Below are 64686 nucleotides of genomic sequence, written 5' to 3'. Positions count from 1 at the left end.
CAGGTTTGTTATTTAGTCAGCAGGGTCATAACCAGGTTTGTTATTTAGTCAGGGCCATAACCAGGTTTGTTATTTAGTCAGCAGGGCCATAACCAGGTTTGTTATTTAGTCAGCAGGGTCATAACCAGGTTTGTTATTTAGTCAGCAGGGTCATAACCAGGTTTGTTATTTAGTTAGCAGGGCCATAACCAGGTTTGTTATTTAGTTAGCAGGGCCATAAACAGTTTTTTATATTTAAAGTTGAAAGTAATTTACTGCATTTCTATACAATTATTACAAATGTAAATGCTATTTGGAGAACAGCTAAAAGATATTCCAAAATGACCCCAGCGATTATGAATGTGTCTGCAGTAGGTTCATTCATCTCAGTGGATCTACCGACACATAGCCTATTAGCTATACAATTGTATTGAGGGGAAGTATGACAAATGATTCACACTGACACGTAAAACATTAACAACGAAATTAAAAAGTATGACATTTTTAGAACTCTATTGTTTGCATGTTGGTTGTATTTTAATGTCGGCCTCCAGGGAGGATCGGTCCTGTGGAGATGTTCACATAGAAATATACAGGGGTTATATTTTAATGTTGGCCTCCAGGGAAGATAGGCCATGTGGAGATGTTCACAAAGAAACATACAGGGGTTGTATTTTAATGTCGGCCTCCAGGGAGGATCGGTCCTGTGGAGATGTTCACATAGAAATATACAGGGGTTGTATTTTAATGTTGGCCTCCAGGGAAGATAGGCCATGTGGAGATGTTCACAAAGAAACATACAGGGGTTGTATTTTAATGTCGGCCTCCAGGGAAGATAGGCCATGTGGAGATGTTCACATAGAAACATACAGGGGTTGTATTTTAATGTCGGCCTCCAGGGAAGATAGGCCATGTGGAGATGTTCACATAGAAACATACAGGGGTTGTATTTTAATGTCGGCCTCCAGGGAAGATAGGCCATGTGGAGATGTTCACATAGAAACATACAGGGGTTGTATTTTAATGTTGGCCTCCAGGGAAGATAGGCCATGTGGAGATGTTCACATTGAAACATATCTTTTTTTTTAGTTCCTAAATTGTTTGATAAGATTAGTTCAGATTTTCTCAGGGGGCCCCACCCAAGTTTCCTGCTCTCTCTGTCTCCTCTACTTCCTCATGCATGCATTGCAGCCTGCCTCAGCCTCACCACTGAGTGCCACATCACTGTCTGTCTCAGTAGCCTACTCTCTGTAAAGCAAAGTTACAATGATAAGTCTTTTTTATCTGCTGAGGTAGGCTCCTTTTAATGTTAGCTTCTTACTTCATCCTTCTAGCTGGCTAAGTAATACTAGCCAGAGCCCTTCAACTTTACTGCAATATAAGTATAGCCACCTGACTGATATATCTATAAGCAAATACTTAGCAGTTGTGCACTCATTCAGTTTTTGTTTGTTTGGGGGATATCTGTAGACAAGGCGGGACTGTTATAATTTGCTTTTTGTCCGGCTACTCCTAAACACACTGTCAGCAGAGCCTACTGCGAGCTGGGGTAGTTCGTTGTGCGGCAAGAGGGCGGAGTTAGCGGTTTGAAAGAGCGTGAATGTGCTGCTAAAAAGGCAAATCCGGGTGACGCAGACGAACAAAACAAAAAAACACTGTTCACGATTCCACTCCTTCGCAAAAAGCACGGTGCGAATATAACTCAGTCAGATCAAGACTATAATCGTTCAACGCTGGGAGCAATATTTAAATGACCTGTAGGCTAATTGATTTCATCTGTGTACAATATATATATTTTTTTTATTCTTATTTTTCTTCAAATTAGAAGAAACGACCGAGGTCCGGACCTTAGTGTCCTCATATGTAGTTACAGTTATGTTTGTCAGTACAGACAAAACACAATTACTGATTCATGCAAGGTCTTTTTTGTTGTACTTTTTGTGTCACACAAAATGCAGATAGGCCATCAACCATGCATGCTTGAGAAGAAACGTGGCACCGTGTGTGCAGAATGTACGGAGTAATGTTTCAGCTAAGTTCTGCAGAAAGGGCGTCTAATATGTGGTGGAATGGGGTTGCTTTCATGTGTTTATGACTTTATGTAAGTTACTATATGTTCGTTTTCCGTTGTGACTGATTGCTTTATATATTGCTTTAGAGGGAGAGGTACATGTATTTTGTATAATACATGTCACACATATTTGTCTTGTAGATTTGTACCTTAAAGTTGAAATAAAATATTAAAATACAACATCATGCACTTCGTTTGTCAAACAAGCAATTTTCAGGACCTGTAAAAGTTGTTACCTTATTAGCCTACTTTTGAAAAAGCATGGAATTGATCTATAAAATATATCTATAACTTTAGAGAATATTCACCTAATCTATTACTTTTGTATATAAATGTTTGCACTTGGTAGCCTGTAATTATGTCTGAAATACTAAGACATTCCACATGAAGCGTTGATGAGCTGATAAAACATGTTGAGGAGTTGGATAACAATCTGAAAAGAGTGTAGGCTTGTAATTTAACGCTTTTATCGGGTGGTATCAATACAAGTGGTATAGTCTTGAAGTTATATAATATTAAAATAAACACAGACGATCTCGGATGTCCCCCTGTAGTAGACCGAATAACGTAATAAAGAAATACATCATGTGGTGGGAGTCTATGTGCTTTAGAAATTTTAAGTAGAAAATATTTCACGTAAATCATCGGTGTTTGTAGTGGAGATAAAATAAGATATTTATTATTTCACCCACTTAGATTTTACTTTACTGAAGGACATGTCTGTTGGCAGTGTTTAGAGGGAGATAAAGTTCGGATATAGGCTATAACCTCAATTAAGCGACGTGATGTATTTAAAATCAGATATAGGTGAGAGTAGTATCACAACAACTCACTACAAGTGATATTGAGGGAAGCGAGGGGAGCAACAATGCAAGGGAGCTGTCGGTTAAGATGTGGTGCTGAAATAATATATATATATATACTGCTCAAAAAAATAAAGGGAACACTTAAACAACACAATGTAACTCCAAGTCAATCACACTTCTGTGAAATCAAACTGTCCACTTAGGAAGCAAAACTGATTGACAATAAATTTCACATGCTGTTGTGCAAATGGAATAGACAACAGGTGGAAATTATAGGCAATTAGCAAGACACCCCCAATAAAGGAGTGATTCGGCAGGTGGTGACCACAGACCACTTCTCAGTTCCTATGCTTCCTGGCTGATGTTTTGGTCACTTTTGAATGCTGGCGATGCTTTCACTCTAGTGGTAGCATGAGACGGAGTCTACAACCCACACAAGTGGCTCAGGTAGTGCAGCTCATCCAGGATGGCACATCAATGCGAGCTGTGGCAAGAAGGTTTGCTGTGTCTGTCAGCGTAGTGTCCAGAGCATGGAGGCGCTACCAGGAGACAGGCCAGTACATCAGGAGACGTGGAGGAGGCCGTAGGAGGGCAACAACCCAGCAGCAGGACCGCTATCTCCGCCTTTGTACAAGGAGGAGCAGGAGAAGCACTGCCAGAGCCCTGCAAAATGACCTCCAGCAGGCCACAAATGTGCATGTGTCTGCTCATACGGTCAGAAACAGACTCCATGAGGGTGGTATGAGGGCCCGACGTCCACAGGTGGGGGTTGTGCTTACAGCCCAACACTGTGCAGGACGTTTGGCATTTGCCAGAGAACACCAAGATTGGCAAATTCGCCACTGGCGCCCTGTGCTCTTCACAGATGAAGCAGGTTCACACTGAGCACATGTGACAGACGTGACAGAGTCTGGAGATGCCGTGGAGAACGTTCTGCTGCCTGCAACATCCTCCAGCATGACCGATTTGGCGGTGGGTCAGTCATGGTGTGGGTTGGCATTTCTTTGGGGGGCCGCACAGCCCTCCATGTGCTCACCAGAGGTAGCCTGACTGCCATTAGGTACCGAGATGAGATCCTCAGACCCCTTGTGAGACCATATGCTGGTGCGGTTGTCCCTGGGTTCCTCCTAATGCAAGACAATGCTAGACCTCATGTGGCTGGAATGTGTCAGCAGTTCCTGAAAGAGGAAGGCATTGATGCTATGGACTGGCCCGCCTGTTCCCCAGACCTGAATCCAATTGAGCACATCTGGGACATCATGTCTCGCTCCATCCACCAACGCCACGTTGCACCACAGACTGTCCAGGAGTTGGCGGATGCTTTAGTCCAGGTCTGGGAGATCCCTCAGGAGACCATCCACCACCTCATCAGGAGCATGCCCAGGCGTTGTAGGGAGGTCATACAGGCAGGTGGAGGCCACACACACTACTGAGCCTCATTTTTACTTGTTTTAAGGACATTACATCAAAGTTGGATCAGCCTGTAGTGTGGTTTTCCACTTTAATTTTGAGTGTGACTCCAAATCCAGACCTCCATGGGTTGATAAATTGGATTTCCATTGATTATTTTTGTGTGATTTTGTTGTCAGCGCATTCAACTATGTAAAGAAAAAAGTATTTAATAAGATTATTTCATTCATTCAGATCTAGGATGTGTTATTTTAGTGTTCCCTTTATTTTTTTGAGCAGTATATATATATATATATATATATATTCATTTTTGGTTGAAACTAAAGACAAACAAAACAGCTTTATTATGCAGATCTAGTCCCTTGACACATTTAATTGTTCAAAAGAGAAAGTATATAAAGTATATGATATATTTATGAATATATTAGGATTCAGTGCAGGTAAATCAACATGAGACATTCCAGAGAGCTGCAACATCACTTGGCATGTGATCTTCATACATTTATTATGCTAAGCCTTTTGTATTCATTTTATGATTCAACCTGTGCTTCTTAGATGTTCAGGCAGCGTGACCCCCCCCCCCCCCCCCCCCCCCTCACAAACACACTGAGATTTAAACTGAGATTAATTTCTAGTACTTCAATCTTTAATTAAAGTAAAATTAAGAAAAGTAAAATTCAGCTCAGATGTCTTTGAAAGCTCACGGACAATATAGTTTACGGGTGACTTTTTGTTAAGCTTTCAAAACATTTTAAACCAGGAAATAGGCCTGGCTCTACTATCTTTTGTCAATATTATATTGACCTATTTATCTATGAATGCCACATATTGAAGTATTTTTCCCCCTCTGGTTATTGAGTAATTTATGAATGGTTTTAAATCAAATCAATGTTTATTGGTCACCAAGACAGTTGAGCAGATCTTATAGTGGGTGCAGCGAAAGACTTATGTCACTAGCTCCTAACAACGCAGTAAAATGTCAAACACAGAAATTATCCATTTTATAAACAACAAAAAGAAAGAACAAAAATAAATCAAGAAAGTTCAGGAATTAATCCAATTAACAACCCAAATAGCACTGTAACAGTAATCCAAGAGCAATCTATACATATATACACCTGATGATACTACACAAGATATACTAACAATGATATTTACAGCAGTAGAAATATTAGTAAGCTATGTCAATAATCCAGTATATTAATAAATATGTGGTGTGTAAAAACAGTGTAACTAAAATGTAATGTACAGTAGTATAAATATTAGAATGAGCTATGTCGAGATTACAGTATTTAAATACACAGTACAAAACCCATAGCAAAATGACCTGAGTCTAGAATACAGTGTCTAAATATACAGTACAAAACCCCATTGCAAAAATATCTGAGTTCAGAATACAGTATTTAAACACAGTATAAAACCCCATAGCAAAATGACCTGAGTTCAGAATACAGTATTTAAATATACAGTACAAAACCCCATAGCAAAATGACCTGAGTTCAGAATACAGTATTTAAATATACAGTACAAAACCCCATAGTAAAATGACCTGAGTTCAGAATACAGTATTTAAATATACAGTACAAAACCCCATAGCAAAATTACCTGAGTTCAGAATACAGTATTTAAATATACAGTACAAAACCCCATAGCAAAATGAGTCCAGAATACAAATAATATACAGCAATGTCGAAAAGTTTTAGACAGGTCTGAAAAAATGCTGTAAAGTAAGAATGATTTAAAAAATAGACACGTTAATAGATTAGATTTATCAATTAACAAAATGCAAAGTGAGTGAACTGAAGAAAAATCTACATCAAATCCATATTTGGTGTGACCACCCTTTGCCTTCAAAACAGCATCGGTTCTTCTAGGTACACTTGCACAAAGTCAGGGATTTGGTAGGCATATAGTCAGCTGTATGATTGAACAATTATACCAAACATGTGCTAATGATCATCAAATCAATATGTAGGTTGAAGCACAATCATTAACTGAAACAGAAACAGTTGTGTAGGATGAACAAAACTAGGTGAGGAACAGCCAAACTCAGCTAACAAGGTGAGGTTGCTGAAGACAGTTTACTGTCAAAAGTCAAGACTGAGCACAGCAACAAGACACAAGGTAGTTTATACTGCATCAGCAAGGTCTCTCCCAGGCAGACATTTCAAGGCAGAGAGGGGTTTCCAGATGTGCTGTCCAAGCTCTTTTGAAGAAGCACAAAGAAACGGGCAACGTTAAGGGACTGGGGTGCTGGGAAATGGCAGCAGGTGTTCTGGACTAATGAGTCAAATTTAGAAATATTGAAATATTTGGCTGTAGCAGAAGGCAGTTTGTTTGCTGAAGGACTGGAGAGCGGTACACAAATGACTGTCTGCAGGCAACAGTGAAGCATGGTGGAGGTTCCTTGCAAGTTTGGGGCTGCATTTCTGCAAATTAATTTGGGGATTTGGTCAGAATTAATGGTCTCCTCAATGCTGAGAAGTACAGGCAGATACTTATCCATCATGCAATACCATCAGGGAGGCATCTGATTGGCCCCAAATCTATTCTGCAGCATGGCAATGACACCAAACATACAGCGAAAGTCATTAAGAATTATCTTCAGCGTAAAGAAGAACAACGAGTCCTGGAAGTGATGGTATGGCCCCCACAGAGCCCTGATCGCAACATCATTGAGTCTGTCTGGGATTACATGAAGAGAGAGAAGCACCTGAGGCTGCCTTAATCCACAGAACTGTGGTTAGTTCTCCAAGATGTTTGGGCCAACCTACCTGCCGAGTTCCTTCAAAAACTGTGTGCAAGTGTACCTAGAAGAACTGATGCTGTTTTGAAGGCAAAGGGTGGTCACACCAAATATGGATTTAATGTAGATTTTTCTTCAGTTCACTCACTTTGCATTTTGTTAATTGATAAATCTAATCTATTAACATGTCTATTTTTGAAAATATTCTTACTTTACAGCATTTTTTCACACCTGCCTAAAACATTTGCACAGTACTGTACATGTATGTGAAGGGTTTATATAGACAGCATGGACAGTGTGTGAATAGAAATGGTGTGTATAGCAGTAGTTATATAGGATGAGCCATGACTACACTCTTAGATAAAAAAGTGCTATGTAAGACCATACAGGGTTTTTCGGTTTGTCCCCATAGTGGAACACTTTTTGTTTCTGGGTAGAACCCTTTGCAGAGGTTTCATCTAGAACCCTCTATGTGGGGTACTTCAAAGAACCTCCTGTATATGGTTCTACCTAGAACCGTCTATGAAGGGTTATACCAAAAGCCGTTTGATCTTCTGAAGGTTCTTCCTAGAACCGTCTATGAAGGGTTCTACCTAGAACGCTTTTATTTTTGGAGGGGTTTTCCTAGAACCCTCTATGAATGGTTCCACCAGCCTTATTAGCCTTTAAAATTGTATTATTTATGGAAATAAATACAGTGCGTTCGGAACATATTCTGACCCCTTGACTTTTTCCACATTTTGTGACATTACAGACTTATTCTAAAATTAATTAAATTGGGTTTTTTTTCGCCCTCATCAATCTACACACAATACCCCATAATAACAAAGGGATTTTTTGCTAATTTATAAATAAATAAACATATCACATTTGCATAAGTATTCAGACCCTTTACTCAGTGCTTTGTTGAAACACCTTTGGCAGCGATTACAGCCTTGAGGCTTCTTGGGTTTGACACTAGAAGCTTGGCACATCTGTATTTGGGGAGTTTCTCCCATTCTTCTCTGCAGATCCTCTCAAGCTCTGTCAGGTTGGATGGGTAGCGACGCTGCACAGGTCTTTCCATAGATGTTTGATCGTGTTCAAGTCCGGGCTCTGGCTGGGCCACTCAAGGACATTCAGAGACTTGTCCCGAAGCCACTCCTGCGTTGTCTTGGCTATGTGCTTAGGGTTGTTTAGGGTTTTCTGTTGGAAGGTGAATCCCAAGTCTGAGGTCCTGAGTGCTCTGGAGCAGGTTTTCATCAAGGATTTCTCTGTACTTTGCTCCATTCATTTTTTCCCTCAATCCTGACTAGTCTCCCAGTCCCTGCCTCTGAAAGAAATCCCCACAGCATGATGCTGCCACCACAATGCTTCACCGTAGGCATGGTGCCAGGTTTACTCCAGACGTGACGCTTGGCATTCAGGCCAAACTTGGTTTCATCAGACCAGAGAATCTTGTTTCTCATGGTCTGAGAGTCCTTTAGGTGCCTTTTGGCACCTAAGCGGGCTGTCGTGCCTTTTACTGAGAAGTGACTTCCATCTGGCCATTCTACCATAAAGGTCTGATTGGTTAAGTGCAGCAGAGATGGTTGTCCTTCTGGAAGGTTCTCCCATCTCCACAGAGGAACTCTGGAGCTCTGTCAGAGTGACCATCAGGTTCTTGGTCACCTCCCTGACCAAGGCCCTTCTCCCCCGAATGCTCAATTTGGCCTGGCGGCCAGCTCTAGGAAGAGACTTGGTGGTTCCAAACTTCTTCCACTTAAGAATGATGGAGGCCACTGTGTTCTTGGGGACCTTCAATGCTGCATAATTGTTTTGGTACCCTTCCCCAGATCTATGCCTCGACACAATCCTCTCTTAGAGCTCTATGATCAATTCCTTCAACCTCATGGCTTGGTTTATGCTCAGACATGCACTGTCAACTGTGGAATCTTATAGACAGGTGTGTGCCTTTCCAAATCATGTCTAATCAATTGAATTTGCCACAGGTGAACTCCAATGAAGTTGTAGAAACATCTCAAGGATGATCAATGGAAACAGGATGCACCTGAGCTCAATTTCAAGTCTCGTTGCCAAGGGTCTGAATACTTATGTAAATAAGGTATTTCGGTTTTTATTTTTTTATAAATTTGCAAATATGTCTAAAAACCTGATTTTGCTCTGTCATTCTGGGGTTTTGTGTGTAAATTGGTGAGGGAAATAGTTTATTTAATAAATTTTAGAATAAGGCTGTAATGTAACAAAATGTGGAAAAAGTCAAGGGGTCTAAATACTTTCCGAATGCACTGTATATCATAAGGCCTTTCTTTGAGGGCCTAGTTATACCCTAACACAGTGGTGTTAGGAAACTCCTGGTTTACAGGCCACATCAGGCCTGCAAGTCACATTATGATGGCTTGCAAAGTGATGTGCAATTCCTATTGGAATCCAACCAGAGTTAGGATATTGTTAATCACCTGCAACCTGCATTCAGAATGACTGCAAGGGTAGGCAGTCATTCAATCATCTCAACTGGAACAACCATCTCAGTAACAGGTGCTATAAATCCGACAGATTGGATTAGTTTAGAAAACGGTACGTTATTTATCTTTGTGTAGCATAAAATATATTAACCAGTCAATGTACATGCAAAAACACAGATATTACAGTAAAACAAACCATTCTGAAAGTCTTCCTGCAATCGAGCATGCTGGGAAATACTATGGTTCTATGTAGAACCCTTCTTTCCTTAAAAGGAATCCTTCTTGCCTTCCAAAAAATCATCAAAGAACCCTTTCTTCTAAAAACGGTTCTTAGGATGTTAAATGTTCGAGATGGAACCCTTTGCCTTACAAAGAACCCTTCTGCGGGTTCTTCTGATCAAAACGGTTCTTGTAGAACTCTATCCCTCCGCAAAGAACCCTTTTGTAACCCTTTTTTCTAAGTGTAGAATACAGTATACACATATGAAGCAGGTAAACAGTATGTAAACATTATTAAAGTGACCAGTGTTCAATGACTCTATGTACATAGGGCAGCGGCCTCTTTAAGTGCAGAGTAGAGTATCGGGTGGTAGCCGGCTAGTGACAGTGTCTGAGGTTCCGGGCAGTGTACTGGGTGGAGGCTAGCTAGTAGAGACTGTTTAACATTCTGATGGCCTGGAGATAGAAGGTGTTTATCAGTCTCTCGGTCCCAGCTTTGCTGCAACTGTACTGTACTGTCTCCGACCTTCTAAATGGTAGCAGGGTGAACAGGCCGTGGCTCGGTTGGCTGGTGTCCATCTTGGCCTTCCTGTGACACCGGGTGCTGTAGATGTCCTGGAGGTAAGGCAGTGTGCCCCTGATGATGCTTTGGGCTGACTGCAAAACCCTCCGGAGACCCCTGCGGTTTGTGAACAGTGCAATTGCTGAACCAGGTGGTGATACAGCCTGACAGGATGCTCTCAATGGTGCATCTGTAAAAGTTTGTGAGGGTCTTGGGGGCCAAGCTGAATTTCATCAGCCTCCTTAGGTTGAAGAGGTGCTGTTGTTTTTCACCACACTGTCTGTGTGAAGGGACCATTTCAGGTTGTCAGTGATGTGCAAGCAGAAGAATTTGACTCCACTGCAGAGTCCAGTAATAATAATAATAATATATTGACACAGTACCAGCCAAAAGTTTGGACACACCTACTCATTCCTGGGTTTTCCATTATTTGTACTATTTTCTACACTGTAGAATAATAGTGAAGACATCAAAAATATGAAATAACACATTTGGAATCATGTAGTAACCATAAAATGGTTAAACAAATCTAAATATATTTTATAATTTAGATTCTTCAAAGTAGACACCCTTTGCCTTGACGACAGCTTCATGGAATGCATTTCAATTAACAGGTGTGCCTTGTTAAAAGTTAATTTGTGGATTTCTTTCCTTCTTAATGCATTTGAGCCAATCAGTTGTGTTGTGACAAAGTATGGGTGTTAAACAGAAGATAGCCCTATTTGGTAAAAGACCAAGTCCATATTATGGCAATAACAGCTCAAATAAGCAAAGAGAAAAGACAGTCAATCCAACATTACTTTAAGACATGAAGGCCAGTCAATTCTGATTTTTTTTCAAGAACTTTGAAAGTTTCTTCAAGTGCAGTCGCAAAAACCATCAAGCGCTATCATGAAACCTTTCTCTCATAAATCCACCACAGGAAAGGAAGACCCAGAGTTACCTCTGCTGCAGAGGATAAATTCATTAGAGTTACCAGCCTAGGAAATTGCAGCCCAAATATATGCTTCACAGAGTTCAAGTAACAGACACATCTCAACATCAATTGTTCAGAGGACACTGCGTAAATCAGGCCTTCATGGTCAAATTGCTGCAAAGAGATCACCACTAAAGGACACCAATAAGAAGAAGAGACTTGCTTGGGCCAAGAAACATGAACAATGGACATTAGACCAGTCGAAATCTGTCCTTTGGTCTGATGAGTCCAAGTTTTTTGGTTCCAAGGTTTTTGGTTCCAACCGCCATGTCTTTGTGAGATGCAGAGTAGGTGAACGGATGCTCTCTGCATATGTGGTTTCCACCGTGAAGCACGGAGGAGGAGGTGTGATGGTATGGGGGTGCTTTGCCGGTGACACTGTCAGTGATTTATTTAGAATTCAAGGCACACTTAACCAGCATGGCTACCACAGCACTCTGCAGCGATACACCATCCCATCTGGTTTGCGCTTAGTGGGACTATCATTCGTTTTTTAACTGGACAATGACCCAACATACCTCTATGCTGTGTAAGGGCTATTTGACCAAGAAGGAGAGTGATGGAGTGCTGCATCAGATAACCTGGCCTCCACAATCACCTGACCTCAACACAATTGAGATGGTTTGGGATGAGTTGGACCGCAGAGTGAAGGAAAAGCAGCCAACAAGTGCTCAGCATGTGTGGGAACTCCTTTAATACCGTTGGATAAGTATTCCAGGTGAAGCTGGTTGAGAGAATGCCAAGAGTGTGCAAAGTTGTCATCAAGGCAAAGGGTGGCTACTTTGAAGAATCTAAAATCTAAAATATATTTTGATTTGTTTAACAGTTTTTTAGTTAATTTATAATTCCATATGTGTTATTTCATAGTTTTGATGTCTTCACTATTGTTATACAATGTATAAAAACTGTAAAAATAAAGAAAAACCCTTGAATGAGTAGGTGTGTCCAAACTTTTGACTGCTACTGTATATTATTTGTTTTATTAATACAAAAAAAACAGAACCTAGAACACAGACAACAATGAAAACTATATACAGGGTTCGCCAGATCTAGTGAAATAATCCCATCAATAATCCGAGTCCTGTTTGTTACTTTGGACAATAATTACAGCACAAACCAATCAGAAATGGGAAAATCTGGTGTCATAAATATTCATCCAGTCAGATATTATGAAAGTGTTGGTCCCGCCTTCCTTGTCCATGAAGATAAAAATTATAATAATGAGAATGGCTGTCGATACACATGTCGTTGCTGCTCTACGAATTGACGCAAATATAAACGAATCGAAAAGGAGCATGTTTTGACAGATTCCAACCTCAACAAATCAGTGCTGCAAACCAGTGAATGCGGAAATGTCAGACGCGGAAGTAAGCCAAATATAAAAGCATGAGCTCAAAATTACTGGTTGCACTATGTGAAAGAAGCTTTTGCGATAGATGCATGTATTGTAGACAGCAATTTGTATATCCATACATTTGAATTCACAAATTAGTTGTGAAAGCCGTGTGCGTTGTGCAAATATCATGTCGTCAACTGAAGAGACTTTACTACGGGCGGTGGAGACTCCGCTCTTCTGGATTGGCGCGTTGACTGCGGCCTATTTCTCAGTGTGCTCCGTATATCGTTTGCTGTCAGGGTTTAGAGTTTGGGTGCTGGGAAATGGACGGGTGGTATCACCTGCTAAACTCGGAAAATGGGCAGGTGAGTAGCTAACAAGCAATATTTATATAAAGATCAGGTTTGCATGACCTCACCATTTGCTTTATGGACTGCTTTTTTCTGTAAAGGTTTATTTTGTCGCTGATAAAATATAATGGCCATATGTTTCGAAAGCCGTATCTCAAGCGAAGATTGACGTTTCTAAACGTTAAACCGCTGTATGAATTGTAGTTCACATGAGCCAGCAAGGCTAATAGCTTAAGACTGTAGGGTGAGGTCAGGATGCTGCCTAGTGTTTGAGAACTAGTAGTGAGTTAGCCCTGCCTGTACTTAAATCAGTCACCCTCGACCCAGTACAATATGGTTCAGTTTATAGTGTGAATCAGAAAATCTTCTCCTAGCAATCAGTAGGATATTGTAGCTATTAGAATACATTTAGTTGTGCTAGCTGTCAGTAGGATATTGTAGCTAGTAGAATACATTTAGTTGTGCTAGCTGCCAGGAGGATATTGTAGCTAGTAGAATACATTTAGTGTTTCCCCTAGGATTTTTATGCAGGGGTGGCAAAGTTAGTGTGGGGACCACAGATTTAGAAGCCCTCTGGGCCATAGAGACAAATGTGCGGTTAAAGGGATTTCCTGCAATTCTACCCAACTTGCTACCGTTTCTGTCTTGTTCTTATGTTGTCAGTGACTCAAACGTTATAACTAAATCAATGGGAGCCCAATGCCAATCTCCCTGACTGTCTAGTTTTTATTTTGGTGATGGCTAGTTCTCAATGATCATATATATATTAGTTTTACCATCCTGAGAAATACTTTTGAATATTACTGTACATTTGGGGAGTTCACTGCTTAATGCATATAGGGGAAAGGCTGGCCAGCCCTATTGTCCTTTGGAACCCACAGTGGCCTCTGGTTTGTAGACAACACATCAGTATTGCGTAGGAATGACATGAGTCTGCCTTTCCTCACAGAAGTGAGTGATAGGCTACATTAATGTTTACCCAACATTATTGCTCGGGCAAGGCCAGTCATCTATTCAGGGTTACCACATCAGGATGACTACATCTGGGGTGGCAGGTAGCCTTGCGCTTAGAGCGAGTAACTGAAAGGTCCCTAGTTCGAATCCCTGAGCCGACAAGGTGAACAATCTGTTAATGTGCCCTTGAGCAAGGCACCTAACCCTAATTGTTCCAGGGTTACTGTTTATTATGGTAGACCCTGGTTGTGACCCTACTCTCCAAGGGTGTCTCGGAGAGTGGGATATGCAAAACACATTTCAAATTCACATGTGTATTAATACACACTTGTACATGTGTGAAATAGGACAAGTATAAGCACCCAGTGAATTATTATATTTGAGTCCATCCATCTTTGAAGTGTAAACACCAGGTTAGGGCAGGCTTTGACCATGTGACTGCAAAACACAGCTGCGGCTATCGCACCCAGAAGTGGACTGGCTCCAGGAAGTTTTTACATCATCGAAATCCCATTTGAAATGAAAAATAAACCCCTGTAAATTAAAGCACGTCAAAACTTCTGTGTTTGGCATGTGACACGGAGTACAAGGAATGGTATGTTAACACCAAACGTGTCTGGATTTCAGGCTAGCTGCCAAGGCCTGCTGAATATCAGCCTTATCCTGTTCTGCTGATTTTAAGTACAGGTTTGCTCATGTTTGCAGCAACGGGAAATTATAAATGTGGGGACAGTTCAACCAATTTTGACATGCGTTGTATGTAGCTTATTTAGAAACTGTGAATAGCTATTGTACAGCTTCCCCCCTCGCTCACTGAAGCAGAGGTGATTGAGAGAATGGCCTGATTATGTAAGGAGACTAGAGCCATTCATAAATGCGGCTGTGGATTCAGAGTATTCTGTTTCAATTCCACTTTACTGCTGGCAGTGTGTGGAGCAGCATCACATAACACAGGGTCCATATCTCTAACCCCTCCTCCCATTCATAAAGGCCTATATTCACTATCTTTCTGTGCATTCATGCCTCTTACCCCTTCTTCATCCTGTTCTGAGCTTCCCCCCTCCTCCTGCCTGTCTCTTTGTCACGACACCTGCTCTGTATCTACACCATGGTTATTTAGCTTGTCATAAAATCATATTGTCAAGTCCTTTATTGAAATGCATTGGCTCTTGAGTTATTTCTGGTGTGGTTAACAGAATGTTGGACACTGGTAACAAGAAGTGGACCACTCTGTCATTGGCTGAAGGAGGTCGTTCTCAGGTCATGTACTGCCACACGTTGTTACATTCCACACCGGTGTTCTTCTGCCTGCTTCAAGTAGGACAGGAAGGGGGATCTTTTGGAACAAAAATGAAACAAAAGTTTAAAAAAAATCCTAGCATGTATTACAATTGACTAAAAACAAATATGCTTTAGAAGAGTAATCTTTGCCAATTTGCATTTGTAAATCATTATTTAGAAATAATTGCTGAAAGTTGGGATGTTAATAAATATTTCCCACTTTATCAACTGCATGTTTGCAAATGTGGGCTGAGTCATGAGCTTTCCACCATAACTGGGACAGGATGTGGAAAAAAACATAGCAATTTTTGATATTTTGCCATTTCATCACAGTTCCTCCACCTTGCATCCGTTGCTAAGAGGTGGCATCACTAAATGCAGGCCAGGAGACGATGAGGTCCGTGTGGATAATGTTCAATGTCTATAGGTAGCCAACACATTTAAGACTATAGAACCAGGGGGGAGCCATGAAATTGTTTGCAAAAAAGTAAAACAGATGTATAACCTGTTTCCAACTGTCCATAAGTAAGAGGAGTGATGGGTCAAGGAATGCTGAGGTGAGAGAAACCGCTGGGAGCAGCAGCTCGTTGCTATTCTGTGCAGCAACTGTGCTAGACGAGGCTGCAGCCTTCTGCTATTTTAAACCTGCACTTCTTTTTTTAGCTCAGAATATTCAGCAGCAGAAGCACCGCTGTCTGGCCGAGAAGCACTAACATTTTTACAACAATCTTCATTTCTTGATCATTTCAAGATGTATGAGGATGTTGAAGGATGCCATTCAAGCCCATCTAGGATGGGTCCTATGAGTAGATTATTTTACCATCTTCCCTGACCTAGCATATATTTATGATGGCGTCTCTTCAAATGAACACTTATTTTTATTTTGAGTAAATGGAAAGAACATGCCTTCCGCTCAACGATGAGTTTCATTCTTAAAACTGCTTAAAACAACCAGCGGAAGCTTCCCCTGTCACCCATATGGACCCCCCCTCTCGCTGTGTTCAATCACTCTGTTGTAATTTTAGCTCTACCCTCCCTCCTTTCTGTTCTCCCTCCCTCCATTCTGGTCCCTCCCCAGTGAATGCCTGGCTGCTTCTCGTCTTCCACTGCTTTAAGGCATCAGCGGTGGAGAGTTGGGTCTAGTGAAGGAGGGGAGGGGTGGAGAGTTGGGTCTAGTGAAGGAGGGGAGGGGTGGAGAGTTGGGTCTAGTGAAGGAGGGGAGGGGTGGAGAGTTGGGTCTAGTGAAGGAGGGGAGGGGTGGAGAGTTGGGTCTAGTGAAGGAGGGGAGGGGTGGAGAGTTGGGTCTAGTGAAGGAGGGGTGGAGAGTTGGGTCTAGTGAAGGAGGGGTGGAGAACAGAGCCCACTGACAGCCAGTAAAGGCTAAATATAGCTACTGCTGTCTCTGCAGTGCCAGGCTGCCTGACCCGGGGTGGCAGAGGAATGCCGCGGAGCCTGTCCTCTCCCCATGTCCTACTGTACCCTTCCCCTCCGTCTCAGTACCTGCATCACCATAGTCATCTTCATGTCTTTTCCATCAATATTCTCTCTCCCTCCCTTCTCGCTCACTTAAATGACAGAACCACAGGTAGCAGTGCAAGGACACAGAATGCATTGTTAATGTAATCATTTTCATGTGGCATATCATTTTTCGATACATCAGCATTTAAGTATCTGTATAAATGTGTTTCATCCAGGTCTGATGAGAACTCAGTACTGCTTGACACACAGGCATGTTTGACCTATTGACTAGAATGGGATCAGTGTTAGCTTCTGCTTTTAATGTAGTTATTTATTTATTTCTGGGTCAGTTTTGTGAGCAGTGTCGGTGTGTTTTTGTTTACCCTTGACTAATACACCCCCTCTCCTCGTTCGTCTTCCCCCATAGTTGTGACAGGAGCCACGGATGGAATCGGGAAAGCCTATGCGGAGGAGGTAAGATCGATTCCCGGGGTTTCAGACATTTCAGGCCCCTTCACGGGAAAACCAAAGTGAGTGACTCATCAGAGAGGGGGGTTTAACCAGGAGGTCAGAGTAGTGATGGTGACACACACACTCAAAGGTTTGCCTTTTGTGAGCAAGCGCTAAGGGATTTATGCTGCATAGCCAGGGAAGAATTAATTCAAAAATAGTCATTTTTTTCAAGGGACTTCCCCATCAGTTGACAGCCATGATAAATGCCCTGCTGTCCTTTTCATTGTTGATTTAGGTCATGGATCTGAGTGCAGTGTGTGTGGTAGTGTTGCATGTTAGACCCTCTTTAATGGCCGGTCTTAAAGAAGGTCTGTGTCCATGTTGAGTGTTGGTTTCTGTCTGTCTCCACAGCTGGCTCGGAGGGGATTTTCCATTGTGCTAATCAGCCGCACCCAGGAGAAACTGGATGATGTGGCCAAGTCCATCGGTGAGTAGTTACACCTGGGGCATGTTCATTAGGGATGGGGGAAACCCTGGACTAGAGGAGAATGACTCATTCTCCAGTTGTCTTATGTGATGGGTCCCTCTGCTGGTCACTATGGTGTATTGACATCTGAGCTCCCACATCTTCACAGATGAGTCCACTACAATCTCACTCCCTAAAGCTCACTGTTCGTTGTTTCAGTACCTTTTTAATGTTACAGTAACTGAGTCTTCCCTCCTAGAGAGCAAATATGGCGTTGAGACCAAATCCATTGCTGCAGACTTCAGTGCGACGGACATATATCCCAAGATTGAAGCTGGACTTACCGGGCTAGAGGTTGGCGTTCTGGGTAAGTGAGAGGCAGTCCACGACAGTGAGTTGTTTTTTTGGGAATCATTCAGATGGTGTGGTCCTCTTTTAAAACGCTGCTGCCCCTCTTTGGTTAGGAGTTAAATCAAGTGCAGAGAGGCATGTGTTGATCACTTCTTTCATTCCCTTAAATGATGTTGTATTTGACAGTCCTGACTGTGTTCTATATGGCTTTTATCCCTAGTAAATAATGTGGGAATGTCCTACTCCTATCCGGAATTCTTCCTCAAAGTTCCCAACCTGGATAGTGTGAGTCTGAATGGCCTTGTGATTGTTCACTTACTATCTATTGTGTACCAAGATGACTTATTTCACACATGCTGTTCTATGAAATAATTACACCTCAGAGATGAACCCAGAACTAAATCATTGTTTTATTCTGCCCTTGCAGTTCATCGACACAATGGTGAACATCAACATCACGTCTGTTTGCCAGGTCAGTAATCATTATGGGAATGGAAGCCCAGTAATATACTAATCAACATTTTGATTAATGAAGTCCATTTTTTTTTTCTCCTTATGTCACACACTACAATGAGCGCGCACATACATGCATACACACACTGTCTGCCATGTAAGGGATGAGGCAGAGGATTGGTTCCCAGCCCAAAGCCCACAATCCCTCTCTCTCTTTATGCAGATGACCCGTATGGTGTTACCTGGGATGGTAGAGAGGTAAGTGGAGGGGGTGACGGTATCTGGGGTTTCCAGGGAGGGACGGCGGCGGGGGTGACGGTATCTGGGGTTTCCAGGGAGGGACGGCGGCGGGGGTGACGGTATCTGGGGTTTCCAGGGAGGGACGGCGGCGGGGGTGACGGTATCTGGGGTTTCCAGGGAGGGACGGCGGCGGGGGTGACGGTATCTGGGGTTTCCAGGGAGGGACGGCGGCGGGGGTGACGGTATCTGGGGTTTCCAGGGAGGGACGGCGGCGGGGGTGACGGTATCTGGGGTTTCCAGGGAGGGACGGCGGCGGGGGTGACGGTATCTGGGGTTTCCAGGGAGGGGCGGGGGTGACGGTATCTGGGGTTTCCAGGGAGGGACGGCGGCGGGGGTGAAGGTATCTGGGCTTCTCAGGGAGGGAATGGTTGTCGGCTAGTAGAGCCGCTCTGGTCGGGGGGAGGGGGGGGGTGGTCTGACCAGAGGTTGGGGGGGGGGGGGGGGGGGGTTGGTCTGACCAGAGGTTGGGGGGGGGTTGGTCTGACCAGAGGTTGGGGGGAGGGGGGGGTGGTCTGACCAGAGGTTGGGGGGAGGGGGGGGTGGTCTGACCAGAGGTTGGGGGGGGGGGGGGGGGTGGTCTGACCAGAGGTTAGTGTGGTGTCTCAGAGCCCTAAACATCAGATTGCGTGTCACCCGTTTCAGGAAAAAGGGGGCCGTCCTCAACATCTCTTCTGCCAGTGGGATGTACCCTTGTCCCCTCCTCACGGTCTACTCTGCCTCCAAGGCTTTTGTGGACTTCTTCTCCCGGGGGCTGGAGGCTGAGTACAAGAGCAAAGGGATCCTCATCCAGGTGAGACTGAAGACTGACATGTTTTAATCAATGATTTGTATATCCACTAGATGACTAATAGAGGGTGCTGTGTTGAAGCCACCGTGCCTCCATCTTGTCTCTCCCCTCCAACATTGTGTTGAAGCCACCGTGCCTCCATCTTGGCTCTCCCCCTCCAACATTGTGTTGAAGCCACCGTGCCTTCATCTTGGCTCTCCCCCAGCATTGTAAAATATATTTTGGAAGCTATAGAAATGCATGTATTAATGTCTACATTTGTTTTTGCCACATTTATTCTGTTAGACAGCTTAATGCATATTTTTAAATTATGTGAGGTAAATAAATTGTATTGATGAGTTATGTTGCTGTCCCCACGACAACAGAAAATACTTAAATGCATGTAATTTTGAAATGCTGTATAATTCCATCCATTCCTATGGAGGACTGATCTACTGGGGAGTGCCAATATGGCCGATCGGTGACTTCAAAGCCTCTCAATGGCCAATACATAGCATCAGCAATCCAGGGTTTATATACATTTGTTTCAACCCCCCCCCCCCCCCCCCCCCCCCCAGAAAGCCCCATAATGTTATCCCTAACACGTCAGCCATACTGTCTCTCCCGGGGGACAAGCTTGGTCATATTTAGCTGTCGGAGTTTGTTTTCAAACCAGTGAGGGAACATCCATGTAAATTTGACTAACAGTTGTTTCTCCTCCCCAGAGTGTCCTGCCGTTCTTCGTGGCCACCAAGCTGAGTAAGATCCGGCGGGCCACACTGGACAAGCCCAACCCTGCCCGCTATGTGGCCGCGGAGCTCAACACGGTGGGGCTGCAGAGCCAGACCAACGGCTACCTGCCTCACGCAGTCATGGTAGGGACAGGCTAACGATGCCATACTTCACTGTCCATTTTTAGGGTTCAGGATGACCGTTTTTATCACAAGGTTGAACAAGTAGCTACATGTCAGGTTACACCAGATTCTACCTCATCAGTTTACGAGGATTCTTCCCTGACAGTTGGCTACAAATGATCATTGCTTGACGCTCTCATGCTTTTGCAAATGCAGAACTATTCAAGTGGCAAGTGTCTTGATGCAAGTTAATAGTAATGAATTTAGACTGTAAATACCCAACTAATTATGACATTAACCATGAAAACGATGAAAATAACAGACATGGATTCCCAGACCAGTTTAGTGATAATGGTATTTGTTTCCTCAGGGCTGGCTGACCACTGTGCTGTGCCCTGCCAGGCTCCTGAACCGCTACATCATGGGGTTACACCTGGGGATGCGCTCACGCTACCTGAAGAAACAGAAACAGGGCTAGAAACAGGGCTAGAGACACTATCAGGGGAAGGAGGGGCAGGTATGGACAGAGGGGACCAACCTGAATCTACCTGCTCCGTTCTTGCATACCCCTCACGGACCAAGGACAGGGCTGGCAAGCTGCTAGTGTGCGTTGCATTTAGTCTACTGTGTTCTGGCTTGGGTAATCATTTCTATGGAGGAACGTCCTGGAGTTGAAACATTGACAAGGCACTTAAACATAATGCACTAAGTTCAATTAAACTGCATTTTTTTTCCCCCTTATGGACAGGTATTAGGAGCTGTGCTTGTGAGCTACCACTTAAAAAAACAATACTAGTTGCGACTTATTCCTTCAATGTTTTATTGTTGGCGTCGTGTTGAACTCAGCAAAACCAAATATTGAAAGAAATGGATTTGAGTCATTCTGAAACTCTCAATTGGCAAAGGGCAGGAAAATAAATGTTCTCCCTGGATTGCTTTACAATGAAAAGGTTGTTGTGTACAAATCATGTATTAATGAACCTACAAAAGGGAGGATAAGGAGACAGTTAACGGAACAGTTCCTTTTTGAATACTGGATGTATTGAAGGTTGTCTGCTAGCATGTCGGTATGGTAGGTAGTTAACACACCAGAAACTAGGGAATGGGTTGAGTTAGCCCAGTCGTGTTTGAACTGACTGGTTGGTCTTCAATACAGAAGGGACTCAACTTACAAGCTGTTCTCTGGTCATCAAGGCAGTGTCTCAACAAAAGAAAAGTAGATACAAGCTGTTTAACAGTTCAGGCCATTTACTGTTGAACCAAATGTCTTGTCCAACTGTTTTGTTCTCGTTACTTTCTATCAAGCAGTCAGTGGTCCGTTAACAGATGTTTCTTAACACGCTGTCTGTTTTTTGAACTCTAAGCGTTTCATTGTACAACATAATGCCACTCATCTTTCTCCATGAGCTCACCAAGGTGACACATTAATATTGTCTTCTGTTATTTGGTTGTGTTAATGAAAGCTTTGCATTTGATACATTTAGGTAACAAGGTCTTTAACATTGTGAGAATTGTAAGGTTTGGTTGAGAGCTCGTGAATTTTCCCGGTCTGTCACGCTCGCATCAATAAAACACTGTTCAACCATCTATCTGGTATATTCCTGGTCTGTCACGGTCACCTCAATAAAACACTGTTCAACCATGTATTCCCTCATGTGGTCTTCACATAAGAGATGCTGGCTGATTAATTCCCTACTTCTGTTCAATTTAAAGTGGTCATTTTTGAATAGCACTTCCTCTCCAGTCTCAACAGTCTTCAAATGGATGTTGAGATTTGAGGTGACGGGAGTTCACTGTGGATATCATCTGATCTGTGTCTCTTCCAGAGACTGGGCTTTCCTTATGGACGCTAACTGAAGCTCCATACCTCAGAAACGGGGCTTTCCTTATGGACTGTAACTGAAGCTCCATACAGCAGAGACTGGGCTTTCCTTACGGAATGTAACTGAAGCTCCATACAGCAGAGACGGGGCTTTCCTTATGGACTAACTGAAGCTCCATACAGCAGTTACAACAGTGTGACATATGGAATAATTAAAAAGATGACAAGAATGACGTAGTTGCAATGTCATGACTGCAGCTTGAGACTCTGCGTGTCCATATGTCATTATGCTGTCTCTGTCGGAGACCTGGGAACTATGCACACACGCACACATGCCCAAGGCCATCTGGGTCATAAGTGGGAAAGCAGCCCACACACATCAGACAGGCCTTTGTGTTGTGTGAGGTGTACTTGTTTCTTGCATTCTTAATTACCGGTCTAGTTCGTTCTCATCATTTAAAAAAAAATCTATATTTTATTTTCACTTACACCGGATAGGTGCAGTGTGGTGTTTCACAGGGTCATACCCTGGAGCAAAAGAGGATTAAGTGCCTTGCTCAAGGGCACATCGGGAAAACAATCACCTTGTCAGCTTCTGTATTTGAACCAGCAACCTTTCATTTACTGGCTCAACATTCTAACCACTAGGCTACCTGCTGGTTACTGGCCTAACGCTCTAACCTCTAGGCTACCTGCTGGTTACTGGCTCAACATTCTAACCACTAGGCTACCTGCTGGTTACTGGCCTAACGCTCTAACCACTAGGATACCTGCTGGTTACTGGCTCAACATTCTAACCACTAGACTACCTGCTGATTACTGGCCCAACACTCTAACCACTAGAATACCTGCTGGTTACTGGCCCAACACTCTAACCACTAGGATACCTGCTGGTTACTGGCTCAACACTATAACCACTAGACTACCTACTGGCTCAACACTATAACCACTAGGCTACCTACTGGCTCAACGCTCTAACCACTAGACTACCTGCTGGTTACTGTCCCAACACTCTAACCACTAGACTACCTGCTGGTTAGTGGCCCAACTCTCTAACCACTAGGCTACCTGCTGGTTACTAGTCCAACGCTCTAACCACTAGGCTACCTGCTTGGTTACTGGCCCAACTCTCTAACCACTAGACTACTTACTGGTTACTGTCCCAACACTCTAACCACTAGGCTACCTGCTGGTTACTGGCCCAACTCTCTAACCACTAGGCTACCTGCTGGTTACTGGCTCAACTCTCTAACCACAGGACTACCTATTGGTTACTTGCCAAACTCTCTAACCACTAGACTACCTGCTGGTTATTGGCTCAACTCTCTAACCACTAGACTACCTGCTGGTTACTGGCCCAACGCTCTAACCACTAGACTACCTGCTGGTTATTGGCTCAACTCTCTAACCACTAGACTACCTGCTGGTTATTGGCTCAACTCTCTAACCACTAGACTACCTGCTGGTTACTGGCCCAACACTCTAACCACTAGACTACCTGCTGGTTACTGGCCCAACGCTCTAACCACTAGGCTACCTGCTGGTTACTGGCCCAACGCTCTAACCACTAGGCTACCTGCTGGTTACTGGCCCAACGCTCTAACCACTAGGCTACCTGCTGGTTACTGGCCCAACTCTCTGACCACTAGACTACCTGCTGGTTACTGGCCCAACGCTCTAACCACTAGGCTACCTACTGGTTACTGGCCCAACGCTCTAACCACTAGACTACCTGCTGGTTACTGGCCCAACACTCTAACCACTAGGCTACCTGCTGGTTACTGGCCCAATGCTTTAACCACTAGGCTACCTGCTGGTTACTGGCCCAATGCTCTAACCACTAGACTACCTGCTGGTTACTGACCCAACGCTCTAACCACTAGACTACCTGCTGGTTACTGGCTCAACACTCTAACCTCTAGGCTACCTGCTGGTTACTGGCCCAACGCTCTAATCACTAGGCTACCTGCTGGTTATTGGCTCAACTCTCTAACCACTAGGCTACCTGCTGGTTACTGGCTCAACTCTCTAATCACTAGGATACCTACTGGTTATCAAATCAAATCAAATCAGATTTATTTATATAACCCTTCTTACATCAGCTGATATCTCAAAGTGCTGTACAGAAACCCAGCCTAAAACCCCAAACAGCAAGCAATGCAGGTGTAGAAGCACGGTGGCTAGGAAAAACTCCCTAGAAAGGCCAAAACCTAGGAAGAAACCTAGAGAGGAACCAGGCTATGAGGGGTGGCCAGTCCTCTTCTGGCTGTGCCGGGTGGAGATTATAACAGCACATGACCAAGATGTTCAAATGTTCATAAATGACCAGCATGGTCAAATAATAATAATCATGGTAGTTGTCGAGGGTGCAACAAGTCAGCACCACAAGAGTAAGTGTCAGTTGGCTTTTTCATAGGTTACTGGCCCAACGCTCTAACCACTAGGCTACCTACTGGTTACTGGCTCAACACTCTAACCACTAGACTACCTACTGGTTACTGGCTCAACACTCTAACCACTAGGCTACCTACTGGTTACTGGCTCAACACTCTAACCACTAGGCTACCTACTGGTTACTGGCTCAACACTCTAACCACTAGACTACCTGCTGGTTACTGGCCCAACGCTCTAACCACTAGGCTACCTACTGGTTACTGGCTCAACACTCTAAACACTAGGCTACCTACTGGTTACTGGCTCAACACTCTAACCACTGGACTACCTACTGGTTACTGGCTCAACACTCTAACCACTAGGCTACCTACTGGTTACTGGCCCAACTATCTAACCTCTCAATGTGTGTGTGTGTGTGTGTCTCTCCTCGCTCTTTCTGTCTGTGTGTGTGTCTTTCTGTGTGTCTCTCTCTCTCTCTGTCTGTACCTCTCTCCCGCTCTCTCTCTTTCTCTCCTGTTGTCACCCCTACCCTCTGACTCTTTTCCATGTTTATGTCTGGGGGCTGATTCCGGAGGATTGTTATGGAAGCCGGAACTGTGACGTTGCTGAAAAGGAGGGAGGGAGGGAAGAGGGTGCCTGGCACTAGAGGAAAAGGGTAGTCAGCAGGAGTGGGTGGGTGGCTGGGAGGGACCTATATAACCACAGGTGGAGCTGAGAGTCAAACAGTTAACAGCTCCCACAGACACTTACAGCTACTGAGAGGAGTTCCAGATGGAGCGGTAGTACTGTGGAAGAGATCAAGCTACTGAGAGGAGTTCCAGAGGGAGCAGTAGTACTGAGGAAGAGATCAAGCTACTGAGAGGAGTTCCAGAGGGAGCAGTAGTACTGAGGAAGAGATCAAGCTACTGAGAGGAGTTCCAGAGGGAGCAGTAGTACTGTGGAAGAGATCAAGCTACTGAGAGGAGTTCCAGAGGGAGTAGTAGTACTGAGGAAGAGATCAAGCTACTGAGAGGAGTTCCAGAGGGAGCAGTAGTACTGAGGAAGAGATCAAGCTACTGAGAGGAGTTCCAGAGGGAGCAGTAGTACTGAGGAAGAGATCAAGCTACTGAGAGGAGTTCCAGAGGGAGTAGTAGTACTGAGGAAGAGATCAAGCTACTGAGAGGAGTTCCAGAGAGGAGTCAGTAGTACTGAGGAAGAGATCAAGCTACTGAGAGGAGTTCCAGAGGGAGTAGTAGTACTGAGGAAGAGATCAAGCTCTCCTCCTCCCTCCAGACACTGTTATCAGGAGCAGCAACCCGGACAGATGGATGTAAACATGTAGATATACCAGTACAGATAGGAATAACCTGGACCTGGGGATTTTGAAATGGCTGTTTATTAGAGAGATAAGTCGATAGCATTATTCCTGGCTGCATAGTTTACTTACTGTCAGAGCTCAGATTGAGCTCAAAGCCCTCCAGATTTCATCATCACCACTCATTTTCCAGACCTTTTCAACTCCACATCGGATCTTTCTCTCTCTGGCCTCGCAGCCCCTTGAGTGCAATGGCCACCAGAATGGACACTCTGCCCGACCATCTGTTGCCGTTGGCGATGGAGGTGTTCCCTCAGCCTGTGGTCCCTGGTGTCCGGCTCTGTAGCCGGGGCCATCGGGAACTCCGCTTCCGGATGCAGACACGCCCCTCCTCCTTCTCTGACATCACAGAGGAAGAGGAGGGAGGGTCGTCCCTGGAAGAGGATCACGCCCTGCGCTCCTTCCTGAAGACCCTGGAGAGCCTGAGGTGGAGTACCCAGGGGTGGCCATACAGGATGTGAGGACCACCCTCTCAGGAGACACTGTGTCCCTTCTACAGAATTGCCCCCTACTCTACTGCCTTGCTCGGAGGCAGGACTGTGGCAGACAGGCTGTTCTTTATCCTGTTGACTGTTCATCATTGTTTACAATTATTTATTGGTATTTATGTCAATATTTTGGTTTGATGCAACTGTTTTTTGTTGTTGCATTGCTTCCTGGAATGTATGCCTAACATTATTATTATTCTTTTTTTTACCGTACAAAAACAATATTTTTTTTCATTACTTTTTACTCCCATTTGAGAACCAATGTGATCTTTTGATTAAAATGCTTCAGATTGTGTCCCAAAATGAATCCAACAACTCTTGGTCTCATATGTATGTCATTGACAATATGTTACTTTAGACAACAATGTTACACTCCCCCCTTTTCCGTTTGGAACATTTTAAAGGAAATGTTCCTGAATTAGCGGAGACTACATTCAGGGTAAACGCTGCATATGTCGGCTCAATTGGAAATTACCTTTAAATGAAAATGACCTTTAAATGTCAATCGGTTTACAAAGCGGATCTTCGGCGTTCCGGATTTAATCTAGAAAATAGTATGCTAGGATCAGTGTCGTTTATGCATGGCCACCAAGAGAAGCCAGGCTTCCCCCCCAAAAATGTAAATAAAAAAAATAATAAACATACATAATTCTATCTTTCGTCTTTCTGTGTTTCATAATTTTCCTTTAATTCGCAAGAGGCTGAATGTATCTCACAGGAGAAAGCATTCAAGCGAGTGAAACAGCGCCCCTCTGTCTTGCAACGTGTAGGCCATCTAGCTGATACTGTCTCGTACAAACGAGTATGACATTGTTGCTGCCCATATCATTGAATGCAAGGGAAGCCAGCGAGCATTTGGCCTCACTTGACAAAAAAAAGTCAAAAAAATGTGCCAATCAGCTTTGAGCTAAGCTGAGCGAGCTCAACTGTGAATGGTCCTCCGGAAAATAATTTGGTCATGGGAAGCCAGTTTGGATTTGGCATCTCTCCTATCGAATTGCTTTGAGAGCAGACGTCATTAACAGAAACAATTTGAATTGTTGCATCTCGTGGTGCGTTCGTAAATTCACTCTGGCTATCTACCGCTACAAGACCATGGTGCTTGCCTACGGAGCCGTGAGGGGAACGGCACCTCCGTACCTTCAGGCTCTGATCAGTCCCTACACCCAAACGAGGGCACTGCGCTCATCCACCGCTGGCCTGCTGGCCCCCCTACCTCTGAGGAAGCACAGTTCCCGCTCAGCCCAGTCAAAACTGTTCGCTGCTCTGGCACCCCTATGGTGGAACAAGCTCCCTCCCGACGCCAGGCCAGCGGAGTCAATCACCACCTTCCGGAGACACCTGAAACCCCACCTCTTTAAGGAATACCTAGGATAGGATAAAGTAATCATTCTAATCCCCCCCCCCCCCCCTTAAAAGATTTAGTTGCACTATTGTAAAGTGGTTGTTCCACTGGATATCATAAGGTGAATGCACCGATTTGTAAGTCGCTCTGGATAAGAGCGTCTGCTAAATGACTTAAATGTAAATGTAAATGTACTCCGCTTTCAGAGAACTCTCGTATGAGTATGCCAGAGCGCAGAATAACTGATGAATTTACGAATGCTCAACACCCGTTGAATATGACCGGTGTCAGTAAACTTCGGCAAAAAAGCATAATTAAAATGTTGCCAGCAGCAAAGTTAGTCACCGACGCTCTAGATAACATGAAAACCTTACCAGCTTTGCTAAGGCGAGTAAGATGGTCAGAGTGAGGTGTTCTCTCATTTGTGTCTGGAAGTAGCTAGCCAATGTTAACCAGTTAGCTTGGGTGGTTGACTGCCGTTGTGAGGTCAGAACGCTACTCCTCGGCCAGAGCGTCCAGGTTGTGCTCTGAACGCTCCAAGAGCCGAAATGCTATGAATTTACGAATGGACAATCTGACAACGCTCCGAATTCACGAACGCCCACAGCACCCTCTGGCACTCCAGATTGAATTTACGAATACACCCTCGTTGTATTGTTATCCTCCGGTGGCTAGATAGGTAGCTAGCTAAAATTGTCCCTTTCATAAATTATTTGGATTTGGACTTGTGGTTTTACTTAATTCTCCGTACTGGCCAATGATTATAATGGTGATTCTGATCCAACCATTAATTCATACATTATTGTGCCCCTGGCCTGAGAGGATGGAAGTTCAATATGTACAGTAGCTAGATGTTGAAGGCTAATGTTAACTAGCTAACGTTGCCCATGAATGGAAGTTAGGCTAGCGATCAAGCATTTTAGCCAGATGGCCTAGGACAACTAAAAATAAAAACTTGTACTGTATGACAGAGTGATAGACCATTTCATCAACATGAAAGAGAGGAGGACCGCATTGACTTCCCCAGTGGTTTGACCCACGCACCGCTACTGGTTAGGATGTATTGCAATGGACGCCAATGGTACATTTAAATGGCGGGAATTCTAGTAGTCTATCATGTGTCCTCTTATGGAGAGACTAAGGGGACTTTTCTGACCAGCATCCCATTGACAGCCCGACTAGCCAAAATCAATGTCTTACCCTTACCTAAACCCTAACCGTAACCTTAATTTTTACAAATTCAAAAAAGGTAATAGTGGTTTGCACATTAGCCACGTCGCCTTCGTTTTTCCCGTCCTTTTATGGTGAGAGGTAAAGGCAGCATGGTCCTGATACTAAATCATTATTTGCAGTAATCAATATTACTATCTCTACCAAACAGGCTGCAGTAGAATTGACTGCTTTTCCAATACTTTTTATCGAATGGATGGACATTGACATAAATATGTAGAAAAATCCATACACAGTATGTCACATTTATATGTTACAACTGCAATCCCACTCTGTATGAGATTGAGTTGAATGAGGATTGACTGACATCCAGGGGAGGTTCTCCATGTTACAGGAGGTTCCCAGTATCTCCATGCGATGGCACTGTAGCTGCACTGTTCCACACCCTATCAGCAAGCTCAAGGTCCCTCTTTTTGCAACATGGATAAGGTGCATCACATGAGCGCTGTTGAATGCAAGTCGCTTGGCCAGGTATCAGATTTGTGTATGATTTCAAATCACCTATGAATGTGGTTCACATCGGCTTAAAAAATATCCGATTCCATTTGCTTTTTGGCTGTTCGGACCTCAGGAAAAATATCAGATATGTAATTGGAGATGTGAAAACACTGAAACCAGTTTTAACAAAGCCATAAGCTGAACCGAGTCTAAAGTGGCTCCTACATCTTTCCTTCATCTGCACTGATGTTGAAAAACTGGACATCAAAATGCCTGCTACTAAAAGAATAGTAAAAAAGGTGAGCAGATTGAAGGGGTTGTACAGTATTATATACTGTCATATTTTATTAACTGTTGCATACATCCACAACATCTCTGGGTGATTGGTGCGTTTATGAATAAAGTTCAACTGTGTCACACTATGTCACTGGGTTTAATGTAGAACTGATTAACCACCTAGATTTGGCACTGTCCAGAACTGGCTAATGATAGATTCACTATGAGTCAGGGGTGAGATCTCCACCATGTGATGTCGCGGTCTGCCCCTTGTTCTGATCTGAACACACCGGCCTCACCTCCCACTGGTTTTCAGGAGAACTGCCCATCATTTAGACAGATAGGAAGGCAGTTAGGGGTCAAATATGAAAATTGACAGCTATTCTTATTGCCAATCTTCATTAGCCAAGTTTAACATTCTCCACTGAACACATATGTAAGGACGTGACTGCATTTGCCCTCTCATTTCCGCCAAGCCCTCCAACAGCTGCCACATTCCTGGGTTCTCATTTCCACCTACCCCTCCAATAGCTGCCACATTCCTGGGTTCTCATTTCCCCCCAACCTCTACAACAGCTTCCACATTCCTGGGTTCTCATTTCCACCTACCCTTACAACAGCTGCCACATTCCTGGGTTCTCATTTCCTCCAACCCCTCCAATAGCTACCATTTTCCTGGGTTCTCATTTCCCCCAACCCTTACAACAGCTGCCACATTCCTGGGTTCTCATTTCCCCCAACCCTTACAACAGCTTCCACATTCCTGGGTTCTCATTTCCCCCAACCCTTACAACAGCTGCCACATTCCTGGGTTCTCATTTCCCCCAACCCTTACAACAGCTGCCACATTCCTTGGTTCACTTCATCGAAGCACAGCGCACTAATCAGGTGCTGTTTGTATAATTTACTGCTCCTAATGTTCAGGCTCAGCCATATTGGCAGGAACATTCACCACTAAATTGAGTGTGAAGATTGAGAGGAATTAATGTGTGCTTGACTGTGAGCCGAATGCCTTCTGTCATTGGCTGTGGGCCGTGACAAGGACAGAGTTTGAACAGTGATTTGTACATTAAAGGTTGACTTAGCAAAGTCAATAATTGAGTTCCTCTCAGGGAGTTGGTCTGCCTCCGAGCAATCAGCTCGTGTTTTGTTCCAGGAGAAGAGAGGCATGCAATCTCTAATACAAAGAGAGATCCCCCGGTACCTCCCCTCAACCCTCACTAAAATGTTGAGTCACTAACTAAAGTGTAGCATGCTAACACCATAGACTTTGTTCCCGTTGATATGTCCCCTGACCATAGACTTTGTCCCCATTTGATACATCACCTGACCAGCTGCACCATCGAGAGCATCCTGACGGGTTGCATCACTGCCTGGTATGGCAACTGCTCGGCCTCCGACCGCAAGGCACTACAGAGGGTAGTGCGTACGGCCCAGTGCATCACCGGGGCCAAGCTTCCTGCCATCTAGGACCTCTATACCAGGCGGTGTCAGAGGAAGGCCCCCACACATTGACTCTGTCCTGGTTGATACGTCCCCTGTGCATCGATAGCCCTGCCTTTGGGTTGGTTTGTTGTGTGGTTCAAGTCAGAAGACTGAACAAACCTGCTTGAACCCATGGAGGAGAAGATACAGCCATGGTGTTTGAACATCAATCTAACGCTCTAGTCATAAAAGATTTCCATTTTGTTGTGCATGTGAATGATAACTCTGGCAATATATTATTTAGATATACGTCAAAGTGATTTGTTCAAACAGGTTTTTTGTTTTGTGTGTGTGTGTGTGTGTGTGTGTGTGTGTGTGTGTGTGTGTGTGTGTGTGTGTGTGTGTGTGTGTGTGTGTGTGTGTGTGTGTGTGTGTGTATGCAGGGGCGAAAATCTGATATCAACTTTGGAGGGGACAATTACATTACATTTTCTCAAGAGCAATTCCTGAGGGGGACACCAAAAGTAGTGCTGTAACACATAGCCTACGTTTAATATGGTAAATGTATATTGAGGAACCAAAGAAATAAGGTGTTTGCCGTACTCCTAACTACCGGTACCCAAAACTACACAACTAATCACAACAGCAATACCATTGCCTTTAACAAATCTTAGTTCAGTCACCAGTTTAAGTTGAGAGTGGGGGTATCCATGGCATTTTCCAATTATGTTCCTATTTTACAAGTCAAAAAAATTTAGAACCTTTCATAATGTTGCCAAACAAAGACTCAACAAACTTACCTGAGACTCCCTGTCTCTGCCAGTCTGTCCCTGCATATCTGTCCCCAACTCTGCTGTCTGTGTGCCATCTGTTGCCTGCTCTGCCTAATGACATCATTGTGAAACATTTCCCTTAGAATTTCATTTCTTTCTTATGAACATTTTATCAACTAGTCTTTGAGATATTAGGCTACTAGGGTTCTTACTTTGCGTTTTGGTGTACTGAAAAATACTCTGATGTCCGTCTTTTTTCTGCCATTTTTCTACCTGGTTGGCTACACACACACACACAGTATGTAGGTTATTTACAGTAGGAGATGGGCTTCTATCATCTTATCTTCTATCCTTCTATATGGGCTTCGATCTAAAAGGTAGCTAGCAAATGTGAAACGGATTGCAGTGACAAGTGTTGACAGCTGTATGAGTTCACCATTTACACAACATATGCTGCAACCTTTTGTAATTTTAATCGTTTGTTTCATATTGGCTGGCTTCTAACAATAGCTGAATTTGCAAAGCTAGCGAGCACCAATTCAGTGGTGTTTGCTATAATCTTTGCTACCCGGGTTAAATAAAGGTGAAATAAAATATATAAATAAAAGTTCCCTTGCGACAATTTAGCTTTTGCAACGAGACCATTAAATATATTTAAAACAATGGTAGAAGAGAGTGTAGTTCTGTTCAGTTTATCGCATGCATGCTGATCTTGGAATAAATTGACGATAGCAAAGATTCCATCTTTGACGACGCCACATAAATGGAATAGGTACTAGCTAGCTTAATAGTTAATATTTGCGCGCTAGCTCTGCATATTCAGCTAGTGTGTGTGCGCGATTGACTGGATTAACCTCACGTCAGTTACGTGCATTGAGTGCCTTTCAGACAGTAGATACGACCTCTACGTTACCTCGCAAGCTAAGGAACTGGCAGTGGATCAAACCATTGTGAGGCAAAGGGTGGGGGGGTCGCAATCTTTTGAAACTTAAAAACGAGCTATTAAGTGTCTATAATGAGCACAATTGCTTTCATTGCGTATTATTAATATTATTTAAATTACATAGTTATGTTTCAGTGATATATTGGGGGGGACAAATCATATTTTTCCCAGGATGGGGGGGTCGTGTGTCCCCCGTCCCCCCCGGGATTTCCGCCCCTGTGTGTATGCAATGTCATACACACTTGCTGCTACATACTGTTTATTATCTATGCATAGTCACTTTACAAATGACCTCGACTAACCTGTACACCTGCACATTAACTCGGTACCGGTACCCCCTGTTTATAGCCTCGTTAATGTTATGTACATGTATGTGTTACATATTGATTGATATATTTTTTTTAACTTTATTTTGTAAATATTTAATTACATCTATTTCTTGAACTGCATTGTTGGTTAAGGGCTTGTATGTAGCATTTCACAGTAATGTCTACACCTGTTGTATTCGGCGCATGTGACAAATACATTTTGATTTGATTTGATACGTTCATATATGCAACACACTATCACAGCTTATTGTGAAATAGACACAAATGACTTATTCGAAATTCGTGACAGGCACACAAAAAAAATCCATTTATTTGTGTGCATTACACGATTTATCACAACGCGTTTCGTGTGTATTACACAATTTTCTTTCTTCATAACACATTTGTCTACATCACACACATTCCAATTTGTTGTGGCTAATGTTAGCTAAGCTAGCTAGGTGGATAAAGTTAGCTAGGCTAGTTGTTATGGTTAGGGTTAGGTTTAGGAGTTAAGGTTAGGGATAGTTAACATTAGCTTGATAGTTAAAGGTTACAATATTAGTGGAAGTGATAGCAAACATGCTAAGTAGTTGCAAAGTAGGTAATTAGCGAAAATGCTAAAGTTATCCATGATGAGATTTGAACACACAATCTTTGGGTTGCTAGACGTTTGTGTTATACACCTACTGTACCCATCCTCCCGACCAACCTCCCTCCTATCATATCTGTCTTTAGTAACCTACTGTCTTTACTGTGATTGAAATGCACTGTATACAAAATCATGTACTGCACACACATTTTGTTTCTTCTTCGTGTGCCTGTCACAAATTTACAATTAGCAATATGTGTCTTTTTCACTATAATCTGTGATACAGGGTTGAGACATGAAGAGTTTCTTTCCAAAACGTGATATATCTATTTTCAGAAATGTTGGTAAATTAGCTTTTATTGTTTAAAGAATATCTGAAAGAGGATTTTTTTTCTCACTATCTAATAATGGCACAGGGTTGTTCAGCGACAGACATGTACTTGTTTGAAATGTATCACTTGATGGTTTTCTTTCATAGAGACAAATAATCATGTTTTTTTGCAAACCTCTATATATCCCTCTCACTCTCAGAGAAATAAATAGTACTCTCAGGTTTAACAATCAAATGTAACAAATAACTAAACGTTTAATAAAGAACTGTACAAATGATACATTTGTTACGTCTATAATATATATTATTTTTTTCTTTTTTTTCTTCTTTTAAATGCATCAGTACAGTGATTTGAGATCTGTATGTAAAACATTTAGATTGACTTTTTTTTTGTTTCTTATTCAGAGCGACTTACAGTTAGTGAATTCATCTTAAGATAGCTAGGTGAGACAACGACATGGACTTGATCAAATATAAAGTATACAAACAATTTTAATACACACCTACAATCTATGAAAAAAATATCTGAGAACAATAATATTTTACACACACATGAAGCTACCCATAAGCAATCATTTCTAGTGTAAAAACACAAATGTGAAAAAGTGATGGATACAGCGTTTTGGAAATAAACTCTTCATATGCTTGGTGCAGGTAATCTCCACGTGGCTGTGTATGTCATGCTGATCATGACATACTGTTGCTGATGAAAAGATCTGTGCACCAGCCAAATTGTATGAATCATTCTACGTATTTCCAATACTTGGAAGGAAATGACACGCAAGCTCTTCATTTCCTTCCTGATATCTTGCTAGGCTACTCACAAAGGGACCATTTAGCGTTTAGCATGTATTTTCAGACACCCTCCACCTAATCTACACAATGGCTAATACTGTAATAAAGTGAAAACGTATCATTGTTGGAGATGTGGCATGTTTGAGCATGTAGAGAATGAGAGTGGGAGGTGGAGAATGGTGGTCAACAAATACAACATTAAAAAAATGCTTCTCTACATCACTGTGCACTATGGAACATTTCTCTCACAATATCTTTCCATTTCTTCACAGTATTGCATTTTTTATTTATTCATGGCATATGCATGCCCCGCTAGTAGAAAGGAAAACACAAATCTACAGTGAATCTAGATACATATTTATGAATACCTCCCCCACGGTAAACAAACTCAAAAATGAATTCAAACCCTGCACCCTCCCTATGTCTATCTGAAGAGGGGATGCATGCGATGAAGGACAGAAAACCCTGCCATTGTCGAAGGCCCTCTCTCTCCTTGTCGCTCCCATGGTGATAAATAATCCCCTTTTTACTCTATGGACACTTCACTTGGAAATGGAAATGTAATTTTTTTCCTTGTCAAATCAACACTATGATGGCCATTGTCTCTCCTTGTCTGGTACGACAGGCTATGTCTGGATGCTCAGGGACCCTCTCGTGGCTCTCTCTCTCTCTCTCTCTCTGTCCCCCCTCTCTCTCTCTAAATCCCTTTAATTATCGAGCCAGGCGCTTACCGCTAGAAGATTGTGAAATGGCCTCGCCGGGCTTTTGGCATGATTAGGTTTTTATCACGTCTGAGACTGTGATGATGTAGAGGGGAATAGAGAGAGACGGCACGCATGTTCATCTACATGCTAATCAAATAGTGGCCAAGGCTCTGAAGTTCATGACCTGGTTGGATGACTAAACATCCAGTGCTAACAGCACTAAACGCTTGGCAAAGATTTTATTGTGGAATAAATCAGTTCTGATAGAAGACATCTACAGAAGAATAGAGGCCTTGATTGATGCCATTTCCTGCCTGGTGAATATAAAACATCCTCTCCATTTAGAACTAGCAAATGGAAGATATGATTGTTTTGACATGAACATTTTTACAGGTGTAGGATCTTAATTTGACCCATACTGTCACAGCAAAATAATCCTGCAGCAACAGGATTTTAACATTTAGTCCATAATGTTGCTTGATCGGTGGTTAGGCTATTAGCTGGTCAAAAGTAGGCTACATGAAAAGTGCAATACTGTTAATATAATTTTGTTTTAGTGTGGATTTTCAGTGAATTTATGCAAATCACGAAGCTCATCTGCATAGCCTGCAATGCTGAAAAATGATCAGCAACAAAATAATAATCAAATGAAGATCCTACACCTGTAGTAGGAAATGGACCAATATGAAATCATTTTGAGATACTTACATCTCAATGTAAATGAAATAGCAGGATTCAACTTAAAATCACCAGAGAAAGCAAGCTGAAGGCAACTATAATATGAAAGAACTTTGCTATTCACTAAGAAAGCCTAGGCCTTCCATATTGCCTGTCTTTTGTTGAGATAATGCACTGAACTTTAATGACTGAAGTCATGAAAGTCATTTGAATGGAAAGAGGCACATTATTTGAAAGGGGGAATTGTGATGTACTTAGTGGCCTGCCTTGATGCAAAGGGAAAGGAATTAGGTAAGGCAAGCTGACTGTGTGTGTGTGTGTGTGTGTGTGTGTGTGTGTGTGTGTGTGTGTGTGTGTGTGTGTGTGTGTGTGTGTGTGTGTGTGTGTGTGTGTACGTATGCATGTGCATTTGTGAGCGCATGTGCTTGTCTGTGCGTAAGTGCGTTGTTGGAAGTAGTGTACTAAACAAACTAGTCAGATGAAACATTCTCTTTCTTTCTTACTCACTTCAATTTCCTTCCCGTCAATTATTTTACAAGAACATCATTGTATACTGTGTCCAGTACTTCCCCTCTCTTCTCCGTTATCCATTTAGGGAGCTGCTCTGTTCATCACTATGGTGAGTGCTAAGAGCATTCATCAGACTCATATAATAACAGTGTGATTATCAAACCACCAGGAGAGGCACACAGTCACACAGTAATAAGAGGATTGATTGACAGATCCATGGGGTGTTACTCAAGCGTGATCTATCCTAAAATGGCTGCCGCTATTAAGTTTACATTGAGGGAGATAATGTCATTTCACGCCTAATCAGCTAATCCATTATTTTTGTTGTTGTTGCCTAAATAGAAGGAGAACACCATTACTCTAATGGCAATGTACAGACTAGGGCTGGAACTAATGAGAGTGAATGTAATTTCAACGTAAACTCACTTCATCCTGATCCAGGCAGTGACGATACCAATGCAATTCAGTTACGTGCTGCTCGGCGAACTCTGACCCTGACATCCAGAATATATACATTTAGAGGAATAGACTTACTGGAATATGATGTGCTCAAATAAACTTCGGGGAAAAGTCATGTGTCTTAAAATAGAATAGAAATGGAATTAGCTAAAGTCTGTTGTTAATTGTTGGATTTCAAGTCACATTTCAAACATCATTATGCACGTATTCAAAGCAAATAAAAAGGATTTATATTAATGTGTTGTGACATAAACTTCAGTTCATACTTATCTGACGTGTCCTCTTCAGGAGTAAACTGTATTAGAACATTGGTATCCTAAACTGAGAGTCAATGACAAAGGCCCTCTGACTCACCTTCAGTCTGTCACATGACTTGAGAGGAGCTGAGCTGGTGATAGAGTATCTTGGATCTCCATTTCCTCCTGGAGTACGATGAGATTAATGAGTCTTTTAATTACCACGCATCCCATTCTGTTCATCAAAGAGAAACACCCCAACGAGCAAATCTGCTTTCATAAACATGTGACCTCTGAATGTAAGTATCTGATGACATCATGTGTTCTGACTGTACGTCTCTGATGATATCATGTGTTCTGACTGTAAATCTCTGATGATAACATGTGTTCTGACTGTAAGTCTCTGATGGTATCATGTGCTCTGACTGTAAGTCTCTGATGATATCATGTGTTCTGACTGTAAGTCTCTGATGATATCATGTGTTCTGACTGTATGTATCTGATGTAATGTGTTTTGACTATAAGTCTCTGATGATATCATGTGTTCTGACTGTAAGTCTCTGATGATATCATGTGTTCTGACTGTAAGCCTCTGATGATATCATGTGTTCTGACTGTAAGTCTCTGATGATATCAGGGGTTCTGACTGTAAGTCTGATGATACCATGTGTTCTGACTGTACGTCTCTGATGATATCATGTGTTCTGACTGTAAGTCTCTGATGATAACATGTGTTCTGACTATAAGTCTCTGTTGATAACATGTGTTCTGACTGTAAGTCTCTGATGTTAACATGTGTTCTGACTGTAAGTCTCTGATGATATCATGTCTTCTGACTGTAAGTCTCTGATGATAACGTGTGTTCTGACTGTAAGTCTCTGATGATATCATGTGTTCTGACTGTAAGTCTCTGATGATATCATGTGTTCTGACTGTAAGTCTCTGATATAATGTGTTCTGACTGTAAGTCTCTGATGATATCATGTGTTCTGACTATAAGTCTCTGATATAATGTGTTCTGACTGTAAGTCTCTGATGATATCATGTGTTCTGACTGTAAGTCTCTGATGATATCATGTGTTCTGACTGTACGTCTCTGATGATATCATGTGTTCTGACTATAAGTCTCTGATATAATGTGTTCTGACTATAAACCTCTGATGATATCATGTGTTCTGACTATAAGTCTCTGATGATATCATGTGTTCTGACTGTAAGTCTCTGATGGTATCATGTGTTTTGACTATAAGTCTCTGATGATATCATGTGTTCTGACTGTAAGTCTCTGATGGTATCATGTGTTCTGACTATAGGTCTCTGATGGTATCATGTGTTCTGACTATAGGTCTCTGATGATATCATGTGTTCTGACTGAACATATCTGATGGTATCATGTGTTCTGACTGCTTCCCTTGGAAGAGCTGTACACATGATACTGGTGTTGAATGCACCTGTTCACAGCAGTCACAAGCAATATACGTGAACAAAAATGTAAACACACTATGCAACAATTTCAATGTTCTTACTGAGTTATAGTTCATATAAGGAAATAAGTCAATTTAAATCAATTAATTTGTCCCTATTATATGGATTTCACATGACTGGGCAGGGGTGCAGCTATGGGTGGGCCTTGGAGGGCATAGGCCCACCCACTTGGCAGCCAGGCCCACCCACTGGGGAGCTTGAACCAATAAATGGTTTATTTATTCTGACAATGTGATTTGTTTTTGCTCCCAATCCAGTACTACTTCCTGTTGAGACATAGTGCTACAATAGACTAGCCCCAATCCAGTACTAATTCCTGTTGAGACACACAGAGCCATAATAGGTTAGGCCCAATCTCAATCTAATATTTATATATTTATTAATTCCATATATATTAATTCCATTATTTGACTTTTAGATTTGTGTGTATTGTTGTGAATCATTTTTAGATACTACTGCACTGTTAGATATTATTGCACTGTTGGAGCTAGGAACACAAGCATTTCGCTTCACCCGCAATAACATCTGCTAAATATGTGTATGTGACCAATACAATTTGATTTGATTTAATTTGATTACAACTTCCTGTTGAGACACACAGACATCCAATAGGCTGGGAGTTGTACAGCACTACTTCCTGTTGAGACACACAGAGCCGCAATAGGCTAGGAGTTGTACAGTACTACTTCCTGTTGAGACACACAGAGCTGTAATAGGCTAGGAGTTGTACAGTACTACTTCCTGTTGAGACACACAGAGCCGCAATAGGTTAGGCCCAATCCAGTACTACTTCCTGTTGAGACACACAGAGCCACAATAGGTTAGGCCCAATCCAGTACTACTTCCTGTTGAGACACACAGAGCCGCAATAGGTTAGGCCCAATGCAGTACTACTTCCTGTTGAGACACACAGAGCCGCAATAGGCTAGGAGTTGTACAGTACTACTTCCTGTTGAGACACACAGAGCTGCAATAGGCTAGGAGTTGTACAGTACTACTTCCTGTTGAGACACAGAGCCGCAATAGGCTATGAGTTGCACAGTGTAGCATTTGCTCAATGATGAAATAAAGTTGCTGGAAATGGCCATTACTTTGGAATGAACCAACTGAGTGGTTTCTTTATTAGATCTTATGCTTTCATTTCCTCAGGGAAAAGACACAAACAAACATGTGAATAGAAACTCAATGCATTTCCAAATGGAAGAGCAGAATGTGCAATGATCTGTGCTTGATTCTGCAATCGAGGATAATAAAATAAACGTTTCATTCAAGATGTGAAACCGAGATATCTCAACGCTACCAGGCCGACTTTGACCAAGACAGTCTAATTTGTGTGATCTACAGAGAAATGGAGAGAAAACTAGAAGCCAATAGAAAACTAGGAGTAAGTTGTTGTTTTCATCTTGTGATTAATCAAATGAAGTGTATACTGCTTCCTGACACTCCAACCAAGAGGACGTGATAATGAAATATGAAGACGGGAATTTACTTGCACACTGACCTTTCGTAGTCCTGGTGATTGGAAACCAGACAGGCCCCGCAGTAGCAGATAAGGGAGGGAGTCATGATGAAGGAGTCATGATGAAGGAGTCATGATGAAGTCCCAATGGAGTCGCCAAGACTGTGCAGGAGAGCAACGGGCGTCAAACTGACATCCAGACCCTAATAAATAAAGACCCTTTTGTTCTTGTATCACTCAGTGTCATCATCATCATCATCATCATCATCATCATCATCATCATCATCATCATCATCACAGGAAGTGTGCTAATCACTGCTGAGGCAGAGTGGTACTTTACCAGCATGGTAGAATAAACAGTTCAAGACGGTGTTCCTTATCCTCACCTGTAGCTGATATACCACCCTGCATTCCCCCCTGCTGGTTTGACTTGCCTCTGATGCTAGGCCGCGTTGAACCTGGTTAGGCCTTGGATGGGAGACCAGAAAGAGCTGGAAGTTGAGTTGGAGGGCCAGTAGGAAGGCAGCAGTTCCCCTCCAGTCTAAGGAGAGACCCAATGTCACCAGCACCATGACTGTAGCAACCCAGCAGCTTAAAGCTCAGGGGAGCTACTTCCATTCAGCTGGATACACACCACTATAGAGGACACACAGCACTATAGAGAACACACACCACTATAGAGGACACACACCACTATAGAGAACACACACCACCATACAGAACACACACCACTATAGAGAACACACACCACCATACAGAACACACACCACTATAGAGGACACACACCACTATAGGGAACACACACCACTATAGAGAACACACACCACTATAGAGGACACACACCACTATAGAGGACACACACCACTATAGAGAACACACACCACTATAGACAATACACACCACTATAGAGAACACACACCACTATAGAGGACACACACCACCATACAGAACAGACACCACCATAGTGAACACACACCACAATAGAGAACACACACCACTATAGAGAACACACACTACTATAGAGGACACACACCACTATAGAGAACACACACTACTATAGAGAACACACACCACTATAGAGGACACACACCACTATAGAGGACACACACAACTATAGAGGACACACACCACTATAGAGGACACACCACTATAGAGAACACACACCACTATAGAGGACACACACCACCATAGAGGACACACACCACTATAGAGAACACACACCACCATAGAGAAAACAATCCACCATACAGAACACACACCACCATACAGAACACACACCACTATAGAGAACACACACCACTATAGAGAACACACACCACTATAGAGGACACACACCACTATAGAGGACACGCACCACTATAGAGAACACACACCACCATACAGAACACACACCACCATAAAGAACACACACCACTATAGAGAACACACACCACTATAGTGAACACACACCACTATAGAGAACACACACCACTATAGAGAACACACACCACTATAGAGGACACACACCACTATAGAGGACACGCACCACTATAGAGAACACACACCACCATACAGAACACACACCACCATAAAGAACACACACCACTATAGAGAACACACACCACTATAGTGAACACACACCACTATAGAGGACACACACGACTATAGAGGACACACACGACTATAGAGAACACACACCACTATAGAGAACACACACCACTATAGAGAACACACACCACTATAGAGGACACACACCACTATAGTGAACAAACACCACTATAGAGGACACACACCACTATAGAGGACACACACCACTATAGAGGACACACACCAGTATAGAGAACACACACCAATATAGAGAACACACACCACTATAGAGGACACACACCACTATAGAGAACACACGACACTATAGAGGACACACACCCCTATAGAGAACACACACCACTATAGAGGACACACACCACTATAGAGAACACACACCACCATACAGAACACACACCACCATACAGAACACACACCACCATAGAGGACACACACCACCATAGAGAACACACACCACTATAGAGAACACACACCACTATAGAGGACACACACCACCATACAGAACACACACCACCATAGAGAACACACACCACTATAGAGGACACACACCACTATAGAGGACACACACCACCATACAGAACACACACCACTATAGAGAACACACACCACTATAGAGAACACACACCACTATAGAGAACACACACCACTATAGAGGACACACACCACTATAGAGAACAAACACCACTATAGAGGACACACACCACTATAGAGGACACACACCACTATAGAGGACACACACCACTATAGACAACACACACCGCTATAGAGAACACACACCACCATACAGAACACACACCACCATAGAGAACACACACCACTATAGAGAACACACACCACTATAGAGGACACACACCACTATAGAGGACACACACCAGTATAGAGAACACACAACACTATAGAGAACACACACCACTATAGAGGACACACACCACTATAGAGAACACACACCTCTATAGAGGACACACACCACTATAGAGAACACACACCACCATACAGAACACACACCACCATAGAGAACACACACCACTATAGAGAACACACACCACTATAGAGAACACACACCACTATAGAGAACACACACCACTATAGAGGACACACACCACTATAGAGGACACACACCACTATAGAGAACACACACCACTATAGAGAACACACACCACTATAGAGGAAACACAACACTTTAGAGAACACTCACCACCATACAGAACACACACCACCATACAGAACACACACCACCATAGAGAACACACACCACTATAGAGAACACACACCACTATAGAGAACACACACCACTATAGAGAACACACACCACTATAGAGAACACACACCACTATAGAGGACACACACCACTATAGTGAACACACACCACTATAGAGGACACACACCACTATAGAGGACACAAGCCACTATAGAGGACACACACCAGTATAGAGAACACACACCACTATAGAGAACACACACCACTATAGAGGACACACCACTATAGAGAACACACACCACTATAGAGAACACACACCCCTATAGAGAACACACACCACTATAGAGGACACACACCACTATAGAGAACACACACCACCATACAGAACACACACCACCATACAGAACACACACCACCATAGAGAACACACACCACCATATAGAACACACACCACCATACAGAACACACACCACTATAGAGAACACACACCACTATAGAGGACACACACCACCATACAGAACACACACCACCATATAGAACACACACCACTATAGAGAACACACACCACTATAGAGCACACACACCACTATAGAGAACAAACACCACTGTAGAGGACACACACCACTATAGAGGACACACACCACTATAGAGAACACACACCACTATAGAGGACACACACCACTATAGAGGACACACACCACTATTGAGGACACACACCACTATAGAGAACACACACCGCTATAGAGAACACACACCACTATAGAGAACACACACCACCATACAGAACTCACACCACTATAGAGGACACACACCACTATAGAGGACACACACCACCATACAGAACACACACCACCATATAGAACACACACCACTATAGAGAACACACACCACTATAGAGAACACACACCACTATAGAGAACAAACACCACTGTAGAGGACACACACTACTATAGAGGACACACACCACTATAGAGAACACACACCACTATAGAGGACACACACCACTATAGAGGACACACACCACTATAGAGGACACACACCACTATAGAGAACACACACCGCCATAGAGAACACACACCACTATAGAGAACACACACCACCATACAGAACACACACCACTATAGAGGACACACACCACTATAGAGGACACACACCACTATTGAGGACACACACCACTATAGAGAACACACACCGCTATAGAGAACACACACCACTATAGAGAACACACACCACCATACAGAACACACACCACTATAGAGGAACACACACCACTATAGAGAACACACACCACCATAGAGAACACACACCACTATAGAGAACACACACCACTATAGAGAACACACACCACTATAGAGAACACACACCACCATAGAGAACACACACCACCATAGTGAACACACACCACTATAGAGAACACACACCACTATAGAGAACACACACCACTATAGAGAACACACACCACTATAGAGAACACACACCACCTATAGAGAACACACACCACCATACAGAACACACACCACTATAGAGGACACACACCACTATAGAGGACACACACCACTATAGAGAACACACACCACTATAGAGAACACACACCACTATAGAGAACACACACCACTATAGAGGACACACACCACTATAGAGAACACACACCACCATAGAGAACACACACCACCATAGAGAACACACACCACTATAGAGAACACACACCACTATAGAGAACACACACCACTATAGAGAACACACACCACTATAGAGAACACACACCACTATAGAGGACACACACCACTATAGAGGACACACACCACTATAGAGAACACACACCACTATAGAGGACACACACCACTATAGAGAACACACACCACTATAGAGAACACACACCACCATAGAGAACACACACCACTATAGAGGACACACACCACTATAGAGGACACACACCACTATAGAGAACACACACCACTATAGAGAACACACACCACTATAGAGAACACACACCACTATAGAGAACACACACCACTATAGAGAACACACACCACCATAGAGAACACACACCACTATAGAGAACACACACCACTATAGAGAACACACACCACTATAGAGGACACACACCACTATAGAGAACACACACCACTATAGAGAACACACACCACTATAGAGAACACACACCACTATAGAGGACACACACCACTATAGAGGACACACACCACTATAGAGGACACACACCACTATAGAGAACACACACCACTATAGAGGACACACACCACTATAGAGAACACACACCACTATAGAGAACACACACCACTATAGAGAACACACACCACCATACAGAACACACACCACTATAGAGAACACACACCACTATAGAGAACACACACCACTATAGAGAACACACACCACTATAGAGAACACACACCACTATAGAGGACACACACCACTATAGAGAACACACACCACTATAGAGAACACACACCACCATAGAGAACACACACCACTATAGAGGACACACACCACTATAGAGAACACACACCACTATAGAGGACACACACCACTATAGAGAACACACACCACTATTGAGGACACACACCACTATAGAGAACACACACCGCTATAGAGAACACACACCACTATAGAGAACACACACCACCATACAGAACTCACACCACTATAGAGGACACACACCACTATAGAGAACACACACCACCATACACAACACACACCACTATAGAGAACATACACCACTATAGAGAACACACACCACTATAGAGAACACACACCACCATAGAGAACACACACCACCATAGTGAACACACACCACTATAGAGAACACACACCACTATAGAGAACACACACCACCATAGAGAACACACACCACTATAGAGAACACACACCACCATAGAGAACACACACCACCATACAGAACACACCACTATAGAGGACACACACCACTATAGAGGACACACACCACCATACAGAACACACACCACTATAGAGAACACACTCCACTATAGAGAACACACACCACTACAGAGCACACACACCACTATAGAGAACAAACACCACTATAGAGGACACACACCACTATAGAGGACACACACCACTATAGAGAACACACACCACTATAGAGGACACACACCACTATAGAGGACACACACCACTATAGAGAACACACACCACTATAGAGGACACACACCACTATAGAGGACACACACCACTATAGAGAACACACACCACCATACAGAACTCACACCACTATAGAGAACACACACCACTATAGAGAACACACACCACTATAGAGAACACACACCACCATAGAGAACACACACCACCATAGTGAACACACACCACTATAGAGAACACACACCACTATAGAGGACACACACCACTATAGAGGACACACACCACTATAGAGAACACACACCACTATAGAGGACACACACCACTATAGAGGACACACACCACTATAGAGAACACACACCACTATAGAGAACACACACCACCATACAGAACACACACCACTATAGAGGACACACACCACTATAGAGAACACACACCACCATACAGAACTCACACCACTATAGAGAACACACACCACTATAGAGAACACACACCACTATAGAGAACACACACCACCATAGAGAACACACACCACCATAGTGAACACACACCACTATAGAGAACACACACCACTATAGAGGACACACACCACTATAGAGGACACACACCACTATAGAGAACACACACCACTATAGAGGACACACACCACTATAGAGAACACACACCACCATACAGAACACACACCACTACAGAGGACACACACCACTATAGGGAACACACACCACAATACAGAACACACACCACTATAGAGGACACACACCACTATAGAGGACACACACCACCATAGAGAACACACACCACTATAGAGAACACACACCACTATAGAGGACACACACAACTATAGAGAACACACACCACTATAGACAACACACATCACTATAGAGAACACACACCACTGTAGAGAACACACACCACTACAGAGGACACACACCACTATAGAGGACACACACCACTATAGAGAACACACACCACTATAGAGGACACACACCACTATAGAGAACACACACCACCATACAGAACACACACCACCATAGAGAACACACACCACTATAGAGAACACACACCACTATAGAGGACACACACCACCATACAGAACACACACCACTATAGAGAACACACACCACTATAGAGAACACACACCACTATAGAGAACACACACCACCATAGAGAACACACACCACCATAGTGAACACACACCACTATAGAGAACACACACCACTATAGAGGACACACACCACTATAGAGAACACACACCACTATAGAGGACACACACCACTATAGAGGACACACACCACTATAGAGAACACACACCACTATAGAGAACACACACCACCATACAGAACACACACCACTATAGAGGACACACACCACTATAGAGAACACACACCACTATAGAGAACACACACCACTATAGAGGACACACACCACTATAGAGAACACACACCACCATACAGAACACACTCCACCATACAGAACACACACCACCATAGAGACCACACACCACTATAGAGAACACACACCACTATAGAGAACACACACCACTATAGAGAACACACACCACTATAGAGAACACACACCACTATAGAGGACACACACCACTATAGTGAACAAACACCACTATAGAGGACACAAACCACTATAGAGGACACACACCACTATAGAGGACACACACCAGTATAGAGAACACACACCACTATAGAGAACACACACCACTATAGAGGACACACACCACTATAAAGAACACACACCACTATAGAGGACACACACCCCTATAGAGAACACACACCACTATAGAGGACACACACCACTATAGAGAACACACACCACCATACAGAACACACACCACCATACAGAACACACACCACCATAGAGAACACACACCACCATATAGAACACACACCACTATAGAGGACACACACCACTATAGAGAACACACACCACTATAGAGGACACACACCACCATACAGAACACACACCACCATAGAGAACACACACCGCTATAGAGGACACACACCACTATAGAGGACACACACCACTATAGAGAACAAACACCACTATAGAGGACACACACCACTATAGAGAACACACACCACTATAGAGGCCACGCACCACTATAGAGAACACACACCACCATACAGAACACACACCACCATAAAGAACACACACCACTATAGAGAACACACACCACTATAGTGAACACACACCACTATAGAGGACACACACGACTATAGAGGACACAAACCACTATAGAGGACACACACCACTATAGAGAACACACACCACCATACAGAACACACACCACCATACAGAACACACACCACCATAGAGAACACACACCACTATAGAGAACACACACCACTATAGAGAACACACACCACCATAGAGAACACACACCACTATAGAGAACACACACCACTATAGAGGACACACACCACTATAGTGAACAAACACCACTATAGAGGACACACACCACTATAGAGGACACACACCACTATAGAGAACACACACCACCATAGTGAACACACACCACTATAGAGAACACACACCACTATAGAGGACACACACCACTATAGAGGACACACACCACTATAGAGAACACACACCACTATAGAGGACACACACCACTATAGAGGACACACACCACTATAGAGAACACACACCACTATAGAGAACACACACCACCATACAGAACACACACCACTATAGAGGACACACACCACTATAGAGGACACACACAACTATAGAGGACACACACCACTATAGAGGACACACCACTATAGAGAACACACACCACTATAGAGGACACACACCACCATAGAGGACACACACCACTATAGAGAACACACACCACCATAGAGAAAACAATCCACCATACAGAACACACACCACCATACAGAACACACACCACTATAGAGAACACACACCACTATAGAGAACACACACCACTATAGAGGACACACACCACTATAGAGGACACGCACCACTATAGAGAACACACACCACCATACAGAACACACACCACCATAAAGAACACACACCACTATAGAGAACACACACCACTATAGTGAACACACACCACTATAGAGAACACACACCACTATAGAGAACACACACCACTATAGAGGACACACACCACTATAGAGGACACACACCACTATAGAGAACACACACCACTATAGAGAACACACACCACTATAGAGAACACACACCACTATAGAGAACACACACCACTATAGAGGACACACACCACTATAGAGAACACACACCACTATAGAGGACACACACCACTATAGAGAACACACACCACCATACAGAACACACACCACCATAGAGAACACACACCACTATAGAGGACACACACCACTATAGAGAACACACACCACTATAGAGAACACACACCACTATAGAGGACACACACCACTATAGAGAACACACACCACTATAGAGAACACACACCACTATAGAGAACACACACCACTATAGAGGACACACACCACTATAGAGAACACACACCACTATAGAGGACACACACCACTATAGAGAACACACACCACTATAGAGAACACACACCACTATAGAGGACACACACCACTATAGAGAACACACACCACTATAGAGAACACACACCACTATAGAGGACACACACCACCATAGAGAACACACACCACTATAGAGAACACACACCACTATAGAGAACACACACCACCATACAGAACACACACCACCATAGAGAACACACACCACTATAGAGAACACACACCACTATAGAGGACACACACCACCATACAGAACACACACCACTATAGAGAACACACACCACTATAGAGAACACACACCACTATAGAGAACACACACCACTATAGAGAACACACACCACTATAGAGAACACACACCACTATAGAGGACACACACCACTATAGAGGACACACACCACTATAGAGAACACACACCACTATAGAGAACACACACCACTATAGAGAACACACACCACTATAGAGAACACACACCACTATAGAGGACACACACCACTATAGAGAACACACACCACTATAGAGAACACACACCACTATAGAGAACACACACCACTATAGAGGACACACAACACTATAGAGAACACACACCACTATAGAGAACACACACCACTATAGAGAACACACACCACTATAGAGGACACACACCACTATAGAGAACACACACCACTATAGAGAACACACACCACCATAGAGAACACACACCACTATAGAGAACACACACCACTATAGAGAACACACACCACTATAGAGAACACACACCACTATAGAGGACACACACCACTATAGAGGACACACACCACTATAGAGAACACACACCACTATAGAGAACACACACCACTATAGAGAACACACACCACTATAGAGAACACACACCACCATAGAGAACACACACCACCATAGAGAACACACACCACTATAGAGAACACACACCACTATAGAGGACACACACCACTATAGAGAACACACACCACTATAGAGAACACACACCACTATAGAGGACACACACCACTATAGAGAACACACACCACCATACAGAACACACACCACTACAGAGGACACACACCACTATAGAGAACACACACCACTATAGAGAACACACACCACTATAGAGGACACACACCACTATAGAGGACACACACCACCATAGAGAACACACACCACCATAGAGAACACACACCACTATAGAGGACACACACCACTATAGAGAACACACACCACTATAGAGAACACACACCACTATAGAGAACACACACCACTATAGAGAACACACACCACTATAGAGAACACACACCACTATAGAGGACACACACCACTATAGAGAACACACACCACTATAGAGGACACACACCACTATAGAGAACACACACCACTATAGAGAACACACACCACTATAGAGAACACACACCACTATAGAGAACACACACCACTATAGAGGACACACACCACCATAGAGAACACACACCACTATAGAGAACACACACCACTATAGAGAACACACACCACTATAGAGAACACACACCACTATAGAGAACACACACCACCATAGAGAACACACACCACTATAGAGAACACACACCACTATAGAGAACACACACCACTATAGAGGACACACACCACTATAGAGAACACACACCACTATAGAGAACACACACCACTATAGAGAACACACACCACTATAGAGAACACACACCACTATAGAGAACACACACCACCATAGAGAACACACACCACTATAGAGAACACACACCACTATAGAGAACACACACCACTATAGAGAACACACACCACCATAGAGAACACACACCACCATACAGAACACACACCACTATAGAGAACACACACCACTATAGAGGACACACACCACTATAGAGGACACACACCACTATAGAGAACACACACCACTATAGAGGACACACACCACTATAGAGAACACACACCACCATAGAGAACACACACCACTATAGAGGACACACACCACTATAGAGAACACACACCACCATACAGAACACACACCACTATAGAGGACACACACCACTATAGAGGACACACACCACTATAGAGAACACACACCACTATAGAGAACACACACCACTATAGAGGACACACACCACTATAGAGAACACACACCACTATAGAGAACACACACCACTATAGAGAACACACACCACTATAGAGGACACACACCACTATAGAGAACACACACCACTATAGAGAACACACACCACCATACAGAACACACACCACCATAGAGAACACACACCACTATAGAGAACACACACCACTATAGAGGACACACACCACCATAGAGAACACACACCACTATAGAGAACACACACCACTATAGAGAACACACACCACTATAGAGAACACACACCACCATAGAGAACACACACCACCATAGAGAACACACACCACTATAGAGAACACACACCACTATAGAGGACACACACCACTATAGAGGACACACACCACTATAGAGAACACACACCACTATAGAGGACACACACCACTATAGAGGACACACACCACTATAGAGAACACACACCACTATAGAGAACACACACCACCATACAGAACACACACCACTATAGAGGACACACACCACTATAGAGAACACACACCACTATAGAGAACACACACCACTATAGAGGACACACACCACTATAGAGAACACACACCACCATAGAGAACACACACCACCATACAGAACACACACCACCATAGAGAACACACACCACTATAGAGAACACACACCACTATAGAGAACACACACCACTATAGAGAACACACACCACTATAGAGAACACACACCACTATAGAGGACACACACCACTATAGAGGACACACACCACTATAGAGAACACACACCACTATAGAGGACACACACCACTATAGAGGACACACACCACTATAGAGAACACACACCACTATAGAGAACACACACCACCATACAGAACACACACCACTATAGAGGACACACACCACTATAGAGAACACACACCACCATACAGAACTCACACCACTATAGAGAACACACACCACTATAGAGAACACACACCACTATAGAGAACACACACCACCATAGAGAACACACACCACCATAGTGAACACACACCACTATAGAGAACACACACCACTATAGAGGACACACACCACTATAGAGGACACACACCACTATAGAGAACACACACCACTATAGAGGACACACACCACTATAGAGAACACACACCACCATACAGAACACACACCACTACAGAGGACACACACCACTATAGGGAACACACACCACCATAGAGAACACACACCACTATAGAGGACACACACCACTATAGAGGACACACACCACCATAGAGAACACACACCACTATAGAGAACACACACCACTATAGAGGACACACACCACTATAGAGAACACACACCACTATAGAGAACACACACCACTATAGAGAACACACACCACTATAGAGAACACACACCACTATAGAGAACACACACCACTATAGAGAACACACACCACTATAGAGAACACACACCACTATAGAGGACACACACCACTATAGAGAACACACACCACCATACAGAACACACACCACCATAGAGAACACACACCACTATAGAGAACACACACCACTATAGAGGACACACACCACCATACAGAACACACACCACTATAGAGAACACACACCACTATAGAGAACACACACCACTATAGAGAACACACACCACCATAGAGAACACACACCACCATAGTGAACACACACCACTATAGAGAACACACACCACTATAGAGGACACACACCACTATAGAGAACACACACCACTATAGAGGACACACACCACTATAGAGGACACACACCACTATAGAGAACACACACCACTATAGAGAACACACACCACCATACAGAACACACACCACTATAGAGGACACACACCACTATAGAGAACACACACCACTATAGAGAACACACACCACTATAGAGGACACACACCACTATAGAGAACACACACCACTATAGAGAACACACACCACTATAGAGGACACACACCACTATAGAGAACACACACCACCATACAGAACACACTCCACCATACAGAACACACACCACCATAGAGAACACACACCACTATAGAGAACACACACCACTATAGAGAACACACACCACTATAGAGAAAACACACCACTATAGAGAACACACACCACTATAGAGGACACACACCACTATAGAGGACACACACCACTATAGAGAACACACACCACTATAGAGGACACACACCACTATAGTAGAACACACACCACTATAGAGGACACACACCACTATAGAGAACACACACCACCATAGTGAACACACACCACTATAGAGAACACACACCACTATAGAGGACACACACCACTATAGAGGACACACACCACTATAGAGAACACACACCACTATAGAGGACACACACCACTATAGAGGACACACACCACTATAGAGAACACACACCACTATAGAGAACACACACCACCATACAGAACACACACCACTATAGAGGACACACACCACTATAGAGAACACACACCACCATACAGAACTCACACCACTATAGAGAACACACACCACTATAGAGAACACACACCACTATAGAGAACACACACCACCATAGAGAACACACACCACCATAGTGAACACACACCACTATAGAGAACACACACCACTATAGAGGACACACACCACTATAGAGGACACACACCACTATAGAGAACACACACCACTATAGAGGACACACACCACTATAGAGAACACACACCACCATACAGAACACACACCACTACAGAGGACACACACCACTATAGGGAACACACACCACCATACAGAACACACACCACTATAGAGGACACACACCACTATAGAGGACACACACCACCATAGAGAACACACACCACTATAGAGAACACACACCACTATAGAGGACACACACAACTATAGAGAACACACACCACTATAGACAACACACATCACTATAGAGAACACACACCACTGTAGAGAACACACACCACTACACACCACTATAGAGGACACACACCACCATACAGAACACACACCACCATAGAGAACACACACCACTATAGAGAACACACACCACTATAGAGGACACACACCACCATACAGAACACACACCACTATAGAGAACACACACCACTATAGAGAACACACACCACTATAGAGAACACACACCACCATAGAGAACACACACCACCATAGTGAACACACACCACTATAGAGAACACACACCACTATAGAGGACACACACCACTATAGAGGACACACACCACTATAGAGAACACACACCACTATAGAGGACACACACCACTATAGAGGACACACACCACTATAGAGAACACACACCACTATAGAGAACACACACCACCATACAGAACACACACCACTATAGAGGACACACACCACTATAGAGAACACACACCACTATAGAGAACACACACCACTATAGAGGACACACACCACTATAGAGAACACACACCACCATACAGAACACACTCCACCATACAGAACACACACCACCATAGAGAACACACACCACTATAGAGAACACACACCACTATAGAGAACACACACCACTATAGAGAAAACACACCACTATAGAGAACACACACCACTATAGAGGACACACACCACTATAGAGGACACACACCACTATAGAGAACACACACCACTATAGAGGACACACACCACTATAGAGGACACACACCACTATAGAGAACACACACCACTATAGAGAACACACACCACCATACAGAACACACACCACTATAGAGGACACACACCACTATAGAGAACACACACCACCATACAGAACTCACACCACTATAGAGAACACACACCACTATAGAGAACACACACCACTATAGAGAACACACACCACCATAGAGAACACACACCACCATAGTGAACACACACCACTATAGAGAACACACACCACTATAGAGGACACACACCACTATAGAGGACACACACCACTATAGAGAACACACACCACTATAGAGGACACACACCACTATAGAGAACACACACCACCATACAGAACACACACCACTACAGAGGACACACACCACTATAGGGAACACACACCACCATACAGAACACACACCACTATAGAGGACACACACCACTATAGAGGACACACACCACCATAGAGAACACACACCACTATAGAGAACACACACCACTATAGAGGACACACACAACTATAGAGAACACACACCACTATAGACAACACACATCACTATAGAGAACACACACCACTGTAGAGAACACACACCACTACAGAGGACACACACCACTATAGAGGACACACACCACTATAGAGAACACACACCACTATAGAGGACACACACCACTATAGAGAACACACACCACCATACAGAACACACACCACCATAGAGAACACACACCACTATAGAGAACACACACCACTATAGAGGACACACACCACCATACAGAACACACACCACTATAGAGAACACACACCACTATAGAGAACACACACCACTATAGAGAACACACACCACCATAGTTAAGACACACCACCATAGTGAACACACACCACTATAGAGAACACACACCACTATAGAGGACACACACCACTATAGAGAACACACACCACTATAGAGGACACACACCACTATAGAGGACACACACCACTATAGAGAACACACACCACTATAGAGAACACACACCACCATACAGAACACACACCACTATAGAGGACACACACCACTATAGAGAACACACACCACTATAGAGAGCACACACCACTATAGAGGACACACACCACTATAGAGAACACACACCACTATAGTGAACACACACCACTATAGAGAACACACACCACTATAGAGGACACACACCACTATAGAGGACACACACCACTATAGAGGACACACACCACTATAGAGAACACACACCACTATAGAGAACACACACCACTATAGAGGACACACACCACTATAGAGAACACACACCACCATACAGAACACACACCACTATAGAGAACAGACACCACTATAGAGGACACACACCACTATAGAGAACAAACACCACTATAGAGGACACACACCACTATAGAGGACACACACCACTATAGAGGACACAGACCACTATAGAGAACACACACCACTATAGAGAACACAATCCACCATACAGAACACACATCCCCATAGAGGACACAATCCACCATACAGAACACACACCACCATACAGAACACACACCACTATAGAGAACACACACCACTATAGAGAACACACACAACTATAGAGAACACACACCACTATAGAGGACACACACCACTATAGAGAACACACACCACTATAGAGGACACACACCACTATAGAGAACACACACCACTATAGAGGACACACACCACTATAGAGAACACACACCGCTATAGAGAACACACACCAATATAGAGAACACACACCACCATACAGAACACACACCACTATAGAGGACACACACCACTATAGAGGACACACACCACCATAGAGAACACACACCACTATAGAGGACACACACCACTATAGAGAACACACACCGCTATAGAGAACACACACCACTATAGAGAACACACACCACCATACAGAACACACACCACCATAGAGAACACACACCACTATAGAGAACACACACCACTATAGAGGACACACACCACTATAGAGGACACACACCAGTATAGAGAACACAAACCACTATAGAGAACACACACCACTATAGAGGACACACACCACTATAGAGAACACACACCTCTATAGAGGACACACACCACTATAGAGGACACACACCACTATAGAGAACACACACCACTATAGAGGACACACACCACTATAGAGGACACACACCACTATAGAGAACACACACCACTATAGAGAACACACACCACCATACAGAACACACACCACTATAGAGGACACACACCACTATAGAGAACACACACCACTATAGAGAACACACACCACTATAGAGAACACACACCACCATAGAGAACACACACCACCATAGTGAACACACACCACTATAGAGAACACACACCACTATAGAGGACACACACCACTATAGAGGACACACACCACTATAGAGAACACACACCACTATAGAGAACACACACCACCATACAGAACACACACCACTATAGAGAACACACACCACCATACAGAACACACACCACCATACAGAACACACACCACTATAGAGAACACACACCACCATACAGAACACACACCACCATAGAGTACACACACCACCATATAGAACACACACCACTATAGAGAACACACACCACTATAGAGAACACACAACACCATAGAGAACACACACCACTATAGAGGAAACACACCACTATAGAGAACACACACCACTATAGAGGACACACACCACCATAGAGAACACACAACACCATAGTGAACACACACCACTATAGAGAACACACACCACTATAGAGAACACACACCACCATAGTGAACACACACCACTATAGAGAACACACACCACCATACAGAACACACACCACTATAGAGGACACACACCACTATAGAGAACACACACCACCATACAGAACTCACACCACTATAGAGAACACACACCACTATAGAGAACACACACCACCATAGTGAACACACACCACTATAGAGAACACACACCACTATAGAGGACACACACCACTATAGAGGACACACACCACTATAGAGAACACACACCACTATAGAGAACACACACCACCATACAGAACACACACCACTATAGAGAACACACACCACCATACAGAACACACACCACCATACAGAACACACACCACTATAGAGAACACACACCACCATACAGAACACACACCACCATAGAGTACACACACCACCATATAGAACACACACCACTATAGAGAACACACACCACTATAGAGAACACACAACACCATAGAGAACACACACCACTATAGAGGAAACACACCACTATAGAGAACACACACCACTATAGAGGACACACACCACCATAGAGAACACACAACACCATAGTGAACACACACCACTATAGAGAACACACACCACTATAGAGAACACACACCACCATAGAGAACACACACCACTATAGAGAACACACACCACCATAGTGAACACACACCACCATAGTGAACACACACCACCATAGAGATCACACACCACCATAGAGAACACACACCACTATAGAGAACACACACCACTATAGAGAACACACACCACCATAGAGAACACACACCACTATAGAGAACACACAACACCATAGAGAACACACACCACCATAGAGAACACACACACCACCATAGTGAACACACACCACTATAGAGAACACACACCACTATAGAGGACACACACCACCATACAGAACACACACCACTATAGAGAACACACTCCACTATAGAGAACACACACCACTACAGAGCACACACACCACTATAGAGAACAAACACCACTATAGAGGACACACACCACTATAGAGGACACACACCACTATAGAGAACACACACCACTATAGAGGACACACACCACTATAGAGGACACACACCACTATAGAGAACACACACCACTATAGAGGACACACACCACTATAGAGGACACACACCACTATAGAGAACACACACCACTATAGAGAACACACACCACCATACAGAACACACACCACTATAGAGGACACACACCACTATAGAGAACACACACCACCATACAGAACTCACACCACTATAGAGAACACACACCACTATAGAGAACACACACCACTATAGAGAACACACACCACCATAGAGAACACACACCACCATAGTGAACACACACCACTATAGAGAACACACACCACTATAGAGGACACACACCACTATAGAGGACACACACCACTATAGAGAACACACACCACTATAGAGAACACACACCACCATACAGAACACACACCACTATAGAGAACACACACCACCATACAGAACACACACCACCATACAGAACACACACCACTATAGAGAACACACACCACCATACAGAACACACACCACCATAGAGTACACACACCACCATATAGAACACACACCACTATAGAGAACACACACCACTATAGAGAACACACAACACCATAGAGAACACACACCACTATAGAGGAAACACACCACTATAGAGAACACACACCACTATAGAGGACACACACCACCATAGAGAACACACAACACCATAGTGAACACACACCACTATAGAGAACACACACCACTATAGAGAACACACACCACCATAGTGAACACACACCACTATAGAGAAAACACACCACCATACAGAACACACACCACTATAGAGGACACACACCACTATAGAGAACACACACCACCATACAGAACTCACACCACTATAGAGAACACACACCACTATAGAGAACACACACCACTATAGAGAACACACACCACCATAGAGACACACACACCACCATAGTGAACACACACCACTATAGAGAACACACACCACTATAGAGGACACACACCACTATAGAGGACACACACCACCATACAGAACACACACCACTATAGAGGACACACACCACCATATAGAACACACACCACTATAGAGAACACACACCACTATAGAGAACACACAACACCATAGAGAACACACACCACTATAGAGGAAACACACCACTATAGAGAACACACACCACTATAGAGGACACACACCACCATAGAGAACACACAACACCATAGTGAACACACACCACTATAGAGAACACACACCACTATAGAGAACACACACCACCATAGTGAACACACACCACCATAGTGAACACACACCACCATAGAGATCACACACCACCATTGAGAACACACACCACTATAGAGGACACACACCACTATAGAGAACACACACCACCATAGAGAACACACACCACTATAGAGAACACACAACACCATAGAGAACACACACCACCATAGAGAACACACACACCACCATAGTGAACACACACCACTATAGAGAACACACACCACTATATATAGGACACACATCAATATAGACAACACACACCACTATAGAGAACACACACCACCATACAGAACACACACCACCATAGAGAACACATACCACTATAGAGAACACACACCACTATAGAGGACACACACCACTATAGAGGACACACACCACTATAGAGGACACACACCAGTATAGAGAACACACACCACTATAGAGAACACACAACACTATAGAGGACACACACCACTATAGAGAACACACACCTCTATAGAGGACACACACCACTATAGAAAACACACCACTATAGAGAACACACACCACCATACAGAACACACACCACCATAGAGAACACACACCACTATAGAGAACACACACCACTATAGAGGACACACACCACTATAGAGGACACACACCACTATAGAGGACACACACCAGTATAGAGAACACACACCACTATAGAGGACACACACCACTATAGAGGACACACACCAGTATAGAGAACACACACCACTATAGAGAACACACACCACTATAGAGGACACACACCACTATAGAGAACACACACCATCTATAGAGAACACACACCACTATAGAGAACACACACCACTATAGAGAACACACACCACTATAGAGGACACACACCACTATAGAGGACACACACCACTATAGAGAACACACACCACTATAGAGAACACACACCACTATAGAGGACACACACCACTATAGAGGACACACACCACTATAGAGAACACACACCACTATAGAGAACACACACCACTATAGAGAACACACACCACCATAGAGAACACACACCACCATAGTGAACACACACCACTATAGAGAACACACACCACTATAGAGGACACACACCACTATAGAGGACACACACCACTATAGAGAACACACACCACTATAGAGAACACACACCACCATACAGAACACACACCACTATAGAGAACACACACCACCATACAGAACACACACCACCATACAGAACACACACCACTATAGAGAACACACACCACCATACAGAACACACACCACCATAGAGTACACACACCACCATATAGAACACACACCACTATAGAGAACACACACCACTATAGAGAACACACAACACCATAGAGAACACACACCACTATAGAGGAAACACACCACTATAGAGAACACACACCACTATAGAGGACACACACCACCATAGAGAACACACAACACCATAGTGAACACACACCACTATAGAGAACACACACCACTATAGAGAACACACACCACCATAGTGAACACACACCACTATAGAGAACACACACCACCATACAGAACACACACCACTATAGAGGACACACACCACTATAGAGAACACACACCACCATACAGAACTCACACCACTATAGAGAACACACACCACTATAGAGAACACACACCACCATAGTGAACACACACCACTATAGAGAACACACACCACTATAGAGGACACACACCACTATAGAGGACACACACCACTATAGAGAACACACACCACTATAGAGAACACACACCACCATACAGAACACACACCACTATAGAGAACACACACCACCATACAGAACACACACCACCATACAGAACACACACCACTATAGAGAACACACACCACCATACAGAACACACACCACCATAGAGTACACACACCACCATATAGAACACACACCACTATAGAGAACACACACCACTATAGAGAACACACAACACCATAGAGAACACACACCACTATAGAGGAAACACACCACTATAGAGAACACACACCACTATAGAGGACACACACCACCATAGAGAACACACAACACCATAGTGAACACACACCACTATAGAGAACACACACCACTATAGAGAACACACACCACCATAGTGAACACACACCACCATAGTGAACACACACCACCATAGAGATCACACACCACCATAGAGAACACACACCACTATAGAGAACACACACCACTATAGAGAACACACACCACCATAGAGAACACACACCACTATAGAGAACACACAACACCATAGAGAACACACACCACCATAGAGAACACACACACCACCATAGTGAACACACACCACTATAGAGAACACACACCACTATAGAGGACACACACCACCATACAGAACACACACCACTATAGAGAACACACTCCACTATAGAGAACACACACCACTACAGAGCACACACACCACTATAGAGAACAAACACCACTATAGAGGACACACACCACTATAGAGGACACACACCACTATAGAGAACACACACCACTATAGAGGACACACACCACTATAGAGGACACACACCACTATAGAGAACACACACCACTATAGAGGACACACACCACTATAGAGGACACACACCACTATAGAGAACACACACCACTATAGAGAACACACACCACCATACAGAACACACACCACTATAGAGGACACACACCACTATAGAGAACACACACCACCATACAGAACTCACACCACTATAGAGAACACACACCACTATAGAGAACACACACCACTATAGAGAACACACACCACCATAGAGAACACACACCACCATAGTGAACACACACCACTATAGAGAACACACACCACTATAGAGGACACACACCACTATAGAGGACACACACCACTATAGAGAACACACACCACTATAGAGAACACACACCACCATACAGAACACACACCACTATAGAGAACACACACCACCATACAGAACACACACCACCATACAGAACACACACCACTATAGAGAACACACACCACCATACAGAACACACACCACCATAGAGTACACACACCACCATATAGAACACACACCACTATAGAGAACACACACCACTATAGAGAACACACAACACCATAGAGAACACACACCACTATAGAGGAAACACACCACTATAGAGAACACACACCACTATAGAGGACACACACCACCATAGAGAACACACAACACCATAGTGAACACACACCACTATAGAGAACACACACCACTATAGAGAACACACACCACCATAGTGAACACACACCACTATAGAGAAAACACACCACCATACAGAACACACACCACTATAGAGGACACACACCACTATAGAGAACACACACCACCATACAGAACTCACACCACTATAGAGAACACACACCACTATAGAGAACACACACCACTATAGAGAACACACACCACCATAGAGAACACACACCACCATAGTGAACACACACCACTATAGAGAACACACACCACTATAGAGGACACACACCACTATAGAGGACACACACCACCATACAGAACACACACCACTATAGAGGACACACACCACCATATAGAACACACACCACTATAGAGAACACACACCACTATAGAGAACACACAACACCATAGAGAACACACACCACTATAGAGGAAACACACCACTATAGAGAACACACACCACTATAGAGGACACACACCACCATAGAGAACACACAACACCATAGTGAACACACACCACTATAGAGAACACACACCACTATAGAGAACACACACCACCATAGTGAACACACACCACCATAGTGAACACACACCACCATAGAGATCACACACCACCATTGAGAACACACACCACTATAGAGAACACACACCACTATAGAGAACACACACCACCATAGAGAACACACACCACTATAGAGAACACACAACACCATAGAGAACACACACCACCATAGAGAACACACACACCACCATAGTGAACACACACCACTATAGAGAACACACACCACTATATATAGGACACACATCAATATAGACAACACACACCACTATAGAGAACACACACCACCATACAGAACACACACCACCATAGAGAACACATACCACTATAGAGAACACACACCACTATAGAGGACACACACCACTATAGAGGACACACACCACTATAGAGGACACACACCAGTATAGAGAACACACACCACTA

The 64686-nt window shown here is 43.5% G+C and overlaps 1 protein-coding gene across 1 annotated transcript; it reads left to right on the top strand.

The window, feature by feature from the left end:
• Nucleotides 1–12553: 12553 nt before the first annotated feature.
• On the top strand, nucleotides 12554–21418 carry LOC106562710 (very-long-chain 3-oxoacyl-CoA reductase-B). The gene is made up of 10 exons (XM_014127697.3): nucleotides 12554–12914; nucleotides 17020–17066; nucleotides 17457–17532; nucleotides 17771–17878; nucleotides 18083–18147; nucleotides 18290–18334; nucleotides 18539–18573; nucleotides 19258–19405; nucleotides 20107–20256; nucleotides 20606–21418. Exons 1-10 carry the CDS (start codon nucleotides 12737–12739, stop codon nucleotides 20711–20713), a joined length of 960 nt encoding a protein of 319 aa, XP_013983172.2. The 5' UTR covers nucleotides 12554–12736; the 3' UTR covers nucleotides 20714–21418.
• Nucleotides 21419–64686: the final 43268 nt, after the last annotated feature.

Source organism: Salmo salar, chromosome 11, assembly GCF_965601325.2.
Source record: "Salmo salar chromosome 11, fSalSal1, whole genome shotgun sequence".
Lineage (NCBI taxonomy): Eukaryota > Metazoa > Chordata > Actinopteri > Salmoniformes > Salmonidae > Salmo > Salmo salar.
This window is presented reverse-complemented; position numbering and strand designations above follow the sequence as displayed.

Excerpts from the sequence above, each read along its gene's own strand:
- LOC106562710 (XM_014127697.3), top strand. The coding sequence starts at position 12,737 with ATGTCGTCAACTGAAGAGACTTTACTACGGGCGGTGGAGACTCCGCTC. Across the intron at positions 18,335-18,538 it reads ACATCACGTCTGTTTGCCAG|ATGACCCGTATGGTGTTACC; the intron begins GTCAGTAATCAT and ends CTCTTTATGCAG. Across the intron at positions 19,406-20,106 it reads GCAAAGGGATCCTCATCCAG|AGTGTCCTGCCGTTCTTCGT; the intron begins GTGAGACTGAAG and ends TCTCCTCCCCAG.